We start from the raw sequence: 72,089 nt of genomic DNA, 5'->3' as shown, positions 1-72,089 counted from the left end.
GTGCAGGGTACAACACAGGGGTGCGCCGTATTCACTTAAATACGGTGCATCACTGCGTTATGAAAATGAAGGAGCGCAGCTTTGCACTCCGTCATTTTCCCATAAATATGGGCCTTACTGTGTGTTTTCTTGTGCCCGAAACAGTGCTCAATTTGTACTTAAAAATGTGCCGGTGCCCAAAGCCCTCCTCTTAAACATGCGGCTGCTGCAATTAAATGTGGGAACAGGGAATACTGAGGCAGTGCAATCCTGAAGTCATCTTGGGCCTCTTCAATCCATTTAAAGCTACTCCTTGCCCTTTCAGCTCATTTTGGCAGCTTTCTGCTTTCTCCCACAGTGACGCCTTTTAGTTTTTTTCTTCCCCTGTCTTTCCCATATCTGTCTTTTGCTTATAGCAAAGGCTTGAGGCAGAAGAATAAGCGCCGGCCCTCAAAAATAAGTGCTGGTGCGCCGCACCGGAAACAGCAAGCACAATTTAAACACTGGCCTGAAAGCAAGATGCTAATACCTTCTGTAGGAGACCCTCCACTCCTTTTGTTAAGGTTTCATCATGGCTAGGAGCAGTTGCTAAGAATGGATGTATGACGGAACAATGTATGCATATATCACACATGCCTTTACAACAACGACCACGTCTTTACCACGCACACCCTTACCATGCATGCCTTTACAACGAATTTTGTTGAGAAACCATGTTTGGTAAAGGAATATGCGTGGTAAATTCTCCCCCACCCTGCCCCCTACACCTGACACCATACTCCACCCATCCAAGACCTTAAAACTGCCCTTTCCACCCTCTGTCCTGAGCCCTAAACCCCGTTCTACCCTGCCCTGTCCTAAAAATACCCCGTCCGTCCTAAAAACTACCCAGACCCCCCAACCCGCCCTCAACCCTAAGACCTACCTTGCACTAAAAGCTACCCCACCTTGTCCTAAAAACTACCCCAAACCTCTGCCCCCACCCTAAACCCTAAAAACTACTCTGCCCTGTCCTAAAAACTATGCTGACCCCCGCCCCACCCTAAACCCTAAAAGCTACACTGCCCTGACCTAAAGCCTAACCCGCCCTGTCCTAAAAATGACCCGGTCTTAAATCGTAAAACCTACCCTGTCCTAAAAGTTACCCCGAACTGTCCTAACAACTACCCAGACCCCCTGCCCTGAAACCTAAAACCTACCCTGTCCTAAAAACTACCCTGACCCACCCTGTCCTAAAAACTACCCTGACCCATGCCCTAAACTCTAAGAGCTACCCTGCCTTGTTCTAAAACCTACCGCACCCTGTCCTAAAAACTACCCTGACTCCCCACCCCGCTCTAAACCCTGAAACCTACCCTGTCCTAAAAACTACCCCACCCTATCCTAAAAACGACCCCAACCCCCGCCCTAAACCTTAAAACCTACCCTGCTCTGTCCTAAAAACTACCCTGACCCTCACGCCCCCAATGTAAACCTTAAAACCTACACCGCCCTGCCCTAAAAACTACCCAAATCCCCAACCCTAAACCCTAAAAGCTACTTAACCCTGTCCTAAAAACTACCCCTCCCCTGTACTAAACGCTAAAAGCTACCCTGCTCTGTCCTAAAACCTCCCCTACCCTGCCCTTAAACACTACCCTGACCCATACCCTAAATCGTAAAACCTACCCTGTTCTAAAAATGAACCCTCCCTGTCTTAAAAACTACCCCGACCTCCTGCCCTGAAACCTAAAACCTACCGTGCCCTGTCCTAAAAACTGTCCCTACCCCCACTCTAAACCCTAAAACCTCCCCTGTCCTAAAAACTACCCCACACTGTCCTAAAAACAAGCACAACCCCTCATTCCCCCTAAACTCTAAAAGCTATCCTGCAGCGTCCTAAAACATACCCGCCCTGTCCTAAAACAACCCCAAACCCCCTGCCCCATCCTAAACCTTAAAATCTACCCTGTCCTAAATCCTACCCCACCCTGTCATAAAAACTACCCTGACCCCCACCCTAAACCCCAAAACCTACCCTGCTCTGTCCTAAAAACTACCTCACCCCACCCTAGACCCTAAAAGCTATCCAGCCCTGCCCTAAAACTCACCCACTCGGTCCTAAAAACTACCCCGCCCACACCCTAAACCCTAAAACTTACCTTGCCCGTCCTAAAAACTATCACTCGCTGTCCTAAAAACCACTCCAACCCCTGCCTTGAAACATGAAACCTACCCCACCCTGTCCTAAAAACTACCCCGGCCCCACCCTAAACCCCAAAAGCTACCCTGCCCTGTCCTAAAAACCACCCCACCTTGTCCTAAAAACTACCCTGATCCCCACCCCACCGTAAACCCTAAAAGCTACCCTGCACTCTCCTAAAACCTACCACGCCCTGTCCTAAAAACTACCCCCGGCCCCCACCCTCAATCGTAAAACCTACACTGTAATAAAAACTACCCCTCCCTGTCCTAAAAACTACCCCAACCCCCCACCTTGAAACATTAAAACTACCCCGTCCTGCCCTAAAAACTACCCTGACCCCAACCTAAACCTAAAAACCTACCCTGCCCGCCCTAAAAACTACCCCTCCCCGACCTAAGTGCTATAAGTTACCCTGCTCTGTCCTAAAACCTACTATGCCCTAACCTAAAAACTACCCTGCCCCCTCTGTCCTAAACCTAAAACCTACCCTGCCCTACCCTGTCCTAAAAACGACCCCACCCTCTCCTAAAAACTACCCCAACCCCCTCCCCAAACCCTAAAACCTACCCTGCCCTGTCCTAAAACCTACCCTGACCCTCCCACCCCTGCTGTAAACCCTAAAATCTACCTCACCATGCACTAAAAACTACCTGACCCCCACCCTAAACCATAAAAGCTACCCTGCCCTGTCCTAAAATTTACCCCACCCTGTCCTAAAAACTACCCGTCCCCACCCTAAACCCTAGAACCCACCTCAGAACTCCACCCCTTTTCTGCGACACCCAACTCATGGGATCCTGGAATAAACTTTTGTCCATTCCCAGCACTGATCATAAACTTCTACATCATTAAAACGATGACCTGTAATGTGTATGTCCCATTTTTGACACAGTCCATTACTCTCTCATTATGGCCACTTTCCGCATCAATAATCTTCACGTGGATCCAGAAGGAAGCTCTGACTAACTCCCCATTACTTTTGTTTTTGACAGATCCATTTATTATTCAGCTGCGTAGGAAAGCCTTCATTTCTGTGTGGTCCCCCTGGAATTTTCTTTTCGTTTGCTGGCCCCCACATTTTTGCTGGCTTTAGAACTCTGTGCACTTCACCCCTGCTAAACTAAAGTAAAGCGCCTGTGCTCCTCCTTTAAACATGGTTCAATTGGTATACTCCTAATTGTTCTATTTACATTGCCTTAAGTCTAAAACGTACCCAGGCCCTGGAGGTTAAATGCCACTATTGGACTGTAGCACCTATTGTACCATTAACCACAGTGATAGTGCACGCATGTCTTTAGGCCTATCCTGTGTAGACTAACTGTAGCAGAGTAAAAACTGCAGGTTGACCTATCAAAAAACCCTTTTGACAGGTAAAAGCTTATTTTTTAAGTATTAATAAGTCACCCCTATGTGGGCCCGAAGAAAGGGTGCATGGTATTTAAAAGCAGGGCATGTTGAACTTTAATGTTAACATGTCCTAGATCCCAAAAGCTATTTTTTTACTCTAGCAGGCCTGGCTTTCCTATAGACACTCAGAGTGAAGATTAAAATCCTAATACTGTATCTCAGTAATGGGACTAGCTAGAATAATAATTGAAGATATATTTTTAATAGTTATTAAATTCCAATTTAATGGTGAAGTTAGCTGTTTAAGAAATATTAAGGAATAGTAACTTTTATAAAGTTACCTTTTCCATGCCTAAAGCTCCTAGAGGCTAATTTGCATTAATGTTCCTGCTTCCCATAGCCAGTGCTTGGCCTGAATAAGGTCTGAATGAAGTGTGACATGCCTCCCAGGAGCTACAAAATAAATCACTGTGATTGACAAGATAACCAGAATGTGCTGGAATGATTCCTTTGAGCTTAGCAAAAAGGTGTAGCTCCATCGAGGGCCGGTCTCAAATTGTGCCTCAGTCCCGGTTATACCGTGATTATTAGCTATCATTGGCACGTTAGGTTTTTAGGTGCTTTTCCTCATTTAACTTTAAAACATTATGGGCCTGATTACAACTTAGGAGGAGGTGTTAATCCGTCCCAAAAGTGACGGTAAAGTGACGGATATACCACCAGCCGTATTACGAGTCCATTATATCCAATGGAACTCGTAATACGGCTGGTGGTATATCCATCACATTTGGGACGGATTAACACCTCCTCCAAAGTTGTAATCAGGCCCTATGTCTCCAGTTCCCTTTATTTGATCTTTGTCATTTTTGTGTCATGGTATATATTTATTACGTTTTACTCTATTTTTCTAATTCATTTGGGATTTTTGTTACTTTGCATTTTGATTTATTACAATTTCCATTCTGCATTAATACTTTACACATTGTCTAAGTTAAGCTTGTTTTCTCTGTGCATAGCTACCATAGTCACCCACCCCAAAAAATAATCACACTTCTTAAGAATGACGTAATAAAGTCTTTACATCCCACAGGTTTTACTCAGATATTATGAAAGTTAATGCACAAGAGATGTGCAACACTCATTGAGAACTCAGAAAGTTATGCATATGAAGGACCACAAAACCATGTCCTTTATCTGTGGTCACATTCCAGAACTCTCAGCTGATATGTCAACATTGAAAAAGTGTGCATGGAAGTATGAACAGCATACAACAAGAATTAAATATTTATAATTCACTGACTAATGAGAAAGAATGATCGGTGATGAGAATGAATGCTGGTAAATAAGGATGCATTATAGGAAATGAAGATACATGTTGAGAAATAGGTATGAATGCTGGGATATAAGGATGCATGATGGGAGATGAATATGCATGACTGAAGATAAGGGGGCATGATGATTGATGAGTATGCTTGATGGGAAATAAGGATGCGTATTAGGAGATAAGGAAGAGTGATGGGAGATGAAGATGGATTATGGCTGATGGGAGTAGACCTCTTTCTTGGATATAATTGTAGTTTATGGAATTACTCAATTAACTGCACTTACTCAGTTGCATAATTTTCTTTTGTTTCACCCATGTTTTCACCAACCTGACGCAAAGTAAAAGAGGAAGTACGATGTGCTACATTGCATTTCGTTATATTTACTAAACCACACAAAGCTACACAAAGTGGCTTTGCGTGGCTTAGTAAATCCCCAAAATTATTTTGCATTGGGCCGCTCCACAAAAGTGATGCAACCCCAGCGGAAAATTATAATAAATCTGTGCATAACTCCTTCAGATGTAACCCTCAGTATCACTGTTTCCATTCATCCCCATACACATCCAGTAGTCTCTAATCCTTCACTCCTGGTGTCTACATCACTATGCAGATGAAACACAACTCACCCCTACTCTCATAACTGTCTCATTTCAATTGACATCTACATCATCACCAAACTGTACTTCAACAACTAATTAAGAAATCATATCAAACCGCTTTAAACATCTTAGTAACCTCAAACTGTCCCAACCTAGTAACAACGTCTGCTTGAATATCAATGGCATTGTCTCTCTAATGTAAATAAGAGTAACTCTATACTTATTACGCTACCTGATCCCACTGAAAGACATCCTTCACACCTCTGACCATCGAGACATCAAACAATGAAAATGCAACATCACATTATCTTTTAAAGAACTCAATTGTCTTTTTCCATAAACCTGCATCAAATTCAAGTCTTAGGCCAGATTTAAGAGGGCCTAGCACCATTTCAACGCCACATTACCCTCATTTTTTTTACGCTAATGTGGCATTGGAAGGTCAAAAATTCCCGCCATATTTGCAAAGTGGCGCAACGCTTGCTTTGCGCGACTTTGTAACACCTTATGCCACATCATGCCTGAGCCAGGCATAATGTATGCAAGGGGGGGGTGTTCCAGAGCTTGGGGGGGGAAATGGTGCAAAGAAATCTAAGACATTTCTTTGCATCATTTTTATCAGCATTTTTAACGCTTGCTAAGCGCAGGCATTTAAGGGAGGCTCCCATTGTTTTCAATGGCTCTCTCTTACCCCTGCTTCTCCACAATATATGGATTTGTTTATTTTTATTTTTTTTAAAGATGTTTTTTATTGAGTCAAATACAAGAACATTAACTTAACATTGCCAGGACAGAGATATGCAGTTGTGAATATATATGCATAAGGAATATTGTACTTGTAAATGCATATTTAAACATGTACATGAATTAGGCATATACAGCAATATAGTTTCAAAGACTCCAAGTTTGAATAAAGAAAGAAGAAAGAGAGAGGGAGAGGGAGAAGAGCTTTAGGGATAGAAAAGGGAATCAAGTAGCCATGTGGAGAGAGAGGTAATAGGCATTAGTTACAGCGAATGTAAGATGAAATAAGTATATACAAGAAGAAAAACAGGAAATATATTGACATTTTTTTAAAAGGAGGAGAAAAATCAATTTCCTTTGCAGTGCGTGAGAGATAGTTACTTAATGGCAACCATAGCTGATGACGTTTGAAGAAAGTTCCTGTTGAATCAAGCTTGTAGCTGTCAAGTCTAAGATGATAACATACAGAATTCCACCACTGTCTGAGATTAATGTTCTCCGAAGATTTCCAGTTAGAAGTAATATTAGAGATTTCAATAGAAAGCAAAAGGTCCACCAATTTTCCAAGAGGCCTGAATGAACTCCAGATATCGTGTACGCCTCCCAAAAACAGTAATTCATATGACATTGGTAAGGAGATCTGAGCTATTGCTGAAATGCGAGACCATCTTGAGGACCAAAAAGTAGATAGGGATGGACAGCAAAAAAACATGTGAAAGTCAGTACCCTGCTGAGTGTGGCAGCGCCAACAATTGTCGTTTTGTGCAAGTTTGAATTTGTAAAGGCATACAGGAGTGTAGAAAAGTCTATTATAAAAAAAGAATATAGGGTCTGTGTGAGGCTTGCAGTGCGTGCAGTGGAATGTATCTCATACCATATTCTATCCCATAAAGAAGATGGCCAAACAACACCAAGATCTGATTCCCACAATGTCTCAATAGGTGATTTGAGTCTAGGTGAAACAGACGTTCTTAAACGTTTATAAATTCCAGCTGCCCTAGGATAATTAGAAGTTACAATCGGGTGTGGAGATGATGCAAGAGAAGAATGATTATGATGTATAAGTTTATTGAGGGCCTCTTGGACTAGAGTAGAAAGAATGATATATTGGGATTTCATGCGAATAGGGAGATTATAAATTGCTGAGAGAGTAGTAAAAGGGATGATAGAGTCTTTATGATATAATTGGGAAATGAGAAGAATACCTTAAGTCATCCAAGCCTTCCAACACAATGTTTTACCTTGTTTCCTAAGCGAACTATTGTGCCAAATAGGACTGTTAAAGAATTGATTAATGGGGGTAAGATGCAAAATAAAAAAAGGTTTCAGTAAGTTGACTGAATGGGAGATAGTGCTGGGCAACCAGAATTTTGGGGGGTTAGACATAAATATAATGTGTTTATGAGAAAAGGGAGAAATAAATGTTTCTTCCAAAGAGAACCATAGCTTTTTAGGGGCATCATTAAGTGTAGATAAATAGGGATGTATTTGCTTAATGGCAAAAGATTTGTGATAAGTTATAAAGTCAGGGAAATTAACTCCACCTTGTACTTTAGGAAGTTTTAATTTCGAGAGAGAGATTCGGGATTGTTTACCGTTCCACAGGAACTTGGATAACATTTTATCAATTGAACTAAAAAATAGTTTAGGTATCTTAATAGGAAGCATCATAAGGAAGAAGTTAATGATAGGGAGAAGCATCATCTTAATGGTGTCCAAGCGGGCCCACCACGTGAGATATAACGGAGACCATTTCTGTGTGAGATCTACAAGCTTTGCAGATCGGATTTCTAAATTAGTCCTTAATGTATCCTTGAGAGTAGTGTAGTACCATACCCCCAGGCATTTAATCTTAGAAGAATTCCAAGATAATCCTGCACCAAGGAATACAGAGCCAGTGCAATGAGCATTAAGTGGTAAGACCACTGGTTTGTCTATATTAAGTTTATAGCCAGATACATCAGAATATAAGTTGAGCTCATGCAGGAATGCAGGAAGAGTGTCAGGGTGAGACATGAACAAAAGAATATCATCAGCAAATGCCATAAATTTGATGTGTGCATTATTCATTTGAAACCCCGTAAATTGTTCAGACGTTTTTAATTGGTATAGAAAAGGTTCGAGAGCCAAAATAAATAGTAAAGGAGATAATGGGCATCCCTGACGAGTACCCCTTTTAAGAGGGAAAAAAGGAGATTGGATACAGTTTGTTATAACCGAGGAACATGGTGAGTAATAAAGAATGGATATAAAATGTTGGAATTTAGCACCTAGTCCATGCCATTCCAATGCTTTCGACAAGAAGCCCCAGTAGACCCTATCAATGGCCTTTTCTGCATCCAATGATAAAGCTGCCAGAGGAATCTTAAGTTTAGATGTCTTGTTAATAATATTTTAAAAAGTACGGGAATTATCTGCTACATTTCTATTAGGGATAAAACCAGATTGATGAGAATCAATAAGGTCAGGTATATATGGGAGGAAACGGAGAGCTAAAACTTTGGCATAGAGTTTACAACCAGTATTAATTAAAGATATGGGTCTATAATTTTTACAGTCAGTCGCATCCCGATCTTTTTTGGGAATAAGACAAATCATGGCCTCTGTAAATGAGCCAGATGCAGAACCTGACATTATAAAATGATTAAGTAATTGAAAGAGTTTGGGGAAAAGAGACTTAGCAAACTGAATAAAGAATTCTACTGTGAAGCCATCTGGCCCTGGAGCCTTACCCTTGGGGAGAGATTGTAAAGCTGTACATAGCTCGGTAAGTTGTAGGGGTTGGTCTAAAGATGAGAGGTCATTCTGCAATGGGTCCCTTGGTTTGAGATTAGAGAAATATTGGTTGAGAGATTCAACTGTTGGTATGTGTTCTGGAGTGTACAGGGCCTTATAGTAAGAAGCGAAACACAATGCTATATCTTTATCTCTAAAGTATTTAACACCATTGTTATCTGTGATAGATTTAATAGTTGTTTTTTCTTTTCTTTGTTTTAAATATCGAGCTAGAAGAGATCCAGCTTTATTGTTACCACTATAATATCTGGCATTTATTTTCAGGAGGGAGCAGCATGCTTGTTCAGTGGTATATTGGTTAAACTCCATTTTAGTGCTTCAAGATGTGATTTACTAGTTTTGTGAGTATAGTATTCATGTTCTAGGGACTTTATATTTTTAAGGATGGAAGTCGATTTTTGTTGAGCAGATTTTTTTTTTGAGTGAGCGTAACTTATGATGAAACCCCTAGAGGCTGCTTTGAATGCATCCCACACAAAATGAAATGATAGTTGATCACTATCGTTGATGTGAAAGTATTCTTCTATAAACTTACTGTAGGAAGCGATAAAAGTAGCATCTGAAAGTAGAGAGTTATTAAACCTCCATGAAGATGTTTTAGAACCATTAAAAAAAAGATCAAGGTCAGTAATCACAGGTGCGGGATCTGAGATCAAAATAGCACCGATTTCAGAGTTGACCATATGTTGCAATAAACCTTTACTCAGAAAGATATAATCAAACCTGGAATGGGAATGGTGGATAGGAGAATAAAAAGAGTATTCCAAGAGGTCAGGATTGCATACTCTCCAGGATCAGAGAGAGAATGGTGTAAAATAAAGTTTTTAAAAGCTTTGTGGGAGGCATGTGGAATGAAACGTGACGTGGAACGTCTGTCAAAAAATGGATCGAGAATTTGGTTGCAGTCACCACCTATTAGTAAATTGTTTGAGGAATGTTCAGAGACAATATGTGAAAGATTCTTCCAAAAATTTTGATCTGGATGTGTGGGGCCATATATATTAAGGTTTGTAAGAGAAATATTGTCAATTGTAAATGTAACAAGTACCCAGCAACCTTCTGTATCTTGATGCTGTGAAATTATGGTAGGTTTGAGAGATTTATGACAGAGTATAATTACCCCATTTTTGTTTGTGATGGAAGGGGAGTAGAAAATGTCCCCCACCCATTGTTTTTTAAGCTTAATTGCCTCAGAGTCGTTGAGGTGAGTCTCTTGCAAGAAAGCATTGTGGCATTTCAAACGAGTTAGGTGAGATAAGACACACTGATGTTTATTGGGGTGTTTAAGCCCCTTAACATTCCAAGTAACAGTTCTAAGTTGCATAACAAGAAGTATTAATAAACAACTGCTGTAACAATGAAAAAACTAGGCATATCAATTTTGCAAAAGCAAAGAAATGAGGAAGAAACAAGATAGTAACGAAAAAGAAAAGGAGGAAGATGACCTCCAGAAGTTGTATGTACATGGATGTGGCAATACAGGAACTAAAGTCCACGTAAGCTAAAAAAAAACAAGATAGAAAGTGAATACCCCGAAAGGTAGAGGGACAGCGGAGAACCTGAAAAGACAGGCAAGGGCGGCTTCAGCACAAGAAAAGTGATATTAGATATTAAAACAAATGAATCCGAGTTTCATGGAAAAAAAAAAAACATACAAACGAAAAATTTACCATTCAGGAGACAAAATAACGTAATAACTACAGTAAAGGACTATGGCATGAAAAACAATAAAAATCAAAGCTTAACAGTGGAACATGTAGGAGAACAGTTTGGATGGTGAGAAAGGGATACGGTTGGGCAAGGAACATGAGGATTGCACAAAGAACACTATCTAAAAAATATATATATGTATATAAGAAAATAAGAAGATGCAGAGATGGAAAACCATGGATATAAATATTAAACATAACCATTACTACTAAACTGTCCAAAAAAAGGACATTAAAGACAAATTAAATTATATCTTCAAGTAATTGCAGATGCTCCTAGTTCCATTGCTTCTGTTTTGTGTTGGTTAATAAACGTTTGTAGTGCTGAAGGTTCCTCAAACGAGTAAGATTTGTCCTTGAATGTAATTTTGAAAAGGCATGGGTGAAGAAGACCATATCGAATATTCAAGGATTTGAGCTGTGGACGTAAGTCCAAAAACTGTTTGCGACGTGCAGCTGTAGCAGGAGAGAAGTCTTGTGTGAAAAATACTTTATGACCTGACCATAGCAAAGAGCCCATCTTTTTGCCTTCCGAGAGTATTTGCATCAAGTCAGTAAATTGGAGAAAGAGAACAATAATTCCTCTAGGATGTGCACGAGGGCCAGTTGAAGTCTGTGGACCTAAACGATGTGCCCGTTGGATAGAGAGGGGAGAGGTAGGAGGCAAGGGAAGAATTGAAGGTATTGCTTTTTGAAGGAATGCAATCATGTTAGAGCCTTCAGAACCTTCTGGAATCCCAAAAAGGCAAAGATTATTTCTCCTATTTCTGTTTTCTAAGCTTTCAGTAAGCCTTTTAAGTTGAGCTATGTCTTTAGAGATCTGAGGATTGACAGTGTTGCAATCTTCAAGGCTACTGAATATCTGTTCCAGAGTACAAATTCGTTGTTCGTGTTGGAACCATTGCTCCTCAATACGTTGCAAAGAGACATTAGTGTGCATCATAAAGGGCTTTAGTGCACGCAATTCCTCCATGACATCATCTATAGTAAGATGTGTAGGTGATTTTGAGGGAGAATCAAGGTCTTTTTTTGGGCGCTTGACGGAGGAGGTGTTAGAGGTTTCTTTTCGCAACTGCGCCAGCAGCATGAGATGAAGAGGCGCCATCCTTTAAAAAGACTGCAGCACTATCCATTGTTAAAGTTGATGGTACAGAAGATTTAGTTATATGTGTGCGCACCACTCGAAGAGGATAATTAGACTTGGAGAAAGATGATGACTGGCAACTCTGAGAATTATGTGGTCTCCCCATAAAAGCCAGCAGCAATTTGGTAATAGGAAGCCAGCAATGTGAGGTGTTGATGAAATTATATTACAATGAGAAGCTGCTGCCAGACGTTTCCAACAACATAGCAAAATATAATAAAAAATATATAAATAGAAAATCCTAAATTATTCTCTCATAACAGGCATGACAGAATACCACAAGAGCAAAGCACTTTACTGCACATAGTCAAACAATTGGTGACTAGTTTTAAGGGAACCTTCTGAAAAGGAAAAAAATCCCCTCCGTCAAAGGAAAGCATTTACCATGTTATGGAGAGCAATTTGAAAGAGCTCCTTGACAAGAGCTGCCAGTGAATACTGAAGTTGAAAACCTCAGCTAAATGTGTTTGAAGAGAGAGGTCAAAAGTTCAGCTGGCTGTCAGAAGGTAATAAATATTCCATTGCAGAGGAAACTAGATTTGTAGAATCACATCCAGGCAAGCAGTTAAAAGTCAAATAGAAACATTTCTGTGAAAGTTTAGGTTTGTGCAGAGGCTTATGTGAAATGCAAATGCAGATACATACTTATCTCAGGCCATCACATGAAGTCTCTGAAATGACTTAAAAACTGATGTCTCTGTAAGATAAAGGCATATTTATGCAGCCGCAGTGCTCCGGTGCTCAAAAATGCTGAAGAAATAAATAATTTTGATGTGAAAACATTTCCTTCTTTCCAGGAAGTGCTGAAGCGGAGCTCTAAAGAGCAGCGGCCATCTTGTGTGACCTCCAGCCACGCCCCCCACAATATATGTATTGAACAGGGGAAAGCGAAAGGCAGCGCCTTTGCAGCAGGACTCACAGGAGCCCCCCACCCCTCCCCCTCAGTCTACCTTCCAGTAGCTCACACTTTCACTGGAGCATCAAAAGAGAGAGGTGGTAATTCCGCTCAGCTCCTGGATCTCCGAGGAAAAGCAGTTTAGCCAAGTCCAGGGACAACCAGGGGCTGGCTTCAGCTTCCTTTCTCAGCTATTGCTGTGAATGTTCAACAGATGACAGCTGTAGCCCTACACACGGCTGTTAACTCTTGAACATTCACAGCAACAGCTTTGAAACAATGCTCTTCAAACCGCAGAGGTGCGTGTTTCAATTTTGCCTGGTCAGAATTTCAATTATACCACACTGATAGTAGTAATGTCTGTAATACTGTGCTACTCTTTGAAGCATAAATATCAATACTTACACAATTACACCTCCTGACTTAATCACAAGAAATTTGGAGGAAAAATCCTAACACAAGAGCACATATTCATGTTCTTATGCATTTAGCACTAATTCTTAGTGCAAAATGCATCCCTGCATCAATTTTGGATGTGAGGGTTCATTGTGCCCTAAGGAAATAGTGCTAAAGGTAGGTAGTAAGTTGATGAAAGATCCTACCCCAAGAGCACCTTTAGCGAACACAAGTGTCAGCTCAAGCTCGTTATACGTATTCTGTTGCATCTAACATTAATTCTTAGCACAAAATGCATCCTCGCATCCATTTTGGATGCAAGGGGGCATTTTTACGATAGAAAATAGCACTAAACGCAGAATTACTCTTCTTGCGTAGTTCAAGAGTAATCTTCTGTAACGTTTAGGTAATTCTGCATGATGATGCTACACTGAATTACATGCATTATGCCCATCCCTAGTTTCAACCCCTCAGTCTCTAGGTAGACTTTGTATTTTTTAATTAGGGCATTCTGCCATCATAAGGCTTAATGTTCTACTAGCTTTTTAGCCCACCATTGTGGGCCTGGTCCCATGTTAAAGGCCCTCTCCTCCAGCTTAGGCCTTTAACATTGGAGCAGGCCTTTAATGGCCACTATAGCTTGCTACAATGGGCTATAAGGCTATATTAAAGGCCCACTTCCATGTTAAAGGCCCTCTCCATGGGCTCCGGCCTTTAATGCTGGAGTGGGCCTTTAATGCTTGCTACAGCTTGCTGCGTTGGGCTATAAGGATACAGGGGCATATTTACAAGCTTTTTGGCGCACGGCAACGCCTCAAGCATTCTGTACTGTTTCACATGAAACATCAGCCTACCACATTGAATAGTGTTCTCTGCATCATGCCATATTCACAGCACCTTGGCATAGTCCCATCATCACTCACACATTACTGTAGGCACACTAACATGTTGAGCAGCACCCTTCTCTCATTGCACATTGAGCATCTTCTTGGCATAATAAGCGCCCCTCCGGTGGCAGTGGTACTTTCCTTATTGAGCAATCACCAATATCATTATCCATAGTCTGGTATATGATAGTATTGCTATTAAGCTGACATTGCCTTACCTGCTGACTTATCTTTTGTCCATATATTGTATGTTCTTGTATCTTCTGTGAAGTATATAGCAATTACAATAGTTTGTTTCTTGTACTCCTACCAGGTGATGGAGGGTGAAGAACACTTACGACCGCATAGCCTCCCTCCGGTCAATCCAATATTAGTAGCTGAACTTTCTACGTCTATTTCTTCTATTTGTGTTTCCTACGTTAGGACGAGATAGTCTTAATATTTAATTTGTGTTTCAGGTTCCTGATCTGGATGCACCTTTGCTCTACTGCCTTAGTTACTGCAGTCTTTTACCTAATGGTTATTAGATTCATGTAGCACCGTTATAACAACCTCATCTGTGTATACTGTGTTCTTCATGGACAAGTTCCTCAGCCAAAGATGGTATTGTACATATGGAGGAGTTCACCTACGTGTATTCTAGCATCTAGCTTCCCACTGTCACATGCCTGTCCGCATCATCTGAGGGTTTCGCTTCTTATCCTGGTGCCTGGCTCTGTTGTGAACCTTGGATATGAATGAAACTCGATAGTATGTGCCTTTGCTTTTCAACGAGGCCGCCCCCAAGATTTTGGGCATGGATGTGGGTGGCTTTGTGTGAGGTGGGAGACGGGAGGCATGTTCCTCTTTGTGTTCTTATCCCCTAGCAAATAAACAACAAGACAGAAACAGTCCCACTTGCTCACTGCAAGTCAGATGTTACTGTTTTCTAGGGGCAGTACCACTGATCCCTCCCGTAAGAGACTGTCCAGTAAAACAGTTGGAGTGGTTTATAGGTTCGGCATTTATTCACTTGTGAACAGGGATCGTGGGCAAAAGAACAGGATCCCGATCCCAATCAACCGGTGAAGATGCAGGTGGGAGGGTGTGGATTGCTGGGGAAGTCTTTATGAGGCAGGGGACATGTTCCTACTGTATTTTATCTCGCAGCATTTGAATACCTCATAGCAGGAAGATGTCGCTGTCGCTATAAGAATGTCCGGGATATCTCCAAGAGCACTCTGACAATGCCTGTAGACCTTCCTGTCCGTCTCCCCAAAACCCACTGCACCCTCTTCCTACTCTAAGTGGTCTCTATGTGGTAGTTACACACACACATCCTTGCCATGGTGCTTTCTACCAGATACTCTGTCCACCTGCACAGTCTACACATTGGCCTTCCTTAAAAACCTATTGACCTCTGCTTGGTAGACTGTCCACATCCACGGATGTCATTTAGGGGTTGCCAGGGGTCGCAGCTGCAACCACCTTATGACCTTGGCACTGCCTCTGCAACCCTTGGCCTCAGAGGTGGCAAAATCAGTGCCAGAAACACAGGAGCAGCTCCTCCTTATGTATATTGTTTGAGGCTCCACTTCTTTGTTTTTATCAGTTTTTTTTATTTTACTAATAGTGAATAATGTATAATTATTAGTCACTATTAGTGTAATAAAAAATGGAGTACAGTTAGCTGGAATATGACCCTCCTTGGTAGCCGAAGTAAGTAAAAAACACTTTTAATTGTGGGTTGTGTGCATTCTTGCGGGTGCGAGTGTGCTTATGTAAAAGAGTGTGTGCATGAGTGAATGTGTATTTGTGTAAGCATAAGTGTGTGAGTGAAGGTAAAGATGAAATGGCATTTGATGTCACTTCTGCTACCCCTGGCATTTTGGTGAATTGATGTCCATGCCCACATCCCCCTTTCCACCTAGCTTTCACGACTGGCAGACAATTATTGTGAATAGTCCTGAGATTATGGGAGCATTCTCCTCTTTATTCAAAATATGAGGCCTGGAGGGAAAGCTGTGTAATTTTCATAATTTTTTACCAACTCCCTACTATTGTATCAAAAGGCCAGGGCACTCGTATGAAATAAGATAAGAGTCTGTGCAGTTAGGTTCTTGGTCTTCGGAGAATCAATATAGAATCCAAACAGAGTTAAAGTTCAGTGTCTTTATTCTTGTGTGAGGTTTTCATACATGTTCATCACATCAGAAAGATTCCATATGTGGTCATCACAACAACAGCCAACACGTGTTTCGTCTCCGTAAAATTAATCTCATTGACTTCCTCAGGGCTGCAAGAAACATAATAATGAGCTTGGTAATAATCTGTAGTTATACATGATTATGGAAAATTAATTCCTGGCACTAAAATCGTGGCCAAGTCCTTCACCAGTATGGCGTGAGTGTCTAAAATCATCAGGTGACATTACCAAACGGAGCCACAGAGAAAAAACTGTGATTACAGTCTACCACAAGTGATAAACTTCTTATTATTATGAATATCACCAAAAGTTTGATGTGCACGTGAAACGAAGTAGAAATTGAGAATTAGAAATAGGGATAAAGACTCCCACTAGATATGTGGCGATGAGAAATGGAAACTAAGGTTGAGAAATGTACTCTTAATGACAGGGTGTCATTAGGAAAAAAGGAAACATAAAGGCGTCATAACACCTAGGAAATTGGTGAGTGAGTGTGCTAAATTAAGCATTCGCAAGTGTGTCTGAATAAAGAAAAACGTACCAAAGTAAAAGTAAGGTGTTAACATGAATCAATGCCTTATCCTAATCAAGTATAACTCTTCAAGATAATGTACGATCTGAAATAAAATGATTGTAAGTCATTAGGAGGAAGATAATGAGTAAGCTGAATTTAAAAGGAACTAACAAAAGGACTATCACGTACCAAAAGAGAAAGAGTAGTGGGAATCACGTGATGACCACATATGGAATCTTTCTGATGTGATGAACATGTCTGAAAACCTTGCACAAGAATAAAGACACTGAACTTTAACTCTGTTTGGATTATATATTGATTCTCCGAAGACCAAGAACCTAACTGCACAGACTCTCATCTTATTTCATACGAGTGCCCTGGCCTTTTAAATCAGTTTGGTTTTTCCTATTGGAGAAACAATGGAGGTGCTGGGAGGACCCTCCGTTCGGGAGCACCGTATTTACTATCTATTGTTAAAGAAATGTTTTGGTGATATTCTGTTAGCGCCTATCCCTTTAATTTCCCCCCCTTTTCTTCACAACTTTTGAGTCCCTACTATTGTACTGGTAACAGAGCTCTTTGCTTGAAAGCCCAAACTGCTTATCCATCCATCTCTCTCATAGCCGCTCGCTTCACAGTGATCCTTCCATTGCTTCTCCTACATCCCATACAGTGCTGCCTAACTGGCAGTCATGCCAATTTCACTGCATCCTCCTAGCAAAGTGATCGCTAGCTGTCTTTCAGCCCAACTCCTCTCCCACCTCACTGACTTCTGTACACCTTACAGTTTCTACTGAACACTTCCACGCCCACTTTATGGGCACAGTTATCTTCAGATAACGCCTTCCTGCCCTCCACATTCCTAATCTTTCCAGTAATACCTTCCTTGCAGGCCCACTTACCTCCTCAACCTCCGCTTCACTCTTTTCACTGACCCAGTAGCTTCTGTGGAATAGTCCTGTCCACCTCCATGACTAATCTACACCCACCTCAAAACATCCTGCATATCACTGCGATCTGTGCATGACAGCCTGTCTCTAGCCTATCTCATATACCATTAAAGCCCACCGTAGCGGGTTATACCAGCCATTAATTGCCCGCTCCAGAGTTAAAGGCCCGAGCCAATGACGAGGGCCTTTAACAATGGAGGAGGACGATAATGGCTGGTATAGCCCAGCTAGGAAGGGCTATAAGGCTACTAGAACATTCCACCACTAGAGGGCAGAATGTTCTAATAAGTAAAACAAAGGCCTCAGGGAGACTGAGGGGATTGAAATTCCCTCGGGTTCAGTGAGTCCTTTGTTCACAGCTGTTGGTGTGAACAAAGAACATTGGAATGTTGAGTCTCCCTGCATTTATCAGCCATGAGAAGGCTAGAGCCCTCCATTGTCTCCAGTGGAGCTCCCAACGTTCCAATGTTCTAATGAGCGATAGACCTCATGACAGATCTATCTCTCTGTCCACCTCTCTAACATCTTTCTAGTCATAGTAATCGCTGTTTGACAAACCTATTCACCAATGAGTGATCCCTGAAGATGAAACAGCTCAGAAATTCTTGCCCCACTCCCACAACAATCCCAGTGAAATGTTAATATATGTAAGGATGGGCATATATGGACATATTTTCTCCCTAATTAGGCTAAAACATTTTTGAAATGTAATGCCTTTTGAAAATTGTAGACAGTCTCTCATTCTGCACTCTTCTAACAAAAAAGAGCTCAATGTGTATATGTTTACTAATTATTTCACTTTTGCGTAGAGATCCATGTGTGCCTCACAGAGTTAAATGCAACATCCTCCCTAACTGTCCTATGCCACCCTGTTCATCGTTTTAAGTGCAGGATAGTATTTCACTAGTTTACTTTATCTAATTACCTTAAGTTTAGTGACAAAGGAAGAGGTTCTTTGGGGGCTAGACCACCTTAAGGCTTGGAACAGAAGGAAAATTTAAATGTTGCCCCATTACTACTGTTAAAATTCGATGCAAGTTCTTCAGGTTGGGGAGGTTCACTGCAGCCAGTTTTCAACTGGAGCCACACGGTCAGCGTAGCAGTCTTTTCTGCATATCAACTTTCTAGAGTTTCTTGCAGGCTCTTTTGTGATTCAAGTTTTCACAAAAAAAACTGCACCCACTGCTCAGTTATATAGAGAGTGCATAGCTGTACAACAGTCCAATTCATCAACCATTTGGGGTGTCACAGTAGCAGGGCAGTACCTCCACAGTCACCTCAACAAGATTGTGAATTGGAATTCACATCACATTAAAGACCACAGCAATTGGCAATTACAGCTAACAGTATTCAGCCCCTCTGGGGTGCACTCTGAATCAATATGTTTGCCTCCAGCCTAGACAAACAGATACTCCACTTTTATAGTTGGAGGCCTTATCCATTAGGTCTGGTAACAAATACATCTGTACAACCTTGGAATGTCGGTCTTCCCTATGCCACCCCTCCATTTCTGTTGATTGCTTAGAGTAAATTCAGAAGAGAACTGGTCAACATAGCAATATTAACTCTTTTTTGGCCATCACAACTATGGTTCCTGGACTTACTTCATATCTCAGTATAAATCTCCCATTTACTTCCTGACATCCATTAGTTTTGGCTAAATCCTTTCAGCCAAAGTCACGATATGGTCCTATTTGGTCATATCCAACTAATGTCATGGAAGGTTGCAGGCCCAATTGGTCTGCAGAAGGTCTTCAGAAGAGTGTCAGAATCAACAGCTTGGGTTCCTGGAACATCCAAAGTATCCAGTTCAGCATGATTACCTTGATTTCACTAGTGTGTGGGATCAAACCCCTATCCTGTTTCTACAAATATTGCACTGATAGCCATATCCTTCAGTACCTTGGTCTCAACATATGAGTTGTATAGAAATGTCAGCATGTACAGATCACCAATCACCTTAAATCACAAATACACAGGCAGCAACTGTGACTTCTTCATGAAATAAGGATGGCCATCCCCCTTCTTGTTGTTCTGGAATGTTTTTATCAGTAGCTGGATAATAATGATTTGCCACTCAAATGTCTTTCTGTAACGCTTACACTGTTACTTTGTTTGGTATATTTTAAAAGAGTTTCAGGTATTAGACCTTTGGACTTAACGGCAGGCAGCATACTCATAATGGTGTGCTTTTCCATTTTCAGAAGAATTAAAACCTTGCCTCCTTTAGTGGAGAATGTCTCCTTCTCAGCAGATGCAAAGCTTTGCTTTTTTTGTTGTTTAAAGGAATATCAAGCCTATATGGCCTTACTCAGGGTATCCTCCTCACAGATGTGTATATTGTTTTATTCAACCTCGCACACCAGTTTCTTCTTAAGCTCTTGCCAGGCGGATCAAATGGGTCAGGTGCAAAGCTGGTATTGATGTTTCTCTTTTCCAAAGCCCATTCCCCCAAAAGGGTCAATGCATCTAAAGCCTTTAGTTCAGTAGCTAGATTGGGGACTATTTTGAGAGCGGCTGATTGGTCTTCATTGCCTCAGTTTAAATCATTTTATTTCAAATCTATTTCTCATGCATCTTTTTCTGTTGTTAATGCACTTTAAACTTCCATAATATGAGCCTCTGGTCTTGACATAAAATGTAGATTTTCTACGTTTTATTGATGGAAAGTGCTAATTTTAAGAAAGAAGGTGAGATGAGTATGTTCCCGCTACTATTCTGCCTCCTATTGTTCTATTAGTATCCTTATAGTTGTACATTGTTTATTGCCATAGATTGAGATTTTCCTAGCCTTGGTGTCTGAAAGGCTAGATTTTATCAAAGACACGGAGGCGAGTATTATGCAGTCTTTTCTTGCTTTAATTTCAACAGCAGCCAAGAAGAAAACTACATTTCCCAACAAAAACTACAAAGTGACATCATAAGGGAACCATCCAATAGGACGTCGTAATGCAATATTAGTATCCTGACTGCGAACAACAAGTCCTCTTTTCTTGATGCGAACCAACTAAAGAGGAGAAGTAACCAGCAAAATGACATAAAGAACAGAAACCAAAGTCACAAAGTCTATAAGGCAATCTTGAAGATGGCGATTGTAGAGAGGAATCCGGGAAGGATGTCCGCAGATGACGGAGTCCAGTGTTGAACGAAGATCGTTACGTAAATCATGAAGAGCCAACGTTGGGAGCAGGAGTTGGCACTGAAATAAAGGAACAGGGAGGGTTAAACTAGTGGTGGGATAATACTCGCCTCCGTGTCTTTAAGAAAATCTAGCCTTTCAGACACCAAGGCTAGGAAAATCTCAATTTTATTACAAGACCGGAGGCTCATATTATGCATGTTTAAAGCATAGCAATAACAGAATCTGAAACATGCGAAATTGGTTTACAGTAAAAGGTTCTAAAGGTACTTTCATTCGACCAGTCTGCAGATTTGAGGATATCCTGTAAAGAGGATCCCGCCCAAAATGCCCGAGAAGCCATAGCGCCTCTGGCAGAATGGGCTCCAAAAGAGTTTATATCAATCCCAGCTAGGGACATGATCCATTTAACCCAACGAGCCAGGGTAGGAGCAGAGACAGGTTTATAGGGTTTCTGGAAGGAAATAAGCAATTGGGAGGAAGAGGATGACCTCAATTCTGCAGTACGAGTCACATAAGCTTTAAGACAATTGCCAACACACAACCTGGGTTGAGAGGGAAAAAATGGGTAGTTAACCGATGCCAAATTAGTCTTAGTACGTCTTCTGACTTGAAAAGAAACACCAAGAGGAGAGAAGAAAAAGGAGGTAACATCCAGGGCTTTAACATCCGAAACACGTTTAAGTGAGATTAGACACAAAAGCATAGTCAATTTTGCAGACAGTTGCTTGAGGGAAAGAGATTCATTATCTGGCCAAGCTGTAATAAATTTCAACACCAGATTGACATCCCACATAACGTTATATTTAGGAGCTGGAGGAAAAACACATCTTACTCCCTTTAAAAGTAGACAGATGAGAGGATGTTCACCAATTGGTCTGCCGTTAACTCTATGATATTCAGCGGAAATGGCAGATCTGTAAGTATTGATAGTATGATAAGCTTTACCTTGGGAGGCTAATGAAGCCAGGAAATTCACAACCAACACCACATCAGCTGAAAAGGAATCTGAATTCCTGTCCAAACACCAGCTGGACCAAATGGCCCATGCGGATTTGTAAGCCTTTGAGGTACCAGGGGCTCTGGCCTGTTGGATAAGTCTGAGAGCATCCTCCGAAATTCCTGGGGTTCTCCAGGACGACCCGAAATCTTCCAAGCAATGAGAAACAAGGAGTTGTTGAGAACTAGGTGATGTCGTCAACCTTGGGGATCTAAGAGGAGGTCGGGAAAGTGAGGAAGCCATACAGGATGGTCGGTTGTTAACTCCAATAGAGTTGGGTACCAAGGCTGAGCCTGCCAAAATGGGGTTATTAGGACCAGTATGGGTCGTTGTCTGCGTACATGTGCCAGGACCGAAGGGATGAGAAGGAAAGGAGGGAAAGCGTAAAGAAGGGATGATGGCCAGATCTGAAGGAAAGCGTCTGTGGCGAGAGCTTGGGGATCCGGTCTCCAACTGAAAAAGGAAGGAAGGTGAGAATTGAGGCGAGAGGCAAAAAGGTCTATGGACATTATGCCAAAGAGGGAAGTAAGCTGATTGAATATGGAAGGGTGCAAGCGCCAGTCGCTTGAATCGTGAAGATGTCTGGAATACCAATCCGCAACTGTATTCAGAGCGCCCAGTAGGTAAATTGCTCTGACCGAGATTTGTCGAGAGAGACAGTATTCCCAAAGATGCTTTGCCAGGGTAGAGAGGATCTTGGACTTGGTGCCCCCTAGATGGTTGATATATCTGACGGCTGTTAGGTTGTCCATTCTGAGAAGAATGGTGCAACTTACCTTGTCTTTTGTAAATGAGCGGATGGCAAAGGAACCTGCAAGCATCTGTAAACTGTTTATGTGCAAGAATGACTCCTTCAGAGACCATGCGCCTCCAGTCGAGAACTAACCACATCTTGCGCCCCAACCTGTTTGACTTGCATCGGACTCTAATACAAGATCTGGGGCGGCAGAGAAAATGGTTCTTCCGTTCCAGGTGTCTAGGTGAGTCAACCACCAGCGAAGCTCTTCTTTGGACTCGGAGTCCAGAACCAAAGGATCGGAATAGGCCAGACCCTTGTGAAGATGACGGATCTTCACCCGTTGAAGGGCGCGATAATGCAGCGGACCCGGGAAAATGGCTTGGATAGAGGAGGCGAGGAGACCCACGAGGCGAGCCAGAGTTCTGAGGGAGATGTGAGGAAGAGAGAGGGATTGACAAATCTCTTTTTTGATTAAGGAGACCTTGTGTTGGGGAAGCTGAAGAATTGAACGAGTAGTATCTATGAGAAAACCAAGAAATTCTAACTTTTGAGTTGGAAGTAAGGCTGATTTTTGAAAATTGATGAGGAAACCCAATTTGAGAAGAAGATCTTGACAGAACTGTAAGTGAACTAGGAGAAGGCGTTTGTCTTGTGCCATCAAGAGAAAATCGTCTAGATAAAGAATCAGACGAACACCGTGGGAGCGGAGAAAAGCCGCCACAGGTTTGAGGATCTTGGTGAAACACCAAGGGGCCAAAGAAAGCCAGAAAGGAAGAACTTTGAGTTGGTAGAAAGAGTCGTGCCATTGAAATTGAAGAAATTTCTCCTGTGTGAGGGGTGAATCGGGACCGTGAGATAAGCATCCTGGAGGTCTAGTCTGACCAACCAGTCGCCTTGAAGTAAAATATCCCTGAGATGAAGAATGGTCTCCATCTTGAAATGTCGGTAAACCACAAAATTGTTGACATTTTTAAAGTTTAGAACTAGTCGAAACTTCTGATTTTTCTTTTGCACCAGGAAAATGGTGCTGAGAAAAGCCCGAAGTGTCGAAAAGCACTGACTCTATGGCTTGTTTGGCGAGGATAGATTGAATCTCGTTGTGGATCAGTTGATTTTGTTCTTGAAAAAACACTAGGGGAAGAGGGAAAAGGGACTGAGTTGGGTCTGATAAAACTCTAAAAGGTAACCTTGAATGGATTGAATTACCCAGGGATTTGAGGTGAGAAAACACCATGAGTCTAGAAAAAGAGCCAGTCTGCCTCCTACTGGAGGAAGGCCAAAATTGGAAACACTTACCGGAGACTTGTTCTCCTTTATTGATGTATCCCCTCTGACGATAGCCTCTTGAGCGGCGGGGGTAGAAACGCGGCTTGTATCCTGAGTAGGTGTCAAGCTGGGTTTGTTGATTGTAGGAGTCTCGATTGGCATAATGACCTCTGAGGGAACGGCTGGCAAAGCGACTCCTGCCTTTGCCAGCCCTGCCAAAAACCAGAGAAGAAAAAATCTTCTTAATAGAAACCTGAGCCTTGTCCAGGGAGGCAAAGGTGGAGACGTACTTGCCCAACTCCTTAATGAAGGAGTCTCCAAATAAAAGGCCTTTAGCAGAAGGACCCTCATCTTTAGAGGCTAATGAAGTCAATTTAGGGTCAATCTTGAGCAGGAGACTCTTCCTACGTTCGATGGACAACTGGGAGTTTGCATTGCCCAGCATACAGATGGCGCGTTGCGCCCAGTTGGAAAGGACTACCAGATCAATTGGCGTATTGTCCATCTTCGCTTCCTCTGCCATATCAAAAATTCTGGTGAGGGGACCCACCAAATCTAAAAGTTTGTCTTGGCAGCTTGACCAAGCTCTATCGACACCTTTTTTAGGGTCCTTACCAAATTTAGTGAAAAACAAGCATGTTGGGGTCAATGGTGGGTGTAGCACTAATATTATCGGGCAAGGAGGGACGGGGACATTCGGATTTTAGCTTGTTACGAGCAACTTTATCCAAAGAATGGCGTAGGAAAAAGGAAACATAGTCTGCAACGTGGTCAGCAGGATACCACTCTTTAGAGTTTGGATGAACCATCAGGGAAGGATCAAACAAAGGTTCACCTGAATGATCCACCAAAACCTGAGACACCGGGTGAACGTCACCACCGTCACTGGGAGAAATTCTACGCCTTTTCTCCGGAGGCCCGTAATAAAAAGGATCAGAAGATCCATCCATATCATCTGTATGACTGGGAGAGTCATCATCGTCATCATCAGTGTCTCTTACGTGAGTAATATGAAGCGGGGAATGAGGGGGTCCCGATTTGGATACCTCTCGGGTGGAAGGACCAGCAGAAACGCCTTTTGAAGGTCCCGGAAGGGAAACCGCACGTTTCTTGCCTTTCGTAGAAGGCAAATGAGAAGCCGAAATAATTTTGGAGAGAGAGGCTTCAAGGTTCTTGGATACGTCCAGCATAGAAACAGAAACTGCCTTCTGGACAGAATCTGTAATGAAGGATTTCAGGGATTCCTGAAGAAATTGGGATTCTTCTTCGTCAGCCATAATGAGCTAATATATTATATATAAATTATATACAAATATATATTAAAAACAAAAATGAGGGTAAAGAAAAACACCTATCAAAAAACTAGGGGAAAAAAACAAAAGAAAGGTTGGAGGTTTGTTCCTCTAGGAGTCCGTAAAAATAAAAGGGAATTAAATTATATTATGTGCGCACACAGCGCGCTGTCACCGGCGAAGGAAAGATGCGTCAGGAGACGCGAGGTAAAGGCTGTGAAGAAATGGCCACAGACGCGTGTCTACAACGGTGTGAGGAAACCGCCGATAGACGCGTGTTGAATAAACAAAGAAACGCGTCGAAGATGCGAGCTGTGGAATCTGAGGAATGCAGCCGGCTGTCAAAAAGATGCATGACAGGCCGGCTGCGCGCGCACACACACACGCGCGTCTGCAACGGTGAAAAAATAACCGTTGCAAGACGCGCTGACTAGAATAAACAAAGTAGACGGAGCGCCTAAAGAGAAATAACGTGTCCTACACAACTAACCATATCATGCAATACATCGTTAACAACAATTCAACATTTATATGGAGGACGAAAATATTGGTACTTATCTTGACTGCGAGCAGCAAGAAAAGAGGACTTGTTGTTCGCAGTCAGGATACTAATAGTGCATTACGACGTCCTATTGGATGCTTCCCTTATGATGTCACTTTGTAGTTTTTGTTGGGAAATGTAGTTTTCTTCTTGGCTGTTGTTGAAATTAAAGCAAGAAAAGACTGCATAATATGAGCCTCCGGTCTTGTAATAAAATCTTATTTTCCCACCATTCTTAACTACATCAATGAAGCAAATTGGTTCTTATATATTTTTAATTCCCATTTCCGTGTGTATTTCCATTGTGGAATTCACAGTTCCTCAATCTTCACCATAATGCATTGGACATCAATGAAGTAATCCCTTCAATCTTGTTGGTAGGCAACTTTGTTTATTTCTCAAACTAAGGAAGTAACACATAATATGAGCCTCGGTTCTTGGCATAACATTTTGCCCTTACACTTTTCTTAACTTAAAAAGTATTCTTTTTATATGATGCCAGAGTTGAAGAAAAGTGAAATTAGTGCTGGACCTGTTACAAGATTGGAAGGTAGGACATGGCCTTTATGGGAGCATCATGTCACTGCAGATCAATCAGGGTCACAAAGAGTTTGGGATTGAAGGAAGACCCATGACTGCTTAAGGGGTCACAGTGTAAGACAAAATCATGGTGAAATGCAGGTACGCTAGGAAGAAAGGATGAGGCAGGACCCCAAGCGAGGAACACATAATAGACTGGAGCAAGGGAAAACACAGAGCTGATTGTTTTAGAAGGCAAGATGGGATCCTTCTAAGAAGCACCATGTCTGTCTGGAGGAAGTGGATTTTAGAGAGGCTAGAGTCAACTTTTGATGGTATTAGAGAAGGAGCACTGTGCAAAGCAAAACGACCATCTACAGAGAGACATCTGAGGACCTCACCCGATCCATGCGGCAAGTACAGTGTCAGACCTCTACTTATTGTTTTACCTGCATAAGAAGTCCATGATGGCCTACAGATAGTGCTTACAGAGCATGGTAGGGGTGCATTTGAAGCAGACAACCCAACCCTTAACTGATGTATGAAGATCTTACCTTTATAATAGTGCATGACTTGCATGTGCAAATACTATCCTGAACACCGTGGTCCATCTGCTCAGAGAAAGTCACCAGTTTTGGTAGATGTTGGGATGCCGTACATCACACTTCACAATAGCAGTCTTTGGGACAATAATTGAACCTTGTAGTATTTGATTCATATGGATGGTCTTTGTAAAGATTAACAACTGTTTTCTAATATGACACCTCAGTGCTGATGGGTTATGCTATTCAGCTGTGGGAAAGCTGATTATTTGCCACAAGCCATACCAATTAGATAGAAAGGCTGTGATCGGTTCTTAGGTTGCATAAGTACCAGTGTCCAACTTTTCTTGGGAGACCTCCAACCATTGCCACTGCCCAGTGCCACTGTCAGCACTGTGCACTACCTTTCTTTGGCAACGCTCACATGTGCTCTGCCTTGCCCTCTTTTTCTCTGCAAAGGCTCTGGCATCAGCAGCGGCATGATGAATGAAAGAGAGACACTATGTGCAATGGTGATCAACACATTAAATGGAAAAATCAATGCTGTTGGCCAGGTAGAACTCTCCTGTTTCACCATGCCTGTGCAAGGACCAGGCAGAGACAGTATAAACCGGCATTAGTGTGCCCACTGAAGAATAGCCATATGCCAAAGGGGCCAGGCCTGGTCAAGGCTACTCTAGTGCATTCATCTGTTTTCATTTGATTAGGTGATATTCACAGTAGCCTTGCCTCGGCTCCATCAGCCAAGCAAGCAGAGTGATGGCCAGACTTTGCAAAATGGATCACAATGGAGTGTTGCAGTGCCGACTGAACAGAGCCGAGACATGAGTATAGAGTGTACAAGATGGTGTCACCTGGAGATAACTCGTAGGTGCAGTACAGTACAGGTGGAAAGGCCCACATTCAAAGCAGCGAGGGAGAGTGTGCTGCCCAGGCCACCTGATCAAAATAGGCCAATAGAAGCTTGGCTAGCATTCAGCTCTGCTGCTTGAGGGTTAAGTAGTTTGGAAAGGGACAGTAGAGGAGCTGGTTCAGTCTTGATGGCTCAGAAAATGTGTTCTGTGTTGCACTTTAATGTATCTTGCATTAAAAGAGAATGGGCACACTGATGACTGAAGCCAGAAGATACATTTTACCATATCCACAAAGAAAGAAAGAAATTCTATTTTTGCTGAATTTTGCACATAAGCGGCATTAAACCACTGCTTAGGTACGTTCATGAAGTCCATTCTGTAGTGTGTCCCCAGGTCAGGAACTGGTATAACTGGTAAGGAGGGTCACTGACTGGTCAATGTGAACGGTACCTCATGTTCCAATCTGGCTCATTCATTTAGCAAAACAGTTTCTTCTTGTTATTTTAAGGTCTGTTTGCTTCTCCTGAACAAACATGGCTAAAGTGCCTGCTCGGAAGAATTTCTAAGAGGAAAATATAGAATTGGAAATGTGTTTTACCACAAATGTATCACAAGGGAATGGCAGCTGGGACTATTTGCACAGACCTACACTTTTTGTGGCCATGCACTCCTTCCATAAAATATACTTAAATACAGTTGCGGCTGGTGACTACGAAAAGCGGCAGGGCAGGGGAATAAAAAAAATAAAAGAAAAGAAAATTACCTGAACCTCGCCGCCGCCACACCATCGCTCTCCACCCCATGCTCCCACACTTCATGCTCCCAGGCTGCCCTGCGGCCAATCATCACGCTGCTCAAAGCAGATTGGGAGCCTGGGTTTGCTCTCTCCAACCCGGCAACACAGTGTCGAGTTGGAGAGAGCCCTTGTGCGTATGTGTGTTTGGCCGACCCGAGATGGTCGGCCAAACATACATGCACACTGTGCACTCCCCTCACTGCTCATCACCCCCATGACCCCACTCCTTTACAAATAAAACGATAATAAACACAGTTTATTATCGTTTTATTTTTAAAGAATTTGCAGCTCCTTCTGCTGGAGGGGGAGATGCTCCTCTGCCATAGCTGCCCTTGCTTAAATAATAAAAGCAGAGGTAGCATGTTAGAGTGAGGGAAGCAGAAGGGGGTGAGCAGGAGAGAACAAAGAGGGCTATAGTTGTAAATTAGTCCCTCATGCAGTTCATGCATTGGAGAAGAGGGAGAAGGATACCCATGCAGTCAATAGCATTATGTGAGAGAGGATTCCTTCACTGGTTTGAGCTAAGGCTTGGTTGACAACGTTCCACGCACCAATACTTGAAAGAGGCTGGTCAAATAACACCAATGGTTGAAGGAAGGATCCAAAGTCCACTCTCTGTATATTGTTTGTATTAGGTCTGTTTCCAGCAGTGCTCTCAAATCCCAAACCTAAAAGGTGGGAGCCAGTAAGCAAAGTTTCTAATGATAGCGGATGTAAAGTTCAGTGTTTATCGGGCAGTAGCATGGCAAAGCACAATGCCAATATATTATTCTAAGGCTACTGTTTCCATCTATTTTGCATTGTTTTATCCCTCAACGTAACTTGATGATTTCCACCAGGGCACAAATCCTTAAAAAAACAGGAGTAGGGGGAATAACCAAGTTAGACAGTATGCAAGTGACATCATGGCGCATGATATCACAGCATGTGACTTCATGGCGTGTAACATCGCAAGTGGCATCACAGTTTAATCGGTTGCAAAGACTACTTTTTTTTTTTTTAAGTATGGGGTTAACACACCTGCTGCAGAGAGCTTCATATGCCCTGTAAATCTCTGGGAATAATAATAATGGTAAGATATCTCTGGTGGGTGACACATTTGCTGGAGAGATATGTGTAATGTCTAGTCCCAGTTTTGAATCAAAGTACCACAGAGGGTTAACACGTCTCCTGCAAAGCACATCATGACAGATTTTTATTTTATGTAGATAGGTAAATGGGCTACTGCTTTTAACACTTGTACTTGCAGTTATATAGGACAGTGAGCTATGAAGGACCTGTGACTACTACACCTTGTAACCCTCACAATCCTATGTAATACATCCTGTCCATAGATATACACTTATATGATTTATAGTCAATGTATAATGTGTACATGTGATGTAAAGCGCTCTAATACCATGCATTGGGATAAGTAGCACTACAAAAAAAAATAGAACAAAATAGTGATATTTAAATTGCTATTTGTGTAAATGCAGGAACAGACCAGCATATCTTACATTCTTACTTTTCATGCATATCTCTCATATCCAGGGACTGACCAAAGTCAAAAGCATGCCTCTGTAAAGTACCTGTGAAGTGACAACAAGCCTTTGTTTCCCCTCCATTGTATTCACAGGTGGGCGTGAGGCTCTAGATAGCTCCAGTGAGAACAAAAGGAGGTCTGATGGCCACCTAACTGCCTCCTTTCTTTTGGCCCCAGCTCGAATGTAAAATAAAAAATCCCCCTCACTTTCCCCTGCACGTTGCTGCTCAGAAGGAAAGCAGAGAACATGCAGACACTGCTGAATGCGTTGCGGTGTTTAAACATTACACAGGGAATAATTCAGAATATGACAGGGCGGCACAACTACTTGGCAGGGTGGACGGCGTCCGCCTTGTGAAAATAATGGGTGGATGCTGTGTACCCGCGTGTACCCCGGACTTGTGCCCTGCTTTCCATCCATACACTTGATTATCTCCAATAGGCGGTCTACACCCTGCATGCAAAAACATGTTTAACACTGTTTCTCTTGAAAGCAAAGTGTCTCTGATACATGCCAAACTGGGCTTAGGTGGTGACATGGAAAACTGGGGCAGCAATGAGAAGGACATGTTCCCTAGTAATTCTCCACTGAACTATGTCTACACAGTGTTTACCCTTGAGGAAGGCACTGGCGTGAGAGAGAAAGGACAGAGCTATGCCATGCCTATCAGATAGCACTGGCAGGACACTGATGTGCATTGTGCTTGTTTTCCCGTACTAAGCAGAAATTCTATTGTTCTGATCTTTGTCGGTCCATTTGACTAAGGAACACACATTGTATTCCTGTATTGTGCTGAGGCCTTACTACTTTCACCTTGACATTTGTGCACTTCCTCCTGTGACAGAAACAATGTCATTAATGTAATCTGATTTTAATGTACCCAGGGTCAGGTGATAATACTGAGAACAACAACTAGCAAAACAAGGTTGCATAATATTTTGCACTTGTTAAGCATCCATGGTTTATAATTTCGAAAATCTCTTAATTTTGGATAATTTACAACAAGCTACTAGACTAGGTTCATCCCATGCAACATACGCGTCCTCAAGCATTGTTTGTCTGTCTTAGGTCTGTCAAGTGCCTGGATGCCCTCTTGGGTGATTAGTGTGCTACACAAATCAACATAACATAGCAATGCACTTGGATTCCTTATTTCTGCACTTAAATTTGAACCGAGGTGATGTTCTCACATTGTGCAGATGCCTGGTATCCTTTTCTTGGGGTTGTTAGAATGAACAAATGAGGTTCTCTATAGCTGGTGGTAAACCTTTCTACCAAACACAATGATTAGAAACAGAAACCGTATGGATGACAATTTACCAAAATATCATTAGCACCAGTAGAGACCACCACCATTTGACTCTATTTGACACTCCACTGATGAATTTACACGTGTAACACCATATCCTACAGTCCGTCCCTTCAATAGCTTCTGATGTGCTTGCTGTGGAGGATTTATAGGAAGGACTGGAAATTAAAGAAAACAAAGATGGTCCTAGGAGTCCTTCTTACTTTTTGTCCCACCCTCTGCCTTCGAAGACCAGAACAAGCAAAGGCAGTGCCAGGAGTATCAAAGTATAAACCAGGGGCATCAATTCCACCCCATCCCTACCCCTATAAAACTACAACTTCGGAACTAACTTGAGACAATATATTTATTTTAAATAAAGTGAAGGAATATGTTTCAATCGTGAATATCAAATAGCATGCCAGTTAAGAGCAGTTCAGGCTTTCAGGCTGTTGGAGTTAGGTCAGTGAGTGACTGCCTTTGATAGCTAATAACAAGCATGACTGGAATTATGCGGTTTTGCAACCGCAGTGTTTTCTGCATAATTATGTATTTTCTACATTTGCCACATAATCCAGAACCTGCTGCATAATCTGCAGATTTTAACAAAAGAATGTGTCTCCAGCTCAAACTGAAAAAACTTGGCTATGCGTTTTACCACACAGTGGAAAGCCCTTCAGGAAGGTTGACTGGTCACCTTTCTGTTGCTTATTACTGTATTTATGTATTAAACTGGTACTAATGGAAATAAACATCTGCCCAGGCAGTGATAACGTGTAAAAATTGCAAAATAATTAAGTAATATTATTCTTGCCATATAATATAGTCAACCTGCTGCATATTTGGTCCTCCCCCACTGTATAATTCCAGTGGCCTTGCTAATGACTTATCAATGGCGTAGTCAATATTGTGGATGCTTTTTAGCCTCACATGAGACAAGGAAAAAGGAACTGAAATATACTAGAATAGCCCTGTTCCACAGACAAGGATTGCTGACTACAAAGTCACCACATTAAATGTCAGTAGACTATGGCGTAGCATTCAATACTCTGGGCATGCGTAGTGAAGCACAACCGTGTCGAGGGTGTCAACTTGTGTTAAAATGGAAAGTGTTTTGGGAGAGTTTTGTTCCTTACTTAAAAGGGCTTGTAGTATATACTCCTTTTTACATAGAGGGGCAAAGTTATACTACGCCCATAGAAATGAGATATGTTACAATCTGAAGTATGAATCGAGTGGACAATTAATTACCCTGTGTGTAAAAGAGGTGTTCATCAGTGTGTAAGATTGCCATTGTATATAGACAGCTTTCGACAAATTTAAAAAATACAGGAGCACAGAGATTGACCACTCAAGACATAAATTTAAAGGTTTGTAGTTGCCACTTGCAATATTTATATTGAACACCCAACTAGGCATGTGGTATCGGGATAACTTAGATCCAAGTAATTCCTATGGAAGTGTTAGTTCACTTAATGTTAGTTTGTTACGCTATTTCAATTTGTAGAGCATGGCTAATCACCCGTGAAGGTATCCAGGCACTAAGCAGGAGAGAAGGCCATATGGAACTCGTAGTTGAACAGTGATGTTGTTTGCTTCCTCTGTAAGTCAAGAAGGGGGCGTCCTTATGTGTTGTAGGAGGACGTTCCAGGACTTAGCAGTGATGCAGGAGAAAGACCATCCACTGGAATGTATTTTGTGGATGCGGGAAATCATGCAAGGGAGAGAGATGCAGAGCATAGTGGTCTGGAAGGCTGGTAGAATTGAAGACAGTTGTTGAGATATGCAGGTCCGGCATTGTTTAAGGCTTTGTAGGCATGAGTGAGTAACTTGAAGTGGCATTGTTTCTGTATGGGTAGCCAATGGAATTCTCTGAGGTGGGGGGGTGATGTGAGCATTGCAGGAGTTTTCCAAACTCTGAAGATGGCTTTCTGGATTGTTTGGAGTCTTTGAATGAGTTGGTTGGAGATGCCAGTGTATAGTGCACTGCCGCAGTCTGGTCTGTTGGTGACGAGGGCTTAAGAGACTGTCTTGTGTTCTTGGGGAGCCTCTTGAATATCTTGCAGAACATTCTTAGTATAAGGAAACAGGATGAGGGCACAGCATTCATCTGCTTGGTCATTTCATGTTTTTTACCTAGGAAGATTCCGAGGTTTCTTGCCTGGTCTGTCGGTGTGGGTGAGGAGTCTAGTTCTCCTGGCCACCAGGAGTCCCACAGAGAGCTCTTGTTTCTGAATTACAGGATTTCTCTCTTGTCAGTGTTGAGTTTCAGGCAGTTGTCCTTCATCCAGTTGCTAGGAGATGCAGTTGTTATAAGGATAGTTATTGCAAAACCTTTTCATAATGCTCCTGATATACGTTTAATCAATGGACTATACTGTTTCCATTTGCTGGTCTGCCAGAAGTTGAGTATGAAAAGCAATGAAATAAGTTAACTACATAATGGCTTGACGATGGTATAAGAATTATTTGGTATGAAGTTGCTTTGACATCATACAATATATTTTCAAATATATACATGCCATACCTACACTTTGACAGGATTGGTAGATTTACTGTATCCCTCAACAATATTCAATTTTACACTTTCACTGACACTTCCAACATTTCCCAATATTACCAGTAGTGACGCATAATAACGACTCTAGGGCCCAAAGGCAACCCATTGTCCGGTGACCAGGTTTTTCAAGAATACACTTTAATGTGCTAAACGTATTTAATGGGTATCATATTATACAGTTATTATGAGAAACTGCCCGTTCATTTACCTCTGAGGTGCACTCTGTCAACTTCCCAATGACGTATCTTCCACCTTCATTGTAAGATGGTTCCTGGGAATGGGAAGTGTATTATTTCAAGGGAGGAATAGGGCATTATCAGGTAAAATGGACATGGGAATCTGTGTTGCTAGTGGAGGGCAAAATAGCAAGTGCATCAAATTTAGAGGTGAACTAGGTGGGAGCTGGAGATGAGATCAAAACAGACAAACGCACAGCAAGGACACAGAGTATGGGTTCTGGTTTATCCCAAAACAAGTCAAATGCCTATGTTGTATACCTAATGACTGCTAGCAAAGAACTCGTAAATAGCTGCATAAAAAATGTCACCATGTCACATGCAGTACAGAATGCACATCTTTTTGATGCAAGGTGGGTTAGAGGAGTCTGAGCTTATAGGAGATGTGGATGAGGCACTTTCTTGGAATAATCTCAGACCTATTTTGAACATTACTCTTTGTCTCAGAGGGTGTTCTTTTCCATATTAATGATGATCAGATGAAGTATGTCGGAGAACTGGAAGAAAAAGATTAAATACAATTAAGAACACAAAAACACATTTGACAGTGAGAGAGTAGTTGTAAGAAAGTAAGAGTATTAGTTTTAGGAGAACCAGATAATTCCCCCACATGCTACAAGAGATAGGTTAATAAATCTAGCACATGGTCATGCGTAAAACAAAAGAAAGATTTTGTCAGAATATTGGTGGTTAGGATTAGATTCGCCAGTGGAGAGGATAGCTGGACAGCTTTTAAGATGCAGCACAAGTTATGAAACCAAGGGCTCAACTGATGAGGACAAATAGGTGTTCCAGACAAAAAATGGGATAGTATAGCCTAAGATTTATTGAGACCTCTATGTGGTCTGACAGAAGTGCAAACATTATTGAATTGATAGATATGTATTCCTATTGTCCACAGTTAGTCTTAGTTAAAGACATTGAAACCAAAAATGCTATCAAATCATTTTAGCGTGTATTTAGGAGAGAGGGGATAATTGAAACATTATTGATGGATAATGGAGCACCCTTGACATTCAAGGAAATAGATTCATTTCTAGAAAAGACACCACTTATAGGAAATGTGTGTTATAATAGCCTGAGGCTAAAGGGATGATTGAGGCACTAAACAAGGTTCTCAGAGAAGCAATTTAGTTTGCAGGAAATAGTGGAAAGGACAGGAAAGAGGAAGTGATGATGAAGATGATAATGTATAGGTTTATAGATTAACGCCATACGTCATGTTTCAAATGACTCCTCTTGAATAGTTCAAAGGAGGGATCCTAGGTTTGGCTTTCGCAAATAAAAGAAAAGATACTGAGGACACACTCTAAAGCTAGGTAGGGAAAAGGAGGGTCAAGGAGAAAATGGAAGGCAGAAAGAAGGAAAAAGATAGGACTAAGGTGGTGAAACCTGCTAAAGTAATTGGAGGGGGGGTAGATAAGAACATCTGTCAGAAATAAAAAGTGGTCCAAATTTACCAATCCCAAAAAGATCCTAAATTTGTTCAACAAATATGATAAAAAGAAAGGATAATTGCATTGCATAAGGAACTTGAATAGAATAGACAATGTAATGCTGCAATGTCAACAGAAGAGTAAAGTATATATGAGAGGATAAACAGTGCAGTGGCACCCATTCATTTTTTCTGGGAATCCCAAACCCTCTCAATATATTCTGTCACAGCACCTAGACCCCATGCTTTCTTAGTGTCTAGTTTCTGTATGTGTGGCTTACTTCACTTACTTGTAATTTACTAATGAACTTTCAGGAGTAAGACATCCACTCACAGAAGAAAGGTTTGTGGATCAGAGCCCCCTGTGATAAGATTAGCCATTGTTTCCTGATGTGTTTATAATATAAACAGAATAAAGTGAGCGCTTTGTGAATTTGATAATCTTGTTGTTACTGTCACAAGCCCCTAATGATCTCTTTGTCCTATAATAGTGTGACTACTTAAAGGGAGCACATTTAATATGAATTTGCAATCATAATTCTAAATTAACAATGATTAGGCCGTGGCTTACTCTTCTAGTAGTCATGGCTTACTTCTGAATTCTAGGAATAAGTCAGGAGTACCCCGTCTTACTCCTGGAATTCCCTAAACCAGGAGTACTCCCAGAGCTAATCCAGTCTACCTGTCATATAATCTTCATAAATTAGGCCCATAGTCTTCATTGAATCTTCTCTCTTTACAAATATATTATTCTCAAAATCACTTCTTGCTGATTAATTTGGTCACCAAATAATTCATTGTTCTTGTACTTTAAATGTGTAAATAATTAAGTACTTCTATTCACACCTATGCTGCATTCAATTGAATGGGGAAAAAGCTGAAACTAAGTTAAAAAACACCATGAGTGAACTACTAGATCTGAGTGCCCACTGGCCATTAGGTTATGTGTAATTACCTAAAAAGGCCAACAAGGGTATCTATCTTTTAGTCCACATCATTAAGCCTGCTTGAGGAAGACAATAGTTTAAACACAAGAAACTGGAATGCACAGAACCTGGCATTTCTTAGACAAAACTAGCTAGCTGCTTGATGAAACTCTCACACTACAACCACCATAATCATCAATATTATTCTATCTACCTAGTTTACCTACAGCGTGGCAATACCTCAAACTTGGGAATTTGCTTGATAGCACCCCAGACCACACAGGTTTCTTCCTGTTCAGACCATTTTTTTAATGCACACCTTTTGTGGTCAAGACAACTCTACCTGGACTTGACACAATGCCAGACTAGAACCGCTCTGCTCACCCTGGCAACTGGCTTCTGGACCAGTGATGAAGAGAACATGAACTGGTCACTTCACAATTTCTGCTAGTCCTTGACGTATGGTAAAATAAGCATCGCCACACAAGACAGACGAACTTCTAAAGATAAATACCAAGTGACAGAAATATTTGAGTTGTTCCCGTACTTCACATACACTCCTCTGACTGGGATTCTCAGACCCATAGACCAATTCACATTCCAACATTTGGATAAAACATAACTTTGACAAAGTAAGATAAAATCTTCTTCTAGAAAAAAAGGTTTCAAAATATCGAATTATATGTCTGCCTACACCGCAAGTGTGTTGCCTACTTCACAAAGTGCTAGCAGTGAATTAAAGAGGCAGACTCACATCAATTCCACATGGGCTGCACCCCACACCTTTCCATCATTTTGAATCACAGTTGTTACTGACTTCAGTTCATGTACGCAGTTCGATATAGACTTATGAGGGCGATTCCCAATGCAATTGGTTTATTTTTATACAAGCAAACATAATTCCCCCAATAATTTTACTATGGTGGACACTGATATATGGCTTTTGTTTTGACTTAGAAATTGGCTGTTATTGTAGCTTTAAAAAATGAACAGTTCCAGGGGTGTCCATTTGAGCACCAGGGTGTTGCCCCCCTGCATGTCAGCTGTCACACAATCACATAAAATATACATATATGTATATAGCAGTATTAAAGTGACTGTGTTATGGCCCAACCGTAACATTTGTAACCACACTCGGCCGATGACCAACTGTGGGCTGGCTAATCCAAGCATAATGATTCGGAGCCCCACCCTGCTCATTGCAGTGGAATGAAGTGCGCATGTCAGTTTGGCTGTATCGTTTTCCAAGGCCAACCTGACATGCATACTTCAGCTTTTCCCAACCTATGCTACACTAGTGAGCCGAGGGAACAAAGACACAGACTCCTGGTCATGGTATGAGCACTGTGTCTGCCTGCCTCATCCAATGCGGATTCTGCTACCATGCTGTTTACTTATATAAACAACATGAAAACAGCATCTTCTTACACATGTCTGCAGGACCGTGGCATGCATTCAGGTGGGCAGGCAGCGGTGGGGCATGACGATGGCACTACCGGTTTACACCTATTGCTGATCGATGTAGTTTCGGAGGTCATCACCATCTCAGATAAAAGGGAAAGGGTTTGCAGGAGAACTGGTGAAGGAGAGCAAAAGAAGGTGAGCTGAGAAGGATGCTTTCACTGTCAGTTCTTAAACTTTACTATCACAAAAATACTGGCCACCGTTTGAGTCCAGTGCTTTGCGAGCAGACATTTGCATAAGACGGGTATTATGTTTGCCTGAAAGTGTCATAAGCTATCCATTTCAATGATGGGCCAGATTTCTCTTATGAAAATGTTGGTTCTCCCTAGCTTCTTATACTAGTTTGTAAATGTACCAGTAAGGTTTTCGCAGCTGTTCTCCAAAAGTGTCATAGCAGCTTGCCGTGGTTTGATACATACTGAGCGACACTATTGTCCCTATTACGAATCGTGAGTAATTCTATGCAGTGATTCCAGGTGGCCTGAATTACCAATACCGATCAGAATCTCCAAAAAGAATTCCTGAAGTGCTGAGTTACATCACTCGGAATGGAAAATAACAAAAAAAAAATCTGCACGGTAGTCCTAATTCCTCGATGTTAATTGTACACAGTTATGACACCCTCTGAGTTTGTGATAAATACCTACATTTATCAAGGTATAAGGAGGAGTGTATGAATGTTGGTAGAGAGTAGGGGGGACATTGCCAGGCAGGTGGCACCGTTACATGCTCCTTCTGCGCCTTCTCTGAATGTTAGGGATTGGGGAGAGGTCCAAGCTATAATGCAGCCAGTTCTCAAAGTAATTTTCCCAGCTGGATTCAACCCTGGTAAAACTGAAGCCAGTGACAATGCACTTGGAAAATCTAGGTGTTGGGACGCTGGGCCACTGATAACTGTGCAAAGTGGAATTTCACATAGGAATTTTATGGCAAGACCGGAGGCTCTATTATGCGTTCTTTTCTTACTTTATTTTAAATAACAGCAGTCAAGAAACTACAGCTCCCAAGAGGATTAGCAACAGGCTAGCCAATGGGAGCAAAACAGGAACTAAAACTGAACCAATCAGCATAAGCCATAAACCATAGAGAGTACCATTGACTGTAAGCAGTCCTCTTTTCTTGCTGCTCGCAGTCGAGATAAGTACTCTCTTTTGGTCTTTCGTCCATTCAAATGTTTATTCAGATGTGTTTTTATGCAACAATTCCCTGTTAGTATAGTTTATTGTTTCCACATTGGGTTGATATCCTTTGCAGTTACGCGACAGTTATTATTCGCCCTTCCCCCTCCCCTCCCACTTTCGTGCAACCGTTTTTCCCAACACGCGCTAACCGCCGCGTTCTAATTGCTCCTTTTCCCCTTCGCGTTTGGTCAGCGCGCGCTCCAAAACTAACGCACGTCTGACAGAGAATTTTATTCAAACCTCGCGTATACAGCAACTCGTCTCCAAGCAGCTTCGCGGGTCTCCGGCTTCACGCTGGGACTTAAACTGCCGTTTCTGTTTCCTCCGACGCGCCTCTTCACCCGTATTTCTCCCGACCAGCTCTTTCTTCAGTATCGTGCCCCAGGGAGCGTGCTGCTCTCTCTTTAACCCCTGAATAACCAATAATACTTTCCTGGACTCAAAGCATTTTTACCTACACCTCTGTGCATATTATCCTGGTGTTTTCTACACATAAAAAATTCTATTATGGATCTTAGTAGTTCACCTTTAAGGCCTGACTCTCAGGAGGATGAGGAATACTTCAAACAGGATTTAAACAATTTTATTCAATCCTCAGTGAAACATGCTCTAAAAGCATCAATGGATAAAATGTCTAAAAACATTGAGAACTCAGTCATGTCCATGGTGTCCAATTCTATGGCCCATTCTGCGGGGGAAAGCAGAAAACAAAAATTATTTTCTTTTAAATCAGGTAAAGGTGCACAGATAGAGAGTGAGCTTGCCTCACACCAGACTGAGGACTTGATTCCTCCCAGGCCTCCTACCAAGGAGGGGAATTCCGCCAAAACTTCAGCACCACTTTCGAAATGTAAATCAAAAACAAAACATATTCCTGCACCAAAAAAGATTGTGATTTCAAAAATATTGGACACAGACGATGAGGACATGGACGATTTATCCCAGTCTGATAATCCTGACGATACATTTTCCCCTTCCTCTTCTCCCCCCAAACGTATCAAACTTTCTTCAGGTGGCCCCTCTACCAGTGTGGTTGACTCTGAGGGCGTTCCCATGTTTGATCCGTCCCTCATTCACCATCCTAACTCAACAGAGTGGCTCCCGTTGGACCACGTGGGTGAATATATCTCTTCCCGCTTACGGCTACCTCTAGACAAACAGACGCGGTCCAAACTAAAATCAGAATGTCCTAGACCGTCGTTGGATTCCAACATTACTGTAACACCAGCTATTGATGAGTCTCTCATCACTTTCTTTACCAAATTCGGTAAGGATCCCCGCAAGGGGGTAGACAAGGCCTGGACCACGTGCCAGGATAAACTCCTTGACGTGGTCGGCCCCCTAGCAAGAATTTTTGATTTAGCCGAATCAGCCAGATTAGAGGACTCTCCAATTGATCTCTTAGATCTTTCCCTTTGGACTCAAAGAGCCTTTTGCCTTTTGGGCAATGCGAATTCCGCCATTATTCATGAGAGACGCAAGCGCCTCCTTCTCAGGATGGACCCTAAGCTGGCTAATTTGGCTACTCGTGATCCCGGCATACAGGCCGACTGTAAACTCTTTGGCGACTCATTCATTAAGGACCTTAGCCGATTCGTTTCGACTTTTTCGTCTCTGGACAAAGCCCAACAATCACTAAAAAAGGTCTTTAACCAACGTGTTTTTTCCCGGGCCGGTAGAGGTAAGAGCCGCTTTACCGGCCACTCATACAGAAATCAAGGCTCAAGAGGATACTCAAACTCATATAACCCCTATCCCCAGAAATTCAAACCCCACTTTTACCCACAAAGATCAAGGGGTTTCCGCAATCGTGGTCAACGCTTCTCCAGATCGTCCAATAGTCAAGGTAAGCCAACTTTCTGGCCCTCCCGTGGGAGGTCGCCTTTGTTTCTTCCTTCAAAAATGGAAGTCAATTTCAGCAGACCCATGGGTCCTCTCCACTATTCAAGGATACCATATCAAACTTCTTTCCCCCCCCACCAATCCTATCTTCCTCCTCTTCCAAGGTTTTCTCTCGAAATGTCCTCTCTAATCTCTTTAGAAATTCAATCCCTCTTAGAAAAAGACGCCATCCATTATTGCACTCCAGATCCTTCCGGCTTCATCAGCTCTATCTTCCTCGTCCACAAAAAGAACAAAAAGCTAAGACCAGTAATCAACCTTAAATCTTTCAATCAATTTGTCGTCTATCGACAATTCAAGATGGAAACAATCATCCATCTCAGGGATATTTTACTCCAATTCGATTGGCTGGTCAGACTAGATTTGCAGGACGCATATCTGACCATTCCTATTCATCCTTCTCACAGAAAGTATTTACAATTTCATTGGAATTCAAAAACATATCATTTTTCCTCTCTTCCTTTCGGCCTATCGTCCGCACCTTGGTGCTTCACAGACGCTTTCCTCCAAGATTGGTCCAGAACTCTCAACTATGCCTTCCCTCCATTTATTCTAATCAACAGAGTCTTAAATCAGGTCAGACGTCAAAAGGCGTCCCTGGTCCTGTTGGTCCCCTTTTGGCAATCACAGGTTTGGTTTCCACCCCTACTCGAACTTGCAGTGGATTTTACAATCTTACTCCTGACGTTTCCGTCCCTCCTTCTAGACCCTTTCGGGTGTCCCCACAATCTGATTCTCAGCAAATCATTAACCCTCTTAGCCTGGCACATTTCCGGTCTACCCAACAGTCCTTCGCTATTTCGTCAGAAGCTTCAGAGTTCATCAATAATGCATGGGCACCCGGCACAAGGCGAGCCTACAGATCAGCTTGGACTCTTTGGTCAAGCTGGTGTGTGGGAAAATGTGCCAATCCCTTTTCAGCAGATCTAAATTTAATTATAAATTTTCTAGCTGCCGAGGCGGATTTAGGTAAGTCATATCAGACAATAAACCTTTACAGATCCGCTATATCCATGAACCACTCAAATATTGATGGCAATCCTATCGGGACCCATCCCTTGATTTGTCGTCTCTTAAAAGGCATGAAACTCTCGAGACCCCCTTCTGCCAAATATTCCCATGTCTGGGACGTTTCCCTAGTGTTGAATCTACTCCTTTCTTGGCCAGATAATTCAAGCCTTTCTCTTAAAATGCTTTCTGCCAAGCTTACTATGCTGCTATGCTTAATTTCTATCAAAAGGACTTCGGATGTTAAGTCTTTAGACGTCTCTGCCCATCAGTTCTTACCTTCAGGTGTTTTATTTCACATTTCCAAACGCACCAAAACTAATTTACATTCTGTCTCCTATCCTTTCTTCCCTGACAAGCCAAAGCTATGTGTGGGTTTTTGTTTAAAAGAATATGAAAACAGAACTGTTAACCTGAGAACGTCCTCTTCCAATCAATTGTTGATATCCTTTCACAAACCCCACAATCCGGTGACTTCGGCAACTTTAGCTCGTTGGATTAAATGGATTATGTCCCTAGCGGGGATTGACATCTCCGTTTTTGGAGCACATTCTTCCAGGGGAGCCATGGCCTCCAAGGCGTTTGCCCTGGGGTCCAGTTTAGAGGGCATTCTCAGGTCGGCAGATTGGTCCCATGACAATGTTTTTAAAACCTTCTATTGTAAACCTGTTAGATCTACTTCTTCATTGGTTATTGACAAGCTTTAAACTCGCATAATAGAGCCTCCGGTCTTGCCATAAAATGTAGATCTTCCTAGTAATTTATGATGGAAAGTCTTAATTTTATTAAAGACACGGAGGCGAATATTATCCCACCACAGTACTTCTATTAATATGTACTCTCTTTCTCCCTCCCAGCGACTCCAGCATTGCCTCCAGCTTCCGGATAACGCCGCTGGCTCCATCCTCTCCTTCTTCAAGAAGAAACCTCTGGATGCGTCATCGCAACCTTCTCAGGATCATCTTCCTCCTTCATCGGCCTCTCGGTTCATCGCTGTGGTTCAAGAGTTTTGTTCTGTTTCCTTGGCTTTGGCAATTGTCTGACTTTTTTACCCATTGTTTTATGACTCTACCTGATTTGCTCGTTCAAGAAAAGAGGGCTGCTTGCAGACACGGGTACTCTCTATGGTTTATGGCTTATGCTGATTGGTTCAGTTTTAGTTTCTGTTTTGCTCCCATTGGCTAGCCTGTTGCTAATCCTCTTGGGAGCTGTAGTTTCTTGACTGCTGCTATTTAAAATAAAGTAAGAAAAGAACGCATAATATTCGCCTCCGTGTCTTTAATAAAATTAAGACTTTCCGTCATAAATTACTACGAAAATCTACATTTCACTCCACATTATGTAAATGGGCCCTATTTGCAGGGGCTGCTCCTCCTATAGGGCGGAGGAGTCTTGCCCCCCGCCAGCAGCAGAAGCTGCGAACTTTTCAGAACGAAACTATGTTTATTATCCTTTCGTTCTGAAATTTGCAGAGCCATGGGGTGACAAGCAGTTGAGGGGGTGTGCACAGCACTCCCCCTCAGACTGCATGTGTGTTTGGCCAGCCGCCTCGGGCTGGCCAAACGCTCATGCGCAGTAGGTTCTCTCCAGCCCAGCACTGTGTTTCTGGGCTGGAGAGAGCCTGCACAGGCTCCCAGTCTGCCTGGGAGCGCCCTGGCTGAATGCTTCCAGACAATCCTTATGCTGCTCTGATTAGCGTGAGTATTGGCCACAGGGTGGGCTAAGAACCTTTGCCTGCAGCGACGCTGGAAAGATGAGCGGCGCGGGGCAGGTCAGCAGATCAGGTATGTTTTTTTATTTTATTTTTTTTATAATTAAGTGTACCCCTCGCTTCCCCCTCCGCCCCACTACCCACCTCCCCACCCCTTGTGCTGCACCCACCCGCTCCTTTTTAGCGCTGGAAGCCACGACTGCCTATATGCTAATTTGAAGAGGGGGAGTGTCTTAATAGTCATTGACCTTAAAACTTTGCATCATACAGCACTTGCTCACTTCAAAACGTACTGCTTTTTTGTTGAGGGTGCCTGCCACGTTCTCACACAGAGCCTGCGCTGGCTTTCTGGGGTGTTTCTTGAAATGGCTTTGTTTCCAAATAAGGTGCTAAATACGCGAACAATCACCAGGAGGGCCTGGAAGAGCCCTGCTACTAAAGACAAGGTTGGTTGTTAATCTACTCCATATCGCCATATGAGTTGGCGCTGGTGGGGTGAGGCACCCACTGCAGTGTTGACAATGATTGGCTATATTCATGCAGTGAACCTAAAAGTGTGTCAAATGTTTACAGGCACAAATTAATGCAATTTAATTTTCTAAACTAGGTTTATCATACTCAGAAGAAAGTGAGAGTGAAGTTTCTGAAAACGCGTAGAATGTGGAGTATAATATCCACTTTTTCCACACCTGGCAAGGCTCTGGATGCAGTTTCATCTAAGCGCTTCACCAAATGGCGCTACAAACGAGAGGCAGCCTGAAAGCGGTTCCTTGGATTTGAACGTGGAACCGCCACCTGTTGGTCCAAAAACACAGTCCTCAGGGGTTCAACACGCAGTCAGGTTCCCTTCAAAGCACGAGCAGCAGGATTAGGTGCCTACTGCGGAGAACTGCCTGCAGCATACCAGAGGAGCTTCTTGTTCTAGTACGCCACCCAGTGGCCTTTCGTTTTGTGTACTTCAGCAGCGACTTTGCCTCTTCCACTCGCTCTTTCATGTCCCTCTTGCAGTCTTCCTATGTACCTCTCTCCGTCGCCCTGTCGCCTTATTTCACTTTTTCTGACCGTTCTGGATTTTTCAGTTTTTTAAACCTATTTGAAAATGTTTTGGAAAATGCCTACTCTTGGGAGATTTACAAAAGTCCTGATTTAAATAAATTAGCACTTCCATAGTACAGGACAGACAGCTTGCAAGAGATGATGCAACGCCTCTTTGACAGCTTGAGACAGACATTGTGCTCGCCTGTCTGGTTATCGAAGTGGAGATGTCATAGAACATTAGAGTGAATCTGTCACGTTGCCCCTCAGTCACTAATGTAAAAATGATGGTTTATTTTACGCCCCACCATTTTTTACCTTCACCAGCCGCCCCTGAACAGTTCCCGTTTACTGTTTGGGCCACAACTGAGTTAAAGGATGAGGCAATGATAGTCGTGATTTTTAATACCGATGGTTTGGTATCGGTGGAAATCCAGACAAAAATGTTTCTGGGCCTTGGTTACAACAGTCAGATGGATTCCTCACACTTGCGCATCTTCAGGGCCGGACTGGGAACCCAAAGTAGCCCTGGCAATTTTGTCAGACCAGCCCCCGAGTGCGGATGGGTAGTGCAAGTTCAAAGCACTGCTGATTTTGCCACTGGGGGCCGAGTTAGAGGCACTGCCGCAAACCCGGCCCCCAGTAACAGAACCGGCCCCCAACTATTGCAGAACAGGCCCCCGCCCTTTCAGCCTCCCGGGGAAACACCCGATGCCTTCTACTGCCAGCCCTGCGCATCTTCCTAAATCTGCAAGGAAGAAAAAGGGCTAGCCAAAGAGAAGATATAATAAGATACTCAGGCCCATATTTATACTTTTTTAGCGCCGCTTTTTGACGCAAAAACGGTGCAAACTTGGAAAATACAATTGGAATTTGCAAGTTTGCGCTGTTTTTGCGTCAAAAAGCGGCGCAAATGCGGCGCTAAAAAAGTATAAATACGGGCCTCAGTCCCCAGTTTAATAGTGCGACTGTGATGCACTTTTTGCTCTTGGAAAACGTTTAGCTTCAATGAGGACGTGGCTCCTCCTATGCAACTGCCAAAGCTTCCGACTTTGGAACTGGGAACCAGGGTTGAGTCTCATCGTCGCTTAACATCTTGTGATTCTGAGCAAATCACTTCAGGTGTGCCACAGACTGCACATGGCAACAAGGCTGGTGTTTATAGCAACAGGTGGGGTGCAGTGTGGCACCCAAATAATGACTATAGGCCTGATTACGACCTTGGCAGATGGGATACTCCGCCACAACTGTGTAATGGAACTTATAATATGGCGGACGGGATATCAGTCAAGTTTGTGGTAGAGTAATCCCCTCCGCCAAGGTCGTAATCAGGCCCTATGTTATTTAGGTGCTTGGTGCGCCACAATAACTTGTACAATACTGAGGGACAATTGCAATACTTTCATGGTCCCAAACTCACACTTCAGGCATGAGGGCCAAGATTCGCAAAGCTTCTGCCTCGGATTTGCGTTTCTATTGTAATGCAAACCTGCTGCAAAACCCTCATTAGGAGTTACAGACCAACCCAAGTGTTAGCATTGGTTTATAAGGAAAAGTAATGCTTTGCATTACTTAGCATTATGGGGGTGTTACATGGGTGATATGTGGGCATTCCTGTGCTATCACACATTCTTTTAGACGCAAAACCCTATCTACTTATATTAGTACACCGGGTTTGGCACCCAAAAATAACACCTTTTGAAACCAGGCGTTGAAAAGAAAAATGTTTTGTCCTTTCTTTTCCGACTTTAATGTGTGCTGCACTGAGCAAAAATGTTGAATTGAGTCAAAGCATAGTATTTTGTACTGGAAATTCTGTGCCAGCGCTAGGGAGAGGGGAGGGGAGTGCAACATCTCTGTAGATATGGCGCTCTCCTGCTCTCTTCCTGTCACGCAAAGCAGTGCAGCATTTTTGGCTGTGTGCTGCGCCGTGTGACAGTTTTGTGAATCTGGGCCAAGGTGTTCCTTGCACTCAGCACTGATTGCTCTGTTTTGAGCAGCTGCTCGTGTGACTAGAGCATTAAACAAATAATGTAAAGAGCAGCAAATGCAAATAATAACGCTGGGCCGTTTGTTTTGGAATATAGTGGGGTCTGTGAGCGAAGAAAAGTTGGCCTGAAAATAGATAAACCATCTATTATTCACTAAACTACTGACAACCTTGTGCTGCTCTGCAGGGACTGGAAGGTTCCATTCCAAAACCCATGCAAGAGAAACATAGAGATGTGGATCTGTCCCTTGCTCCTTTACCTGATTTGCAAGCTAATCACCAGATTCGTGGTCTCAACATATTTATTTCAGGTCACTGCAGCCCCTGCAGCGTCTGCAGTGCAGGGGGGGCCCAACCCTTCAGCAGAACACCATTCTTTCCAGGTAGCTGTCAATCACCCCGTGGCCAATGAATATTTGTGAGGTATGGGAGACTGAGAGGCCACTCATCATATTCTTCAGGGGGACCCTATCATTTTACATTACAACTTTGGGGCTAGTAGTCCCTCAGTCCCACTTTCTTTGTAGAATACATTATCCCCGCTCTCAGATCTATATATGCTATACATTCTATTAGAATGATAACAGAGACAACAGCATATTAATTCTGCTAAGATGTTTCAGCCCTTCTCTACACTAGGACATAGGTCCCTGAGGATTGATAAAAGGGGTGCTGGAGGTCCAGCAGCCACTGGGAGGAGTTATCAGTTCTCATAGAGGATGCCTTTTTGCTGCAAACACGTTTCTTGAAGCATCTTGTATTTAGAGGACAACGCTCAGAGAAGGATAGAAATGGACACCAAGTTTGAGGGGCTTAATGTTGAATATTCAATAGGAATTTGAATAGTGCTTTTTGTGGGCCGCTTATTACACCGTCCACATTTTCCAAAACATTTGGCATCTATATTTACCAATATTTCATGAAATGCTCCGTTGGGTGACAGGGAGACAGCAAAAAAGTGCCTTATCTACTAAGATATGGCAAATTTCTGTCTCCTAGCATTCGCACACTTGTTGCAGCCTAGTGAAAAAGCAGCCATCCTTGCACCATGTGAGCATGATTGTTTTTGTACAGGAAGTGACACTCTTCCACAAATGGGTGACTGCATGGGAATGCCCAAAATTCACCCATAGAATGCCTCTCTACCACAAGGTAATACAAGGTAAACCCCACAGAGTCACGTAAAGTGGCTTGGTGTGGCTTAGTAAAAACCATGTAAGGACTTACATTGTCTTCAGATCACTTGCGTCATGCAAGGGTGTTAACGCTGAATTTTTGCTAATGAATATTCATAAATTTGAAATGTTGAATTTGCATAGAAAATTAGTTAACATAGAAAAAAATAATGCACGCATTTAAAATTGCTCCTACTTGAGTGGCCACCAAGGATCACAAAGTGTCCTTATTAATAACTTATTAATGTAAAATGTTGAGCTCATGTTTGGATTAATGTAGTAGTATGTCATATTAATGGTTATGTATTATGTATTTGCTTTATTAATCATAGGCCTTAATTTAGCGCAGTCTTGGGCCTAGTTGCACGACCTCATGTCAAGATGCATTGCTTAGGCGAATTATAAAATGGCTGCTTATAGATTTAAATTGTGATTTTCCACTGCCTTGACCAAATGTTAGAACTGAAATTCTTTCCCATCAGAACTGCTTGCTAGAATATGCTGTACTAGTTAGGGTACATTGTATAACTTAGTGTGTGTAAAGACGACCTTCCCAGGAGCAGGCAATGGATTCACTAACTGGAGTATAAGCTGATACAAATTCGTTACCTGATGAGCTCAACAACGGTAACAGGAGAAGAGGAGCCAATCATCTTCAAGTGAACTGTGTACTAGCAAAATCTTAGATTTGGAGTGCTATTTCATTGGACTAAATGTAGACGTACAGTACTTTGACCAATAGCAACCTGGGAAGCATTTTTAGGAAATCTAACTTAGCCAGACTGCACGGAAAAGAGATACGCCAATCGCCATTAGCTCTTTTTTTTTTTAACTGTCCAGAGAGGCCATTTTTTTTGAGTGTTTAGTTATCACCTTTCCGAACTGCATGAAGAGACTTTGCTTTCCTGAACCTTAATGCTGAATTCCAATGCCTTGCTGACCGAACTGATGTCCTATTGACGAAGAGTGTCACGGCTTGCTGGACCATACTGAGGCAAGGTATAAGACGATGTTACTGATTGTTATGTCCATTTGCTTTTGTCCCTAGGTACCACCTGCTAATTTTGATAGAGCCATAGTTAGATGTTTTCCAATTTGTGCTGACTAAATTGTTTTGCATGAAGTCCAAACATGCTATGCTAATCGGAAGGTTAGTTAGGGTACCCACTGATGATGCTCGCTACATGTAAAAACAGTTGATGTCTTTTCTTTGCTGAATCTAAATGTATGTAATTTGTTTTGTGCAGTTATTCTTGCTATTGATTTGTATTGTAACCTTAGAATGTGTAGTGGTTCAAGCTTTGATTACAAAGCAATTCTTTAGGCGATTTGGGCAGCCAGTATTGAATCTGCATGCTTACCATTTGATTTTGAGGCTAAGTTACGTGATATTAGCATTGTTAATATGGGGAAATAAACATTCTAACTTTTACATAAAGGTGTGGTTATTTATGGCCGAGAGGTCATGGTGTGTGGAAATTACTGACTCTTATGATTGTCGATGCTATTGATTGTTATTGCTATTGATTTGTATTGGTACGGGGTCTCATGGTGGGATGGTCAGGTTCAGGGGGTAAGCTCTGACCTGATGGGGGTCGGTGTGTTCCCCAGGAAGTCCTCGATCACCAGACAACCATCCAGTCTGAGGGTACAGACCCTAGAGTGGAGGATCAGGTGCAGACGGTAAACTCTGATATAATGGGGGGAGCGGTTGGTCCAGTCACCCCAGATGTGACTTCGAGGGGCACCCCCCAGGGTGGGGGGGGGTGAAGGACCCTGGAATTGGGGGCAGGGGAGGGAGAGAGTCACCCCTGACCCCAGTTCAATCTAAGGGCACAGACCCTGGATTGAAGAGCCAGATTCAGGGTGTCCCAACTGACCTGGAAGGAGGGGCTACTGCTGACACTACCCCTACCGTGTTTGATTCTGGGGGGCCACTCCTAGTGGAGGGGTGCAGGACCCCAGAAGGAAGGGCAGGGGGGACGGAAGCCTCACCCCGGGCCGTGGTCCAACCTGAAGGTACAGACCCCAGGTTGGAAGACCAGTTGCAGGTTAGCATCCCTGCACTGATGGGAGGATTGTGCAGGACTGCTTCCACAAGCAGCCTGACAATTCTAGACTAGGGGGGTGCCGCTCCTAGAGGGAGGGTACAGAGCCCCAGAGGAGAGAACCAGTATCAGGCTGTCATCCCTGACCTGGTGGAAGGGAAAGTGGTCAAAGGGTGCCAGACACTTGTGGCTACTGCCCCACACTCTCCACAGTCACAGTGGTGGGAGAGCCTTGAAAGGCCTGGGGCCTGGCTTTCATCCCTGACAGATGTCAGTGGCCACTGTGGCTTGCTGTCCTGGTTGACAAAGTTGCTCTGGGGGGGGGACAGGAGTCACACCCCTGGGGTAGAGTGGGCTACACCACTGCGTTGGCCATGGTGGTACTATCTACCCCCTGTGATACACCTGTTAGCAAAAGTAAGGTTAGATGCTTCACAGATGGTATCATCAGGAGAGGAGAAGGGTTTCCAATGGGTTCGCTTAGTGGACCCTGAGATCTGGACAGAGGGATCCAACTAGAGTCAGGAAGGTGTAGAACTGGAACATGCCCCTGCTGTTGTGGGTCAGGGTCCCTGTTCTATTTCCCCAATCAGGAAAGTTCATCAAGGTATTGATTGGTCTCGTCTGGCTTTAGGCTGGTGGGGGGTTGTGTTGCACCTGGCCCTTTTTGCAGGGTCATCCCCAGTCTTTTTGCCTCCTTCCTCCCAATCTTTCTGACCAGTTTTTGTTGGCTTTAGCACTCTGGGCACTTTACCACTGCTAAAACAGTGATAAAGTGCATATGCTCTCTGTGTAAATTGTACTGTTGATTGGTTTATCCATGATTGGCATATCTGATTTACTGGTAAGTCCCTAGTAAAGCGCACTAGAGGTGCCCAGGTCCTGTAAATCAAATGCTACTAGTGGGCCTGCAGCACTGATTGTGCCACCCACATTAGTAGCCCTGTAAACATGGCTCAGACCTGCCACTGCAGTGCCTGTGTGTGCAGTTTTAAACTGCCAATTCGACTTGGCAAGTGTACCCACTTGCAGGCCTAAACCTTCCCTTTTACCACATGTCAGGCACCCCTAAGGTAGGCCCTAGGTAGCCCCAGGGGCAGGATATAGTGTATGTTTAAGGTAGGACATATATTAGTGTGTTTTATATGTCCTAACAGTGAAATACTTCCAAATTCGGTTTTCATTATGCAAGGTCTATCTCTCTCATAGGTTAACCTGGGGGCTGCTTTTAGATATCCTTAAAGCACAGATACTCTTTGAGAGCAGATAAAAAAATGGAGTTTAGGGTCTATGAACTCACAATTTAAAAATACATCTTTTAGTGAAGTTGTTTTTTAGATTGTTAGTTTGAAAATGCCACTTTTAGAAAGTAGGAATTTCTTCCTTAATTCATTCTGTGGCTCTGCCTGTTTGTGGATTCCCCGTCTGGGTTGGTTTGACAGTTGGGCTGTTCATACCTCTCATCTAGACAGTGACACAAAGGGGGCTGGGGTGTAGCCTGCATATCCTGATGAGCCATCTGTGCTGGATGGGAGGGGAGGAGTGGTCACTCACACCTGAAAGGACTCTCCCTACCCTCACACAATGCAGTCTCCGACCCCCTGGTGTGTGTCTGGGCCCACGAAGGATCTTGCAAACACTTGAGACTTTGCTTTGAAGTTTGCCAACTTCAAAGGCAGAAAGAGGTATAAGCATAAGATGCAAAACCCCAGACTTTTAGAATTTTTCTGGAATCAAGAGGAACCTCTGCCAAGGAGAAGAGCTGAAGAGCTGAATGAGGAGTACTGTCCCTTTGCTGGACTGGACTGCAGTTGCTGCCTCTGCCTGAAAAGAGTGCAACGGTTGAACTTTGCTGTGTGTCCTGCTTGAGAAAGTTCTCCAAGGGCTTGGAGTAGAGCGTGCCTCCTGTTGGAAGTCTCAGGGGCACCAAAGACTTCAGTTTCCTCGACCTGCAGCACTGGGAACTGTGTATTTTGTGCTGTTCAAGAGGAGAAACTACGCCGTTGGCCTGCACCGTGACCTGCCAACAACGCACGAGTCACATTGCCTTGCTTCGTACTGCGACCATGGTCTCACCAACGCTGTCATCAGATTACTTCACCGAGCAGCTGCTCGCACCGCGACCTGTGGCCCCACACTCCGGCATCGTTGCTCACACCGCAGCCTGGGCCTCCCTGACGCCGCTGCTCCTGCTGACACCGGCACCGCTGCCCTCACTGTGGCCTGTGGACACCACTCATGAGGAGCACGAAGCACCGTCCCATCCCGCACCACAGTCCCGGTACACCGACGCCAGCACCATCAACTCCAGTGTTGTCACCAGGCATCTTTGCCTGCACTGTGCCCTGTGGACACCGCTCATGAGGGTCACGAAGCACCGTCCCATCCCACACCACTGGCTTGGGCCTACCAACAACAGCGCTTCCGCAACAACAACAACGCTGCCTGCACCGTGACCTGTGGACACCGCATGTCGCACCGCCCCACTTCACACCGCAGCCCCGACGCCATCCACACCAGCAATCCTGACTTCATCACCCCGGAGTTCGATTTGCAACACGTGTGACTTCAAGGGCCCGATGACTCCCGCACTGAGCCCAGAACCGACACCAGCGACGCCGCTCTCTAGAGCTCACCACAAGGATCACGATGCCCTGTAATTCCAAAGGTACTGTTTACGGGTCTCACCAACACCGTAGCTGTCCCGCTACGCAAAGGCCGGCCTGAACTGTTAGTTTTGTTGATCACAACGCCGTGATAGCCCCAGGTGGAGCTATCGACCTCAAGGAACTGTATTTTTGAGTAAACCTTGCAAAATCCATACCTTTAACACTGTATGTTGGGTTTTTATCCTTTTGGTCTTGTTTTACACAGATAAATATTGCCTATTTTTCTAAAAATGGTGTGGTGTCCTTTTGTAGTGTTTTCACTTATTACTGTGTGCTATGTGCAAATGCTTGGCACATTGCTTCTGAGATAAGCCTGACTGCTTGTGCCAAGCTACCAAGGGGGTGAGCAGGGGTTATCTGAGCGGGTAACTCCCTTATCCTGACTAGAGTGAGGGTCCCTACTTGGACTGGGTTCAAACCGACTGCCAACTAGAGACCCTATTTCTAACAGGGTGCTACTTTCATTGGACTAAACGTAAACGTATGATTCTTCGACCAATAGTAACGTGGGAAGTAGTTTTAGGAAATCTAACTTAGCCAGACTGCACGGAGACTAGATACGCCATTCGCCATTCACGATTAGCTCTATTTATTCAAACAGTCCGGACAGGCCATTCTCCCCATTCTTTTTGTATGTTTAGTTATCACCTTTCTGAACTGCATGAAGAGACTTTTCCTTTTCTGAACTTTAATGCTAAATTCCGATGCCTTGCCGACCAAACTGATGTCCTATTGACGAAGACTGTCACAGTTTGCTGAACCATAGTGAGACAAGGTATAAGACCATGTTACTGATTGTTATGTCCATTTGCTTTTGTCCCTAGGTACCAACCGCTAATTTTGATAGAGCCATAGTTAGATGTTTTCCAAATTTGTGTTGACTAAATTGTTTTGCATGAAGTCCAAACATGCTATGCTAATCTGAAGGTTAGTTAGGGTAGTACTCACTGATGATGCTCGCTACTTGTAAAAACTGTTGACGTCTTTTCTTTGCTGAATCTAAATGTATGCCATTTATTTTGCACAGTTATTCTTGCTATTGATTTGTACAGAAACCTTAGAATGTGTAGTGGTTCAAGCTTTGATTAAATTGCGATTCTTTAGGAGATTTGGACAGCCAGTATTGTTTCTGTATGCTTATCATTTGATTTTGGGACTATGTTACATGATATTAGCATTGTTAATATGGGGAAATAAACATTCTAACTTTTACATAAAGGTGTGGTTATTCATGGCCAAGAGGTCATGGTGTGTGGAAATTACTGATTCTTATGATTTGTCGATGCTATTGATTGCTATTACTATTGATTTGTATTGGTACAGGGACTCATGGTGGGAACAAACCTAAACCCAGTCCACCTACAAACACGTCCCCATATAAATTAATGCCAATTAACCAAATAAGGTCTGCCCTGTGATCCCCATCCCTGCATCCTGTCCAATCCATATTGAAACTAAGGAAGCCTCTGGGGTCGATTAGTCTGAACCCCAAAATGTTTTAATAAAATATAAATGCTGTCAAACAATATAAAGTTGAAAAAAAGAAATTATATAGAAAAATTGACGTTACAAACATGAAAGGCACCATGACAAAAACGTATGTGCAGAGGATTTTAGTTGTTATTTGAAGATCCAATAGAAGTTTGTATTTTCTTATATTTACGTGTCCTTCTGGATAACGGCATTCTGTCGTGGGCAGTGACCTTAACTGCATCATAACATTGTTCAACTTCCTTTCACGTATTTACCCATCTGAGCACAGAACAGACTTATCTAACGTTGAGACAAAGGCCTTCTGATAACAGCGGTAACACAATCACTACAGAAAAAAGTGTTATTGAAGTTGACAACTTACTATATTGCTAATTTATATATTCTCCCTTTTCAAGTCAAAGCACACTTTATTGCTAATTTTAAATCTTTCAAACTATTTGGAAGAAACTAATCCCAAGCGGAACAAATGAGGTTGGAGTTATTTTTCTTAAAGTGCTGAAAAGGCACTTCAATCGGTCTTTGCTGTGCATGCCCCGCAGCTCTTACGTTTTTAACACATTGTGCAAATGTTTGTGGTTGCTTCTGAAGTTATGTTTTTCTGTGCGCTCAGAATCTGCCTAGAGCACATCCGATACAATCATGGCTTTTGTGGGGTGTGAATTTCCACCCGGATTTCAGCTTTCATAAATGACTGGAATCTGGATTGCAGAAATCACCCCGTTTTCCCCAAACCTGGCAGAGAACCTTTTTTCTATCTGAAGAAACTTTATAGCACATCTTCTTGGAGCATTCCAAAGCTTAATTTGGTCTGACATATGACAAATCATTACAGAATTGACCTGATGGTGACTTTGTTCCCCAAGTATTAAATGTTAACTCTTGTATCAAACTTAAAAAGTGTAGGGAGCAACAGGTACATGATAATGGGAAGTCATTTTTGCAGAAAGGTCTTCATGTTATTGTTCTTTTACCACAGAAATAGAGTTTCCTTCACCACTTCATTCCTACACCAGCTTCATGCAGAACTTCACATGCACTGATACACTTCTGAACGCTCCCATAGAATTCTGTTGAACAACAAGATTGACGAGGAAGGTACATGTTGGATCATCAAGCCACACTCCTACCTGGAAAATCAAACATCGACATACACCAGCGCTATGGGTTGTTCTGGGAGCATTGCGGTAAAGCACAAACAGCTAAACACAGAAAGCTCCTAGAGCAGTTCTCATTCTGTCTGCTGAAATCTGCACATCAGAGCGCAACTTTAAGAGCACTAAGAGCGAACACTTCTCTCAAGGGGTGTCTAATCAAAATATCAATCCATAGCCTCCTGCACCACAGTAGACAGGGATGCAATAGCAATACTCCAGTCTCACTGAACACCCCAGTGACTGCAGGTGAAGCTTGATTGTTGTATATGGTATTGCCAGTCGTGAAGTGCTTTTGCTTGGTTGATAGTAGGAATTCTCGCGACAGGTCTGTACCTCCAACAACAAGTCAGGCGCCCCATAAAAGGGCGGGAGTTCAGTTCCAGAGCAATCCTTAAAAGAATTAGAGATTTTGCAACAGGCGATTAAGTGATGTGAAAAATATAGAGTGCTCAAGAGTAACAGCTATATATCACGAAGGGCTGAAACTCCTTGAGCCTTGCATATTTAAAACATTTAGGCCCTCATCACAACATTGGCGGTAAATACCGCCTACTGCCACTGCGACGGCTGCCAAAATACCGCCGCTGTGGCAACCAGCCGAATACGCGTATCATGACCGCCGACGGTATTCGGCCAGAATGCTGGCGGAACACCACCGAAGGTCATGGTGGCACACGGCGGTACGGCCTGCCACGCCAGCAAAACACCGATGATACGGCCTGGCGGTATTTTGCTGGTGGATGCTGCTGCTGACAGCAGCGCTGCGGACAGTCTCCAGTCGGAGGACCCCCTGCAATCAGGTAAGTCGGGTTCTCTGACAGGAGAGGGGGGTGAGGGGTGTTGTGTGTATGTGGGGGTGTGGGGGTGTATGTTTTGTAATGCTTGCATGCGGGTGTGAGTCACATTGAATGCGTGAGTGAATGAGTGATTGTGAGTGTTGTGTGTTGTGAATGCGTGTGTGTGACAAGGTATGTTGGTGTGCATCCATGGGTGGTAGTGGGTATGCGTGTGTGCATGTGTGTATGGGGGAAGGAAGGGTGTGTTAAAGTGGCAGTCTTTGATGGCGGTTACCACCAGGTTCAAAATCCCATTTTTTTTTACCACCGTCCTGTTAGCCGTATTAACGCCACTTTAAAACCTACCGCCAGGGTTGTAATGAGGGCCTTAATTTCACCTTGTTGGAGTAAGGTGTGATTTGGCCTGATGCTGTGAGTGCCAAGAATATACACTGTGCTGCACACTAACGTTTAGATCTGATTTTCCCATTTTTTGACTTTTTATGTGTGTTACCTGAATGAAGTGTATAGATTTTCCTGAATTATGTTATGGGTGAAGTACCCCCATGATAAAATGTTCCTCTCCTATGACAGCACAAAATACACAGTTCCCAGTGCTGCAGGCCCTCAGAAAAAAATGGGAACCATACAGGATGTTAACATTTCATCCTGTGCTGCACAATTATCATATAACATAAAATTAAGACATTGAGGGCCTGATTAAGAGTTTGGCGGACCGGAAAGCCTGTCCGCCAAACTCCTGAAAGGGTGGCCACTGCCTACGTGGTGACCACCCCGCTGGAGCTATTAGGAGTTTCTCACTAGAAACTAAGGTTTCCACCCACCAGCCTAGCACGAATCAGGTTACAGCATTGTCTCCGGCTGAAATACTGTAGCCCACAGGGTGCACCAGTACCTTCGAAATGCTCACTGTCTGCGAAGTGCATGGGCAGTGCAGGAGCCACCCTGTAGACCCCTGCACCTGTTCTCCGCAAGCCTTTTCTTGGCGGTAAAACCACAATGAAAAGGCTGGCGGAGAACGAGGCCGTAATCCACAGGGCAGCGCTGACTGCAGCGCTGCCCTTTTGGATTAAGATTTCCACCACCACCAGGCTGTCGGGATCATGGATCCTGGCAGTCTGACCACCAGGGTCTTTATGTGGCAGACAGACCACCACAGCAGCAGCGGTCCTGAGCGCTACCACAAGGCTAGTGGTCTTCAGAGCACCAGCCTCGTAATGAAGGCCTCAGTGATGTAATGGGAGTTACTGTCATTTTCGGAGGCCTGGCTGAATAATTGATTTATACACATTGCAAAAGTTAAATACACTTGAAAATAATGTTAGACAGACAAAATGCTATGGAGGGTAGATATTAGGAAACTAGTTTTGGGTGACTATATTTACTCAGAGGTACAGGACTGTGTGTGTGTATTGGTATGTCCCCTAACCCAAAATGTCATGAAGGGTAATCAGTGACTCCAGCTCTACAAGCACTAATCAAGAACCTACCACACAAAGTCCACAAGCAGGATGTAGTCAGGCAAGGGTGATATATGACTTAGTCAAAAAACGAAATGTTCATCCTACCACAAGACCCAGTCTCATGGGAAGTCATATTCTGATAAAAACAGAGAGTCTTCCAGAAAGCCAGAACGAATAACACAAACATTCTCTTTACAGGAACTGCACATCTGAACTGTGGTACAACTAAAGCACAAATGCCAGATCCATTCAGAGCTATACCCAGATGCCAGAATAAAAAGAGTAAGATGTTGTGACATTTAGGTTCAGCATGAGACAAATCAGAAAAAAATCAAAAGACAGCTGAAGCAGGCAAGCATACACATAGCTCAGGTATTTTTCTTATGCAAAAGAAGTGAGGGTTCATAAGACAATAACTGTTAAAGTGGCCAAAGAGTTGTCACTTTCATTGCGGTGCAGCGATGGTCAAAGATGTGGCCATTTCCAACAAGGTATGTGCATAAACACTATAAGGGCTAACTTCAGGTGAAATCGAGGCCATTTGAGGCACAGGCAGAAGAGGGAAGGTAAGTTGATGGATGGTCAAGCTACAAAGACAAATCCAAAGAAGGATTCCTTCACTACGAGTCAACTCAGTGGTTTAATGGCCTCAATTTATTTACATGTGCATACTACAGCTGTGCATTGGTTGTGATGCTTCGTGTGAGTGTTCAAGGGGTGTGTGCACTAGGGCAATAGTATTGTGCATGACACAACTGAGAAGATAGATGGGGCTGTGCAGTGAAGTGTGAAACTCCATTAATTTCCTTTGCAATCCGTCTTGACAAAAGACCATGTCCGATTATTTCTGATCATGATGGAGGTTTACCAGAAAAAAGCCAGCTCATGTTAATCCATGACTAATTCTCAAGCATACCAGTTTGCAGTGCGCATTGGCTGATGATGCCCAGGAACTACTCTCTGTCTTCAACTGCCTACAAATTGCAATCTTAGCCGCTTCCCCCGTCCATAGGGACATGAGCTCAAAACTACAGTATATGTAGACAGGTACCGAGTACAAGCTAGACATATTCTAATCCCCCACCTAGCTGAGGGCTATTTTCTTCTTGTCCTTCTAATCTTTGGAGAGAGGAAGTCACTCAGATGGTGGCAGCCACCAGAGGTACAGCTGAGGTGGTAGAGGTAAGGCCACTGTACACCAGGTGTGGGATATATGATAGAATAGCAACTTCAAAAATATTGCAATACAAAAATTTCAGAAACAGTATAGATGCCCAAGATATCACTTTAATATACCTGTAATGCAAATTACAAGATTATCGACTACAAAAATATTGTGAACCAAAATGTTGACATGGCTTGTATTATTGTAAATTTAAATCAGTTCTTGAAAATTATAATACACATTTCGAATATGTATGATATAAAAATAATAAAATTCGTTTAATAACGTCTAAAAAATGAATTCAACAAATATACATTTCTTTAAACTAACTTTGAAAAACAATGGGGGTGTGGCCAAGCAAGATGGCTTACGGGACGCACTTCTAAGAATCTCCCCATCATCTTGGCCTGATCCTGCAGGAATCCTTGGGTGCCTGTGACTCTGAGCGCTCCCCCGGTAGAAGAGAGTGCCCTGACACCTGTGGCAAGCTGAACCTCCACTCTGGGGGTTGGAGGATCCTTGATTCCGGCGGCGAGTGAGGCACAGCTCGAGACGCGTGGAGAGAAAGGGGAGGCCTACGCTCAGCCATTCCCGGCAGGCTTCCTGCCCTGTTCAGGCTTTGTGACAGCGGCTGGGCTGGCTGTTGCAGCAGTGGTGTGGATCCATGGGCCGCCCAGTCGTACATTGCCCGTGCCGCGGGGTCTGATGCTGCTGCGGGACTGAGGAGTAGACTACGGAGCCTGGGTTGAGGGAGGTCTCTCCCCACGCCCTTTCCCTGACGGATGGCCTGGGTTCTGGGCTGGGGGGGCGTAGCTGGAAGACAGTGCCGAGTGGAGGCAGAGGTGGACGGCAGGGTGCCGGTGGTCTCTGAACCTCGAACTGCTGGGGTGTGGCCCAACGGGGTGAGTTGCTGCCCAGAGGAGGGGAGACCAAGAATTACCAATTGGAGAGGTGGCGTGAGGATGTTTGGATGTCAGTGGTACAAATTCGGAGGAGCAGGTGCAGCACCATTGTATGAAGGTGTACTGGCGCCAAAGCGTGGACCATACCTAATACTCAGCACCTCAAGTAGGGGATGACTGGCAGGATAAATGAACATAATTGCGGCCCACAGTTGGCATTTTACTGGGCAATGAGAGTGATCTGGATTGACTGAAGGGTGACGCAGTCTCAGGGAACTCGAACCTTGATCCTATAGATAGGATATGGTGGTCATACGTTTTACTGTCCCACTTTCCTTTGGTTGATGGTGAGATGGGGCGGCACAGACAGATGGCTGTGTCTCAACAGAACACCATGAAGCAATACACTACCCCTACTCTGTTGCCGCAGCGCCAGACACGAATGGGTGGGCCTGGAGATGATCTGGGCACACCAGCTGCTGTGGAGGAACCATTGTGAGCTGAACTTCTGGTGATAATTCAGGGGTCGAGGGTGGCCCTTGAGGGGAAGATAGAGACAGTGGCTGTGGAGGTGAATCTTCTCAGAGCAGACCTCCGTAAGGTTTCTGATAAGGTCAAAGTTGCGGAGGGGTCAGTTTTCGAGTTGCAGATGAAGGTTAGTGCCTTAAGAAAGCAGATGGCACATGCCACTTCCAAAGTTGGGGTGATGGAGGCAAGACTGGAAGATGCGGCGGGTAGGTCCTGACACAATAATGTGCCCCTTCTTGGGTTTCTGGAGTGCGCTGAGGGTTCGACTGTGGAGGTCTTTGTGGAGCGCTGCATCAGAGATGTACTACAGCCTGTTGGGCTACATAATGTGTTTGTGGTGGAGCGTGCTCATAGGGCCCTGGTTACACCTCCTCGGCCTGGAGCCCCTCCGAGGGCTATCACTGCATGTCTTCTGAACCATAAGGATTGAGACTGTATTCCTGATGCTGCACGTAAAACAGACAAAGCTGTTTTTGAAAATTGCTAAATTTTCATTTATCCAGACTACATAAACAAGGTACAGACCTCTAGGAAGGGGTTTCTGGAGGTGAAGGCCAAGCTTTGTACAATGAACATTCGATATATGTTGTGGTACCCGGCGTGCTTACAGGTGCTCTCAGGAGGCAAATCTCAAATTTCTGAACACCCAGAAGAGGTCTGGAGATGGTTGGAGATGTGGGACAATGTTGCACAGGGTAGATCTGGGCCGGCTGGCTCGGTGGCAGGTCGTGTCTCCAGTGTGGATGGCCTGCCTGTCGTGAAAAAAGGGCAGTTGCCATTAACTACTACATAGCCATGAATTAGGATACCATGGCCTCCAGAGGGATGGAGTGGGAGGCCAAGAAGGTCTTTCTGAGAGGGGTGTGTATAGACACCACTTGTGGGGTGTGCAGACAAACGGAACAGGATCTCAAAGAATGGGAGGGTAAACTACCGGCTATACAGCACCAGACCCCACTAACAAGGAAGGCAAAAAGAGAGCAGCTCCCATTGTATGGGGAAGTCAGTAGATGCTGGTAGACACTGGATAAGGTAACACTTAGATCTGTTAGACAGTAGTTACACAGGAAGGGGGACAAATCCGGTAAGTTACTGGCATGGATCCTAAAGCGTGAAGTGTAATCTCCCCCCATTCTGCATATCAGACATGCTGCGGGTGTGCAGGTTACTAATCACAGGGACATCTTTAACATATTAGTGGAACATTTGCAGGCAGTGTCATGCGCTGGCGCATCAGTGCCAGATGAATAGTTGGGAGAGTTCCTGCAGCAGAGAAGGCCCCCACATTTGGACCCTGAGAGTATGAAAAGTTTGGATGCTGAGCTAACTGTACAGGAAGTGAGTGCACATGGGTTATCAATCAAGCTTTATCAGATGTTCTCCCCCCTTCTGCAAGAGAAATTATTGGCAGTGTTTGAGTAGGCCTGGGCGCAGGGTGTCCTGCCAGAGTCCCTGCACCAGAGCATTGTTTGTCTAATACTCAAACCTGGTGGAGATCCGAGTGACCCCTCCTCCTATCGGCCACTTACCATGTTGAATAGTGATGTTAAGATGTTCAGATCTTGTGTATGATATTGCCTACTCGGCTACGTGGAATGGCCCGGGGTTTGGTGCATGGAGACCAATGCGGTTTCATACCTGGCCGTAGTACGACTTATAACCTGTTGTTTGGCACATGTCTTACATGAAGCCATGGGTGCGGAGGACGAATTGGTCCTAGCATCGTTGGACCTAGAAAAGGCCTTCAATACGGTGGAGTGGGGCTATCTCTTGGTGGTGATGCGGAGAATGGGGTTTTGCCCCAAATTCTGTGCATGGGTTCGCTTGCTTTATACTGCACCCTCAGTACGTGTTTGGGTGGGAGGGGAGCTATCGGAATCCTAGGTAGTTGGTAGGGGAACTAGACAAGCTGTCCCCTTTCACCGCTTCTTTTCGCCTTAGTGGTGGAACCCCTGGCAGTATGAATGCGTGAGGAATTGGCCCCCTTGGGCATTCGGGTGGGACAGACCACCCACATCATTTCATTATACGCAGATGATGCTTTGATATATCTTTGAGAGCCAGGGATTTTGGTGCCTCTGTTGTTGCAGTTATTAGAAGAGTTTGGGGCTTTATCTGGTCTCAAGGTGAATAGGAATAAGTCACGCCTGTTCCCTCTAGGGCTACTCTGTGGTGCGCCTCTAGAGGACGTACTGGTAGTGGGGCTCTGGTGGGAGCTAGAGAGTTTCAGTTACCCACACTGCGGCGGCACATGAGATATATAACGTAGAAAGAGTAGGCCTCAAGCGCTCGGTGTTGTTCTGGAATAGGCTGCCTCCTTCAGTAATGGGAAGAGCAGCTATAGCAAAGATGGTGGTTTTGCTACAATGTCTATACTTGGTATAGAATTCTTTATTTCTATTAACCGCTCGGCTCTTTAATCGTCTGGACAGTTTACTGATCTCATTGGTGTGGGTCGGGCATCGTAGCAGAGTGGCTCTGTCCACACTGCAGAGGGAGCTGGAAGACTGAGGGTTAGCTATCCCTAATTTTAGACACTATTACTGTGCAGCGCACTTTCAACATGCTGCAAAGTGGATGACTGAGTCGGATAATTGGGAGAAGCGACTATTTGAAGGAATGATGGGCAAAGATACGTTAGCACTAGTACTGATGAAAGGTGGTCGGTCAGGAACAGCTATCCCATATCTAGTTAGAAATACTGCATGGATCTGGGAGCAAGCCATTAAGAAAGTGATTCAACGTGCTCCCTTTGATAGAGACTTGGCTTCCTTTCAGGATATGAATAACTGCATGTCTCTGGAAAGCTGGAGAGCGGGAGGATGTCATGTAGTGGGGGACTTATTCCCCAATGGGGATTTTATATCCTTTCAGGAAGCACAAACTACATTTGGTTTGGGACCGGGTCAGTTCCTGCACTATGCCAAGATGAACTGTGTGGTGTAGGAGATCTGGTGTGATTTCCTGGTCGCCCCACCGCTCTTGAAGATGTTGAACGGGCTGATAAATTAGGGTGATGAGAATCATTTAATTACCCTGTTTTATAGAGCTCTTCGGGGGGATCAACCAGGTGTACTCTGTATTGAGCGGAGGTCTTGGAACCGGGAACTTGGGAATCCAATGGAAGACACTGATTGGACCACGGCTCTGTTGTTGGTGTCCACAGTCTCATGCAATAATAGGTTTAAGCTTCTACATTTCAATTTTGTACACAATATGTATATTACGCCTGATCGTCTCAACAAAATAGACCCAACTTGAGAGGCTGAGTGTCCCAATGTGGTGAATTGGGTGCCTCCTTTCTACATTTGGCTTGGTCCTGCAGGGAGGTGCAGCAGTTTTGGTGGGAGGTGGCTGGGAAGGTTTAAGAGGTCACGGGTTTGGGACTCGAAGCAACACCGTTGACATGCCTCTTAGGCTTGGTATGGGACCATGGGGAAGGAAAATTCCATTCAGACTAACACAAATAGCTCTAGTACTGTCTAAGTGCAGGGTGGCCACAAACTGGATGAGCACCAGTAACCCATCCATTAATTGCTGGATACGAGATATGCTGGAATGAGGAGCGGCAGAAGAGCAACATATGTGGATAACACAAAGGGAGGAGGGGCACTTATGGACTTGCTTGCTTGGGGACATTTATTGGAACGTTTCACTGTCACAGAGGATTTAAGCTCTGAATGGAGCATGGACATTGATGACTTAATAATGGATTGTACATGTTAGAATCAACAGTGACAACCAACTGTGGCTATGTTGAAACTCTGGTACTTATAGTGTACTTATCGTGTACATATGGATTGGCTACATAAGGATAATACCAGTAGGGAAGGCTGAGGGGAAAGATTACCATTTCAGCTGCTGTTGATACACATTTTTTGACTTTGTATGTACTCTGTCCTCAGAGAAGATATCTGTGATGTCTCGCATTAATATGCACTGCGTTGTTTTTGTTGGTTCTGCATTATAAAATCAATAAAAACAGAGTTATAAAAAAAAGTTTGAAAAAAATGTTGAAAAACAATAAGTCATTTTTGCAATTAAAATCTAAATTAGAATATGTGGTTTAAATAAAAACAGTTTTTAAATAAAAAAGATAGTAGTTATTTATATTCTATAATAATAAAAACAATGTAACATATAATTATTGATAATTGTAAAATTATTAACACAAATTATAAAATTATTAAACCATTAAATTACATTTTTAAAATAAGTCACTGAAGCTAATATATGTTGAAGACTAAAACACAATTAAAAAAATTAGATAAACAATACCTTTACACATAAATATTAATTCATTAAATAAACTTAAAATATTTATAAAAAATTTTGAAAGAAATAAAGAATAGTAATCAAACGCTCATCCAAAACACACAAAAATCAGATTTACAACTCTAAATCCAGTTTAACAGATGCTGGGAAAATGCACACACTAGAGATTCAAATATACTATTCTAACTCCAGTTTAACAAACACAGGGCAAAGTGCATAAACTGAGGGGATCAGATTTACTGTTCTCTCTCCAAAAAAATAACAAATATTGGAGAAAGTGTATGAAGGTGAAATTGCAAAGATTGGGGGAGGTCAGGTTTACTAATTAAACTCTAGTCTAAAGAACAGTGGAGAAAATGTATACAATTATGGGGATAGATTTACCTTTCGAATTTCAATTTATCAAACGTTATGGAATGTGCACAAACTGGGGGAGGTCCAATCTAACAAACATTGGGGAAAATGCATATATTGGTAAGGGTTAGATTTACTGTTCCAACTCCAATCTAACAATCATTGGAGAAAGAACATATATGTGTGCAGTTCAAATTCACTACACCCAAATTAAAAATAGACAATCATTAAAACAGATCACATTGTTTAAAATTGTTCTTAATTAATTAAATAATGAAAGTATTTAATAACATAAAAAACATATCCTAAAATAAACACAGTACCCCAAACTCATCCATAAATCAGAAAACATTAAAAACCTATCTATATCATATAAAATAATAATAATACCTACTTACAAAAGATTTTAACTGTGAAGACTACATTAATAACATTTATTATACAATAATTGTGAACATGATCAACACAATACATGCCACAATAAAAAGATAACACATTAAAGGTTAATTCAAAATGTAACTAAAATGATATTTTCAATTAAAAAGTACACTTAATTATGTGGAGTTTAAGTAAATTAACATGATAAATAATTCAATTAATCTGTTTTCATTATGTATTGTAAAAAACTACCCACTTGACCCCCATTGAACCCCACATCCAAAATTTGCAATTTAATACACAGCTCAGCAAGCTTTAAAATATTTAAAAACAATAAAATGTAAATGTTTTAAAAACTAACACATTGATCAATTAATACAAATTAATATATCACTTAAAAGAAAATATCAACCCAACCACCCAGCAAATAGCAAAGCATATTGTTTAATACACAAATACAAAATTAACAATTAAGCAAATATACAGAAATGTAAATATACAAAATAACAAATTAATCAATTAATATTAATATATAATTACCTGTAAATGCTCTCTCTGCCCTAATACCCAATAAACAACCTGAAACCAAAAGTATTAAACCTTCAAACAAATATGTAACAAATGATAAAATATAATTAACAAATGAAGTAACATTATTAATATATAATTAAAATAGCACTACTCACGTCATCCTGTAAAATCCCAAAACCTTAAAGTATATAAATGATAACAATGTTATGGAAAAAATTTCAATAACATATATAATAAAATAAAAACATAAATATGATACAGACCATAATTAAACAATACTTTACACTTCAATATAGTAGTAAAACAGTGAAGAAATACAATATAAATACCTTTGACATTTTTGTCCACAAATTTGTGTAGTCAGGATATTTTAATTATGATGTTATCATTAGGCAATATTATTGAGTTCCTATTTAGGTGGCACACTGGTCACTGCTGTGTGATTCGATTCTGGTGCTGTAGTTGGCCCTCAACATTTATAATTGTCCACACAAAAGAAATACATGTTTCCTTAAGAGACTCTCCCCTCCATAGCAGGAGCCACTTTGGGAAATAAAAACCAGACAAAGTAGATCTATTCTACAAGGCTGACATGGTGTACTTGTAAAAAGACTTCCAAAGGAGGAATCTGTTTTGACAAAAAGCATCACTAGGGTTCATTATGCGCTGGAAGTTTTTGTCTGCATGTGCAGCACATTTATGGATTTTTCTTGCTCATCGTGGTTGACAAGGAGAGCCCAAGCAGCAAAAAATACAGGGGGACACCTCATCAAACGTGTGGCCCTAAGTAGGGAGGCCCCCCTTTAGTGTTTTGCACATTTTGTATCTGAACTCTTTCAGCTCTGAACAGACTCCATAGAAGTGTGACAATCACTAGAATAAAATGTAATGAAAGCTTGGTCCGGAATATTGGAGTTCACATGGAGAAGTGTGGCTCAATGGTTAGAGCGGCAGACCCTGAAGCAGAGATCTGGCTCAAGACCAGGGTTCAAGTCCCGCTTCGGCAGGTCTTGGGCTCAATTCCCCTTGACCAGATAATTCTCGCCTCGGTGCCTAATCTAATTCATGGGTCCCACTCTGCAACTCTGGGCAATAGCTTGCTTAATCTCCACAACGGCCCCCACAGCGCTTGGATGCCTGGCTTCACCCTGGGGGTGCTCAGGAGTGGGCGCCTCACAGGGAAAAGCCAGGAGGGGTTCCATAGCGGTATGAGTACAGAGCCTTGAGACCCTAACGGGTGAGTAGTGCGCTATACAAGTGCTAATTTACATTTACATTTTACATTTACATTTTACATGTACAGACAGAGGAATAAAGACGTGTGATTTACAGACAGTTGGCGTACGTGGCATCAAAGCACAACTCCAACCGGTGCGAAGCATTTGAATGTAAAGAAAGCTTCACTGAGAAGTCTACGCATTGTTGGTCAAGGACTGACAACCAAGGCCATACTAAAAGGTATCGTGCTGCCACGCAAAATAAAGCTATACATAGTACGGAGTGTTAACGCTGAAGATTGATACAACCAGGTTTACAAACTGCATTCAAAGACAAATATAATTCACAAAAGAAATTTACGAATAGAAGTGCTGGCTGACAGAACAAGTAAATTGAAAGCATATTGATGTTACACATACCAGAGTCTTGATAAGTGGAGCATTTCAAACTCAGCACCGGGTGGGGAGACCCAAGAAGAAGCACTGGGTTTGTGCTTACTGAGCTGTCCAATACCTGAAGTGGCATACCACCAACAAAGCCAGGTGGCAGCTCAGAAGAACTCCAGAGGTCGCCTCAAGTGACAAGGCACCATGGAGATCAAGAACAAAGGTTAAAACCCCAAGACTGTCCTGGATGACCCAGAGGCTGATCCGTTGCTTGGCCTCAGTGATCATGCAAATTCTAATGGACAGCCAAAAGCATCCGAAAGAGCTCCACCCTCAAAGCCAGCCATTCCAAAGAACAGTTACAATGTTGCCACCTTCCTGAAACCACCACCACCTTTCTGTACCACAGAATAGAAAAATATTGGCAACAGATGGATTGCTTGGGTAGAGACATTCAAGGGTTTCACTGACACATATGATAAGACTGATAATAGAAAGATTATCAAGTATCTCAAACATCTTACTGGTGATGGTGAGAAAAAAGTTATAAAGAAAATGCTGAAAACCTATGAAGAAATCACGTACCATCAAATTAGAAATACTTTGAATATCAAGTTCAATTCAGCACCAAACTTTGATTATGAGCAGTACATTTTCAGTCAAGAACATCAAAGAGTTGGTGAAACCATTGATGAGTTTGTGGAAAGACTCGATGCACTCCTCAAACACTGTAAGTTCAAAGAATTTAATGATGAAGAAGTTATGCATCTTAGAGTTATTGATGGATGCTTGTTAGATTCATTCAGACGATGAATGCTGAGAGAAGCTCCTAGTCTGGAGCAAGTGTTGATGGCTACCACAGCTGAGGAGCATGCTGAAAGGCAAGCTGCTGACATGAAGGCCAGAGGTGCAGAGAGGGAATCAGACATAAATGTGAAAAGTAAGCAAAAGCAAAAGACTGAAGGACAAAAAGTGATGTCCAGCCATAAAACAAAGTTATGTTTTTGATGTGGATTTTTGTTTCCACATGAAGGAACTTGTCCCGCCATTGGACAGATATGTATAGCATGTGGGAAAGAGAACCATTTTGTGACAATGTTTAGAGAAAAGGAAAAAGTAAGTGCATCACAGCGCAGAGACAAAATGGCTGCCAGAATGTTCCAGAAGCAACGTTTGGCGCACTCCCAGAAGGCCAAGTGGCGACATCAGTTTAGGCGAATTGATACTAAACGAATTTGATCGCCATCTAAATTATCGTGAAACAGTTCTTCCATTTCACTATCAAATGAAAGTGAAGAAAGTGACTGCCATTTTGATGTTCACCTCAGAGAAACATGCACACGTTGGACTAGTCATATGTGAAGAAAAATGTCAGTCAAAGAAAAGTCAACATGCCAAAGCAGCAAAGTCGTACAACCACTGTCCAAAGATTACATTGAAAATAAATGGTTGCTCAATACCTTTCATTATCAACGGTAGTGCGTCGATAAACATCATGCCTGAGGAGAAATACAATGAACTGTCTCTATTACTGTGTCTTACGCCCTTGAACACCAAAGTGTATACAAGGGCTGCATCGACACCCATAAAAAGTCAAGGTGCTTCTGTAGTGATGGTGAAACATAAGAAAACAAAGGTACAAGCACTGATCCATGTGGTTCAGGGGGCAGTGTCAGGTACCTATTTACTGAGATTCAGTACAGCTGCTGATATAGGACTCATTTCTGTGAATTACATGAATGCTCATCACAAAACAGTAAGTCAATTTCCTTCGTTGTTTCATGGTTTAGAAAAGCTTACGACTATGAAAGTAAAACTGCATATTAATGAAGATGTCCGTCCCGTTGCTTAGAGACATTGACAAATTGCTTTTCATTTACAAGAAGCTGTTGAAAAAGAAATTGAATCACTACTTAAATATGACATTGTTGAGCGTTCCACTGGTCCAACACCATGGTTTCTCCCATAGTAGTAGTTCCAAAAAGACAATGAGGGATCTGTGCGCATTAGCATTGATGTGCATCAGTCAAACAGGCAATTAAACCAGAAAAACATCCAGATCCACACATTGCTAACATAATAGCACAATTGAATGGTGCAAAAGTCTTTTCCCGCCTTGATTTAAATAAAGGTTATTATCAGTTGGAAATTGAAGAAAGTTGCAGGTACATTACAACCTTTTCTACACATGTTGGTTTGTTTAAATACAAAAGACTTAGGGCCCGATTGCAGGTCTGGAGGTTGGAGGACCACCAGACTCACAGTGACATTTGGAATGCCGCACTCCAGGCCGTCTGACTGCCACATTGCGACCCTGGCAGTCAGACTGACAGAGGACCGCCATCTCCACCGGGAACAGGGTTCCCAACGGGGTGTCGGCAGTCAGAGTTGTAACCATCCAGGTCAGCACTGAACTCAGCGCTGCCTGGCTGATTACCACCCCACTTTCCGTCAGCTTTTTCATGGTGGGGACTTCTCCATGAAAAGGCTGGTGGAAAGCCAGTGGTGGGGGTCACAAGAGGGCCCCTGCACTGCCCATGACCATGGACTGCTAAATATCCCACAAATTACAGCACTCATGACATATTTGATAAAATCACTAATGATATCAATTTAATATTTGCAGTAAAAAAAATTGTGAAACAACTGTGCATGGTGAGTACAGTTACTTTAGGGCACAAGTTATAGTTTTTTTTAGATAAGTCTAACTATAACAGGTGAATTTCTATGGTTTTGTACATTTACATATGAGCCTAAATATAAAGTCCCTGTAACCTTTATTTTTTGTCAGTGAATTTCTATGATTTTTACAATTTTCTATTTCCTAACTATAACGTCCCTGCAACCTTTGTTTTTTTCAGTGAATTTCTATGTTTTTTTAACGTATAGTAATTTCCATTACTATACGTTAACCTATCACCGCCATGCATGGCCTTTGGCCGTGCGTAGTGCGTAGTGCGGGTTGGCCACGGGGTCAAGCCTGCGGCCGGGTCCTGCACCTAACCCCTATTAACCACAAGGCTGTGCATGGCCTTTGGTCATGTGTGACAGGGGTTGGCCGCACCCATAACCACCCAACCCCCCACCATGCACAGCCGAGTCTGTCTCTCTTCGTGTGAGAGTAGATGTGAGAGGGTGTCTCTGGGTGTGATAGTGTCTGTCTGGATGTGAAAGTGGGTGCATGAGGGTCTGAGTGGTTCTTTGAGTGGGTGCATGAGGGTCTGAGTGGGTTTGATTTGGTCTGTGAGTGGGTGTGGCAGTGTCTGAGTGGGTCTGTAAGTGGGTGCATGAGGGTCTGAGTGGGTCTGTGACTGGGTGAGTGAGGGTCTGAGTGGGTCTGTGAATGGGTGCGTGAGTGTCTGAGAGGATCTTTGATTGGGTGAACTTTCTTCAGATAGTGGCCAGCCAATTAAAGCACTTCTATTTGGGCGCGCAATCGTGAGAATTCGTGAATATTTGTGCTTTATTCAGGAGCTCAGATATACAAATTTTTATTTTCTTTAATTTCTTGCAAACTACTGAATGGATTTACACCAAATAAGTGAAAGCATAATCTGCATACTAAAAGCTGGCTTTCTGCCAAATGTGGAGTAATTTCATCCAGTAGTTCGGGCTGTAGTCGTGTCTAAATGTCCTATGGCAATTAACATGGGAAATGCAACTTTTTTGACCCCACCCCTTTTTTTCAGCCCCCGCTTGATGGATCACCATGAAACTTTCTGTGCGCAACAAGATTCACCGCAGAACTTTTTTTTTGTTTTTTTAATTTCTGGAAGATTTTTCAAACGTTGTCAAAGATACAGGCAAGTCAAAAACACTTTTCTACGGAAACATAGTCCTAACTATGACTACTTAGCGGTGACCAGCACTAGGTAATATATATATATATCTATATATATAGATATATATATTCACTGAAAAAACAAAAGGTTACTGGGATGTTGTAGTTAGGTTCTGTTCTGAATTTTCTCGTACAAAACCATAGAAATTCAGCAGTTAGAGTTATTTTAAGTAACTATAATTCATGTGCTAAGGTAACTATAACTCACACCCTTGCCATGCACAGTTTTTGTTATAAATAATTGTATTTCAAATGTTGCAGTGATATTATCAAAGATGCTATGCAAGATCTCATCAATGATAAAATAGGGAACAGTGTTGATCAGGTTACCCTTGCACACTTGTATACCTACACGCACTGCAATGGACGGGTGGCCTAGTGAGATATAGTTCATGACCACAGTCCATGGAATAAGATGCAGCCATGAGTGTACAAGTGATGGCAGCAGCCAGATGCCTTTCTGAGATTACTAGGCCCTGTACTTCCAAATCCGATCTCCGGGCCATGTGCCTTTTCACCTGTGCGTTCATCAGCTAGGGACACCCCAGCTTACTGGTGATCAACTGTGATCAACTGTGTTTGGAGACTATTACAGGATGTTTGTGTTGTAGTGTTAGACTTGGCATCATTCCCCTAACTTTTTGCCTCGACTTCCCAGGGTGTTTCTGCGTGCTGGACTCTGTTTTTACTGTTTTGTTTGCTCTAGAAACTTTTACCACTGCTGACCGGTGCTAAACTGTAGGTGTTCCCTGTATAAATATTTTGTGTACATTGGCTCTCCATGATTGGCATATTTGATTTACCAGTAAGTCCCTAGTAAAGTGCACTAGAGGTGCCCAGGGCCTGTAAATCAAATGCTACTAGTGGGCCTGCAGCACTGGGTGTGCCACCCACATTAGTAACCCTGTAAACATGGCTCAGACCTGCCATTGCAGTGTCTGTGAGTGAAGTTTTAAACCGCCACTTCGACTTGGCAAGTGTACCCACTTGCCAGACCTAAACCTTCACTTTTTATACATGCAAGGCACCCCTAAGGTAGGCCCTAGGTAGCCCCATGGGCAGGGTGCAGTGTATGTTTAAGGTGGGACATGTACCTATGTGTTGTA

The sequence above is a fragment of the Pleurodeles waltl genome, chromosome 4_2 (assembly GCF_031143425.1).
Source record: "Pleurodeles waltl isolate 20211129_DDA chromosome 4_2, aPleWal1.hap1.20221129, whole genome shotgun sequence".
NCBI classification, from domain to species: Eukaryota; Metazoa; Chordata; class Amphibia; order Caudata; family Salamandridae; genus Pleurodeles; species Pleurodeles waltl.
The sequence above is the reverse complement of the archived record's forward strand: the minus strand, read 5'-3'. Positions refer to the sequence as shown.